Source organism: Dermacentor silvarum, chromosome 8 (assembly GCF_013339745.2).
Source record: "Dermacentor silvarum isolate Dsil-2018 chromosome 8, BIME_Dsil_1.4, whole genome shotgun sequence".
Lineage (NCBI taxonomy): Eukaryota > Metazoa > Arthropoda > Arachnida > Ixodida > Ixodidae > Dermacentor > Dermacentor silvarum.
The window spans coordinates 159,318,670-159,390,758 of NC_051161.1; the positions used below are offsets into that span (position 1 = coordinate 159,318,670).

Consider the following 72,089-nt stretch of genomic DNA (forward strand, 5'->3'; position numbering starts at 1 on the left):
CCGGCTACAGTGAGGGAACAACAGGGAGCAAGAATGATTACCGTTGACACTCAGGAAGGGTTTCAACGAAGGCATTTTGACCAAGTGCGAAGACAAGAAGTACCACTGCAGGATCAACCGACAGAACAAGATCAACAGACAAACTCCAACACGATGCCAGGACCGTCAGGTCTTGATATGCAAAGACACGAGGCCTCCTCAGAGTCTAGAAAATAAAGTATGCCGGCGGATCAAGTCCCTGGCCCAGAGACTCAACTCCGAAGGTCTACTCGCTAATGCAGAGCCCCTGTCGGCCTCATCTGTAGGGGGAAGATGATGCGTCTGTGGCTGGCAACCTAGAGCACGATATGTGTACGTCATCAACCCCTATATATACGACTGCGGAGCACGCAATAAACGTTCTATTTTCTACAGTCACCATGTAGTTATTTATTGTCGAGACGCGACGTATCAGACACTCGTCGAGGAGCGTCGGAAGTCTTTACCACGTCGCCTCGCAACGCTTTTATATAAATAGGCATTTGGTGCCGCAGATAAACGTTGCCTCCCCTCCCTCCTGTCCCACCACGGCCTTTCGCGCGACGGAATTGATGCATGAATGAATAAATCATTTATTGAAAATTATATGTTGTATTAGTTATTCCTGGAGAGGGTCGGGCGGGTCCCTAGGAGTCGCGTTTGCTCTATATATATGGTGACTGTAAAGGAAGAAAGAGACGCTTAATTCTGCAGCCCTTCAGGGAGCGCGGCGCAGAACGCGCGTTTGCACTCCGCCTTGCGAATTCGCTCCCCGTGAAAGCGCGCGAGGGCCGCGCGCTTTCACGGGGAGCGAATTTCACATACAGCATACGGCGCGAGGCGACGATATCATCGCCGTTGACGTCACACGGAACCTCACGACCTCACGGCTACGGCGACGATGACGGCGGCGGCGACTCCGACGGCAGAAATCCGCTTTGGAGTGTCCATATAATTGCTATCGCAATAAAGAGAACGACCTTTCAGTACTGGCATTCCCCCTCTTACACGGCGCTGATGCACTTTCAGCTGGCCCGACAAAAATTTAAAAAATAGCTAAGGTTTAACGCTTGTAAACCTGGTTATCACGAGCGAACGGTCTGTTTGGCTTGGTTTTGCAAAGACTATGCAAACAGTGTTTCATTATTGCAGGCTTCCGCGCTCGGTAAGCTTCTCTATAACGTGATAATCTGGCCCCCCTTTGCTCCGGTGTTTCAGCAACCAACTTTCCTTTTAATGAGATTTCGCAGCCTGCCGTCTAGCTATATCTACTGGATGACTGGAGTCTTCCTGTCGCTTGCGCTGAAGTGCACGCACATACGGTCCAGCCGGCGCGCTATACATGGCGAGACTGAGCGACCAAGCGCCGGCGAAGCAGCCATTAAACCCTCGCCAAGTCGCGTGGTACCGCAGCGGCGAGGCTCCGAGCGAGCGCAGCTGCGACGCCTCTCCGCACCGGATCACGTGGCGTGACGTCACACCTGCCACACTTGCGCTCCGGCTGCTCGCGGTCCGGCGGCTCAAGCTCATTGCGACGCGATGAATGACCTTGCGAGACATGGCGCAGTAGAGCTTTTGCTCTAAAATAAAAATGTGCTACAAATGACAGGCACTTTCTGCGAGAGTATATATGGCAACAGAATTTATGTGGTATGTCGCGCACATGTTATTTAACATGCATAATGGAGGCGCTGCCTGCGACAATGTTTAACAGCCCCGCGTAAGTTATATATAGCTACTGACAAGTTTGCGTCACATGATTGTGATAACAAAATCGAGAATCTCGGCCCACCTTGTCGTTCACTACCGTTACCGACGGCTTATAATGCAATGTATGCGATTGATGCATAAGTTTGGATTTATTCATTAAAAAAATAGTGCGACGAGCCCAAAGAAGATAAGACGACAAAAGAAAAAAAAGATGATTATTGCAGCACTGTGTGCACTCAGCTATGATAGCCTCCGTAAAAAAAAAAAAAGAAAAAAAAGCGTTTACCTGACGCAAGGCTTCGCAAACAGATTTCAAATAAATAAGAGAACCAGAGCTACATTTCTCGTACATTAACGATAAAGAGGTTAGTTATTGTGTTTTGAATGGGGCGGTAAAATTCCAGAGCTTTAATATCTAAATTATGCACCGAAAAAAAAAAGAAAAACGCCGCGAATGGCAAAGACTGCCATGTAATACTGCAGCAATGAAACGCACAGTCTTTGGACGTCATAGGCCGCCGTGGGCCGCTTCTAGGCCACAGCGTAACCGTACACATGTCGTGTCAAGATGACGGGCATGTCGACGTTTGTCTCGTTCAAGTGCACCTCGGCGAAGCCGGCCTTCTTGATGACGTCTCCCGAGTCTCGGTTCAGGCAGCAGCCGCAGCAGATGATACACCACAGGGGGGTCAGCACGTTCTGCAATATCCTGCCCACGCTTCCCTTGGGCTGGGCCACGTGCTCCATGAACACCAGCCTACCACCCTGTTGATAAAAGTTCAATGTTGTTTTCTCATTGAGGATTCAACTCTGCACTACAACACAGGCAGACTTCGGCATTTCTTTGCCGTAATGTGAAACGACCGCTACACCACCAGATTCAGGAAGAGGAAAAAAGAGAAAAATACATAGGTAATTGTGTTATAACACATTTACCTACCTGCACTGCAAAATTTCTATTTAGCCGTTGAAAGGTTAGCAAGGATATAGTAAGTCATCCTGGCTGAACAGCGCTAGCACTATTTAGTCAGGTATAGTACGCAGAACCACTGCGCTGATTACAATAGTGAGCCAGTTAGGATCACTATAAAATGTAAATAATTTTGAGGGTTTTCTTCCCGTTATGGCTCGACAGTCGTGAACCCCGGAAGCGGACTGCCTACAACAGCCGTCATTTCGAAACTTGGTAATGCGCACCGCCAGGTATTAAGAGCAACTTCCGAGTTGCACGGCACCACGCGAGAATTGATGGCATATAGAGTTTATGGCAACAGGTGCTTAATAAACGATAAAATAGTGCAATCAGAAGTAACAGCATTCATTGTAGCTAGCCAAACAGCCAGGAAGCTTTTATGTAACTACCATCGCCCCCTTCCTGATGTTATAAAGCAACGATACAGTCTTGCGTGAAAGAAAAGCCGGCAGAAAAGGGAAAACGTCTTTCGAAAAAAATTGCTGCGATGGGTACGAAGACAATGCGATGGGTAGGCGGTGACGAAATTACGACAACGTTCAGTCATGGTCACGTGCGCAATGACGTAATTTTTACGCGCTGTGTGATACCGAAGTATTGGCGGCAATGAAAAGGACAAAATTATGGCATTTTCCGTGGTGTGTATCCGCGGTCCGCGAGGCGACTGCATATCGTACGAATGACAGCTATATTGGTATATACAATACGTGCAGGTTGGCAAATCTGACTTTTTAAATACAAATCGAATACCGATAGCGAGTATTGAAAACACAATATAATATAATATAATAACCGCATTTACAGTAGGAATATTCGTTTCTATATAATTAAGTACCATTCCTGCATTGAAAAGTCCAGCAAAGACAGCTGACTATCCAGAACAAAGAAGTTTTAAATATAAGGTCACTAATAGCCATTAAAACAGCATGAATAACCTCTTAAGATTTTTAGAACCTTGTTGCAAACAAGCTTTCCGCGAATTATTGACTGCTGGGATATCTGAAAAAAAAAAAGCTGATGAAGGACTTGTGTGTCGCAAACACACGTAAAAGGGTCCGTTGCAAAGAAAACATGACTGGTACGTCGCAGCATAAGAGCTAAAATGATATAAGACTACTTCTAAAAACACTTATTGACCGACTACAGGCAAATCTCACACATTATGTAGGCCTCCGTCGTGAAACCGTAAACAAAACTTGTATTATCCATCTTTATTTCTGCATTCTTTCGCAGACTGTTAGGCAGAGGACAGTGTTGGTCTCTTCTGTTCGGGGTAGAGGCAGATAAATTTTCGAGTTAATTTGATGTTTGCTTTCAGGAAAACGTGACAGCTGAACGCTCGAGAAAGGATAGCGTCAGTGGTTTTTTTTCGCAGAGATATGTAGATAGTTAGCGTGGACGTCCCCCGTTAACTAAGACTTTCTTTTCAGATTTCGCGAGTTCTAAAAATAACGCTGTATCAGGTTAGATACTGGTTATTCTGCAGTCTACTTCAGGTGATTTTAGAAATTGCCGGATGGTTGTTCCCGCACACACGCACACACGTGCGCCTTAGAAACGGGCTGCGCGGATCGCTTTTAGTAACGGTATACTCTACAGATTTCTCTTCTACGTATTATGTAAGGGTATGTCTAAGGCTGTGCGTGTCTCGCACGTGTATTTAGATGACGGCAGCATTTGAGTTTCATTTAGGGCGTGGAAGTACTTATAAATAAGCGCGAATCTTCTTGTAGTCTTTAACGTGTAATTTGTATATTCATTTATGCGTTAATAACGGATGATATGTTAATACGAACAGACAGATCGTGGCGTTTAAGGCGCATGATATTTAAATGACCATTTATTTGGGGTCATCCTGCAGTTAAGTAGGAGGATTATGGTGTTGTATACGTAGACGTGCAATGTTCTGCTCGTTTTTTTTAGTAGAGTAAGCGGAAGTTGTAAGTCCGACCCTCCCTCCAGTCCACTACATTTTCAGGTATGGAGTGCGCCTGACACCGGCTAATATATATATATATATATATATATATATATATATAGTCTCACCTCGTCTCACTCCAACGTACTGACCCATACTGCCGTACGCTGATCGACCGACTTACTGGCTTGGCAAGACCCCCCAACTGTCGCTTAAGACGACAACTTTCGCGTTTTAAGCTTCAAGGTGGAGAGTTATTTCGATCAATCTACCATCCTTCCGGTAACCGATGGGTACCAGTCATATCTCGCTCACTTCGGCTCCAAGTATTAGAAGGATTTCACGACGGCGCGACGGCTGGCCACTTGGGCTTTCATAAGACCTACGACCGCATCAAAACGCGTTGTTTCTGGCCGGGCCTTTCCACCTCTGTCGCCAAATACGTTGGATCTTGTGCGTCATGCCACCACAGAAAACGCTCGACATCCCTTTCAGCCGGTCCTCTGCAGCCTCTACCATGCCCGTCCACCCCCTTCGAAATTGTGGGCATAGACTTGTACGCACCCCTCCCCCTCACGCCTGCTGGTCACCGCTGGATCGTTACCGCAGTCGATCATCTAACGCGATAGGCTGAGACAGCTGCTGCTCTTCGCTCTAGTACTGCCTCCGAAGTGGCCGAGTTTTTCGTGCACAGTATCGTTTTGCGCCACGGCGCACTTCATGTCCTCCTGATTGACCGTGGCAAGACAATCCTATCGCATGTCCTTCGTGAAGTCCTCCAGGCCTCTGACACCACCCATAAGACCACATCAGTGTACCATCCACAAACAAATGGTCTTACAGAGCGTTTTCATTGAACTTTGTCCGACATGATGTCAATGTACGTTGGACCCGATCACACCAACTGGCAAACCATCCTACCTTTCGTGACGTTTGCGCATAAAACTGCTGTCCAACGTACAACCAATTACAGTCCTTTTTGCTTGTGTACGGTCGTGCACCGTCTTTCGTCTTGGACACTACACTCCTTTTCGCACCTGCTGCTCCATCCGCGCCCCTTCCGGAAGTATTTGCTGCTCGCATCTCCCGCTGCCGTGAAATTGCCCTCGCCAACACCGCTACCATTCAGGACAAAAGGAAAATTCGCTATCATGTGACGCGTCGCGTTGCTTCGTTCCGCCCAGGCGACGAAGTTCTTTTGTGGACACCTGTTCGCGCACCGGGGCTCTGTGAAAAATTTCTCCACAGATATCCCGGCCCCTACACCATTTTGCAAAGAACTTCGGCCGTTACCTACCGCGTCACTCCTGTCAGCTCAGCTACTGATCGCCGCCGCCGCATTACGGAAATCGTTCACGTACCTCGCCTGAAACCCTACATGCGCCGTACGTACCCTTTCTAGTTTGCGGGCACTGCTCACCGCTTTCCTGAAAAGGGGAAGTTAGTGTGAGCGCATTTTGGGCATATCGTCGTCGTCATCTGTATATACAACTCATCATCATCTTTTGTCTCGTGCGGTGCTTCGTCTCTGTCTCGGGCGGCTGCTCGGAAATAAAGGCATCGCATCGGTCGACGTCTCACAATATATATATATATATATATATATATATATATATATATTTCGCCGAGAGCTAGTGGGGCTATACTAGTCAAGGTGCCACCAAATTAGGAAGGCCCACTAAGCTTCAACAAAGTCACTCCCTCACCAGAACAGGAATAGGCCTCCCTGGTGCAGTATTCGGCCACTACCTCCATAATCGCTCCAACAATTTACCCATGGCCCTCAGTCCCCAGCGGCTGCGGAGCACCTGACCAAAGCGGCGGTCAGACCTGCTACGCGGCACAGAGGGTGCTAAAAATCGCCGGGTCCAGACAGGCCGCCAATGAAAACTGAACCTGGGGTGCTATGCAGGATGCGCAGAGTTTCTCGTTCGCACGAGTTTTATCCGAGTTTGCTCGATGGCAGTCAGTGAACGGAGATAGCACGGAACGTGCAATAACGGCAGGCAAAAAGAAATGTCGAGATAAAGCCGCGTATGAAAACATGAGCGCACCCTGCGCAGCACAGTGCTTCCGCGCTTCAAGCACAGTGGACTGCGCAACAAAGCGCGCTAGCGCCGCGTATTGTTATCAACGCATTATCGCTATTTAGCAATACCCTGACTGTCCCGCTGTCTATCTGCACACTTGCCGTGAGCCGTTTGCCACGCCTTTCTCGGGCGCGTCATGGGCGTGCCTGCTCTTTCGAGCATTATCTTTCTATCCTCCGTCGAATGCGAACAGGGCACATGCGGTGCATTCTTGCACCTGCACTTTCCCTCAGTCGAATACATTGAAATGCAACAAATAAAATAACAAACATTTTATTTCTTAAAGTATCGGTTTTTCGTTTTGAATGCTTTAAATTTGTGATGACAAACGGACACCGAGTGAATTATTAAATTTTGCATTTTTTTGTCGCGAGTGGCGACAGTGAGGCGAAAGCTTGCAACCTGATACATTCTAGAGTTTCGCACGCACGAGGGAGTTCATACGGTGAGCAGTCACCAGGGGTGCTGCAGTGCTATTCTTGATAAAATCGATGCGATAATGACGCATAAAGTTAATCATGACAATGATCTCTCCATTCCTTGTCTATTAGGGGAACGGCAACGCAGCGCTGCGGCATGGCTGTTCAGCGCAGGTGCTTTCACTGAGGCGGCTATTAAGGCCGCCGCTTTACCAACTGAAACGACACTCTAGTCATAGAGACGGGGGCCACGGCTGTCGCTGCAATTGCTGTGCGGTATTGTAGGGTCCGTAGTGACGCAGCGCACCAGTTCATTTGCGTGCGTGAAGTGTCCGCTATGCATTTCGAAGAAGAGCGTGCTGTCCAGCGACACAAATCATCGCTTGTCCAAGCTTGCCCAGTGAAGGTGCCTCCGTGCGCATGTACGCAGAATTTGAATGCGTTGTTCACTCTAGTGTGCTTGCCGATTGCCTCTGCTGGTGAGCTAACAGCGACCGCACTCTAAGCCAAAAGAGACTAACGGGGGTATAGGGGTTAGTCCTTTGAGGGACTAACTGCGTTGCCACAACCATTACTCCCTTTAGGGACCAACGGCAAGGGGATGAACTGTTAGTCCCCTAGCAGTTACTCCCTTGGAGATTAACATTTCATCCTCCAGGGAGTAACTGGAGGGACCAAAAGTTAGTCTCCCCAGTTGCTCCCCAGAGATTAAATGTTAGTCCCACCAGCTGCTCCCCGAGGACTAAATGTTGGTCCTTGCAGTTACTCCCCAGGGGATGAACTGTTTAGTACTCCGTATTGGTGTTACTCCTTATAGGGTTAATTTTTTGTCTCGAACATGCTCTTCAGAGGCCCAAGACATGATCAGAGCTGCTTGGGCTGGGATTTTTTTTTTATCTCGAACATGTTTTTCAGACACAGAACAAGAGCTGCTTGGGTGCTTGTAACATAAAATATGGAGAAAATATAAATAGAACACTTTATTTTTATTTTTTTACAGTAGCAACGTGTGTGACAGGCGCACAAGTGGAGTTGGCCACACACCACTGTTAACACCGACCATGTGGCATGGTCAAATGTTCTTTGTGCCTTTGGTGCAAAAACAATGTCGAATATCCAGTAAAGGGCAATCTGCATGGAAAGGCCAGAGGCAAGGTCATCTTCGTCAATCTTGATCGATTCGAGCTGTACATGGAGGGCTCTTGCTTGCAGCAGGCTAGTTCCCTCGTATTTCACCGTAGGCATATGATGCGACGCATCTGGGTGCTGCAAAAATAAATGATAGGGTTGTAAGTGTCAAAGCCAACACATGATTATGAGGCACGCTGTAGATGAGTGGTCCATGCAACAGGTCTATTATCAGCATGCAAGTTACATATAATCTTACGTAAGGGGAAATAAAAGCCTCCATCCTCTCCTTCACAAGGCTTGACAGTCAAGCGCACAATCTGAAGCTGTAGGCTTCAGGTCTGAAACGAAAAGCTTTCACAAATTATGCATGAACACCCTACACCCCGACTGCAAGACCTTATACATGAACACACAGGCACTGAAAGACAATTTACATTGCAATTACAGTGGAACCCCGATTATAAGGCTTTGAGGGGACCACACAAAACCGCTCTATAATCGGGGCATCGTATAATAAAAAAAAACTAAGAATATAGGCAGTGACGATGTCTTCCCCAAAAAACAGGTACAGACTGCCTGACTGCCACGGCACGAACCTGCACTGCTTGCAAGGAAGGTAGATTAAATTATTCAAAAATTGTGGTATTTATTCGATTGTAACACAAGTGTACTTTTTTCACAATTTTCGTTGCTTGAACCATGACCCTTGTGTTCATTCGAATAACATCAAAATTGACCATTTAAAACAAATCTACTAAATCCCACGATTTCTTGCATTACGTTGGCAACCTGTAACCTTACGGCTCGATCCAATCCATGGACAGGTCGACCGAAGTGCTAACTTGTTTTTGGTTGGAATCGGCGCTGTTTTCACTGTGCTTGTGACTGGTTACGGTGCTGTAATACCCTATAACCTTTTGTGGTTCGACTCAGTTCATTCGCGGCATTATGGCAACGCAGCACATTCAGTATGACGGTCGCTTCGGGAGACGAGCAATTTTGATGGCCGAGGAGCTGGGAAAGAGGCCACACAACAAGAATACAAACATTTCTGATGCTGCTAATTTTTGTAATAGCATAACACTTCAATGTTTGAAACAGTAAGGCGGTGCACAAGGAACCCGAGAGCAGATTCAGAAAGCGTTCGCAAGCAAGAATTTGTAAAAGTGGTGATTGGTCAACCAGGGGGGTCGGTCCACCCATGAAACAGGATGCAGAAACCAGGGTGCTGGCCAGTCAAGAAGTGCTGTTATGAAGGCTTGCACATAGAGAGCTTTGTGAATTTAAGTCGACTCATTTGTGCTAGCCAAAACAGATGTCAAAGGGTACAAGATGCTGTTAGTAGTACCAACATAAACAGAGCTTCCAAGTTGCCTTCCAGAACCAACAGAACAAACTCCAACAAAAACAGAGAGAATTAATTATGGCAATGAAAACAGCAAAAGCACAAACACAGGACATTCCACATAGTCAGTGCCACAATAGCTATAAGTCAAGATACATTTACTGGCGATTGCGGACAGCTGCACTTTGTTCCAAAAATTCATCATCCGTGTTGTGAACTACTTTGGCTGTATTGGTTTCCACTCGACAAAGAGCAGCAGTGTCTGTGGATTGCTAACAGCAATTGGAAAATCTTCTATCTGATCACTTGGCGTGGAAACAAGCATAGGAGTGCCGGTGTACGGGCAACCCAATGCAACCCTGAGAAATTTAAGTGCCAGCCGTTATAGAATATTTGCATGAGCTACCGGCATAGTTCTCATGCATTTCAAGTCCACTATGTCATGCCTACGTCCACTATGTCACACCTATGTTGGTGCTCTCCCAGGCACATGTTGAGGCACCGGCCAGTCTGCCCCATGTAAATCTGACCAAATATACACATGATCAAAGGAATAGACCACACAACCCCTGATGGATGAAAGACAAGTTTTGTGGTATCTTTAACTAAGCAAGCCTCCCTTGCCTGGATGTCTTTCTCAATTCGCTTGTGGATTGCTATGCACATATATAACCAGAAAGAAATAATGTAGACAGGATATGCACGACAGTCCGTAAGTGAACTGTGAAAGGCGAGCAGGCGAGCAAGCGAGGCTTCTTTGGTTAAAGGTACCACTAAATTTGTCCAGTGTTTGTCCGAGGCTGTGTATTGTACTCATTTCACATGTGGCCAAATGCACATAGTACAGACTGGCCAATGCCTAAGTATGTACTTAAGATATTAACCATATTTGGCTGAAAAGGCCAGTATGCTCATCCGTCTTGGCCGTGCATTCCAGCAATAGGACTTCTGGCCAGATTACACGATCGTCACCTATTTTTCACCTGCAGTGGAAAATTGACACATGAAATCGGTGAGGCACACTGCATAAATAAAAAGACGTGTGCGCCAGCCCCATTAGTAATGGTCTGCCTTCTCTCACAGTGTAAATTTTGTCTTGAAAAGTTACATGAACTGACCGGCAAACTCAAAAGGACGCTACAAATTTCACCTAGTGGACACGGCTGGTTCTCAGAAAATGCACAAATACAGGGATGGGTATCTGTTGGCATACTGTAGTAATAGTTGGCGCAAGTTAGCTTCGACATTGCTGCCATACTTCAGCTGTCGCAAGGCTACACCTTCACATTTCATTTCAAGAAATTTAAGCTCATCATATGTGTATTTGCCAGTGGCAGTTAATCTGAGGACAAGACAGAAATTATTGTAAATAGCAATGCTAAAGTAACAATGGTAAGCAAAGGTAAGCACGCTGCACACTTAGACCTGTGACATATTTGGCACACTACAGTTCGAATTCTAACATGCACAAAAACTGCACATGTGTGTAGCATAAACAGAGAAAAAATACAGAAATAAAAGCTACAGCATAAAGAACAGTTTCAAAACAATAAAACGAAAGTAAGGAGAGTAATATACTGTGTGCAAAACAAAAATAAGTGAACTTGCAGCCAAGTGATTGAAGCGAGAAAAACATGCTAAACATCAGGACATGTTAGGTATAGTTTTATATAGAACACAATAATGTGTGCATAATGTTATGAACACAAATAAGCAGCAAGTTGAATAACATTGCATAACTATTTAGCCTATTTAGTAAGCTGAGTTGAGTAATATGTCGATAAGCTTATACACAAATCATACTAAGATCGTAGTTTCTGGTACACGTACACTTCATACATACCTGACATGACATCCAGATTACACCCTGTCCTGCTGTAGCCATGGCTGCGGGATCCCTGCATTTCCCTGCCATTATGTTGACACTGCTATAGGGTCACGGTCTCACCACTGCAAAATGAGTAGTGTGTTAACTTATAGCATTGATTGGCACAATAAAACTGTCATATTGTGAACACATGTAAGGTGCACATAAAAACATGTCTGGACAAGTGCAGGGTGGCAACGGAGCACAAGGTCGAGTCACTGAAGAATGTCATGATAATAGGGACCCCTTCATCAAAGTAAAATTTTGAACACGCACGCAGCAGCACATACAAGAAATGTTTGTTTACATACTAGAGTTTGCTTTCATGACTCAGTTTAAACAACTTTCCCCTGCCATGTTTAGTTACGTCATAGTTATGGCAACACCCCTTGTTTTGAAAAGAAAGCTGTACTAGTAGCAAACTATGACTGCTTACATTCTCGTTTTCTCCTCAAACTGCTCGTAAACCGAAAACCTGGTAAGCATAGATTATTTACAACGTCGAAGAGTTTATAAGCGAAAAAACGTAATTGCCGTAATAATCGGTGATGAGACAGATCAGTCGTTATTATGCAACTTCAGCAGAAAAGCGGAAGCGCACGTACAGGTGAACACGATTATTTTCGAACGTAATTTTTCTCATCGGGAGAAAACGCTTATCAGGATATTCAATTTCGCATCAAAGCAATAAATTTGCCCAAATAAATTCTGACAAACAGCGCGCAGCATGCACAAGCACAGGTTTCACTGTTGTCGCAGAAGTTCAATTTCCTACGTTCGCAAGGTACGCTATGCACACGCGAGGAGCACGCACAACACACGTGTACTTAGCAAGCACGACTGCTTACCTTTTCAATGGTACGACGCTCTCCAAGTTGCCGGTGCTGCGTAGACGACATTACTCCCATCATAGATGTCACTGCGTAGTGGACGAGCTGAGGCACGCTAACAATACGCATTATTTTTTTTCGACGTCCACCCAACTTTCCACGACAACCAGACAAAGGCCACGACATAAAAATCGTTGGTCCACATTTGCCTGGCGCGCCACGCATACGGCGAGTTCGCAGCGAGACACGAGGTATCTTCTGGCACTTTTGTGCACGCTAACTACGTCCCGTTTCATTACAGCAAACACAAAAACACACGATAGAGAAAATATATCGTAAGCAGCGCGGTTGCAGCTCGCACAGACCAACCGCCATCTTAAAGACTGGGGAAAAACAACAGCGCCACCTGCATACTTGTGAGGTTGTTGTGGCCTCCGTGATGCCAACAATATTCACCAGTAAACTCATGTATTGTGCCGTGTTACGCCCAGCTACGTATATATGTTGCGAGGTAAAACAAGCCACCGAACAGTCCACATTTTACGCTATAGTTTATCGTAGAAATAAATTCTATGACGTATTTTCTTTTTTTGCATTGCTTCCGTGGTCTGCAGCCAGCAAAAACATGGCCTTAGAGATCGGGTTACGTTATCCTTTGAAAGCCGTCGCTGGGGCGTGAGTTGAATGATATTGACTGCCTGCGCCATCACTTCGTTTTAGATAACTTCCGGCTATCGTTAACATCAGCTGTAGGCTCAGAAATTGTCGAAACGATCTCTGCAGTGTGCCTCAATCGTGGTTTTCGCATAAACCTCAGCATTGCTTTTAAATCAACATTTTTGGCAAACTATGTAACACTGCGATTTGCCTGTAAATTGTGCTCGATATGATAGACTAATAATCTGTATTATTAGCCTCCCCCCGCACCCCCCCTCCCCTAAAAAAAAATCAAAGCCCTTCCGCTATGTGAAGATCGAAGACCAGCTATGGTCTTCGATGGTTCTCGCTATCTGCTGTTTGTCGCGACGTTGTACGGGGTGCCGCGTAGCTTCGCATTTTATTGCGATGTTCTCAGGCTATTTTTGTTGCAGGTTGTTCGTTAATGCACGGACTCGACTGCAGCTTCAGCCGCTGACGCTTTGGTGTTTTGCTTGCATTTACATTTGCATGTTTTGCATTTACATCATTTGTGTGCATGCGTATCTATTTGCAAAACGTAGTCCCCCTACGCCAACCCGCAAGAAAATCTGGCTCGTGAATAGACATGTGAGCGCGTGCAAATGCAGGAGGCAGTATGCATGCATGCGGCGTTCTGTAGGAGAGCAACGGTTGCATGACGAGAGCAAGCGTTGCCGTTCGTCCTTCCGTTGCTCCCTTTCAAACCGGAGACTAAACACTTAGTCCTTCGATTTTCGACATGTCAGCCATCTTGTTCCAGTTGGTCCCTCTGGGGACTAAATGTTAGTCCTGAGGACTAAAAACTGCAGTTACTCTCATTTTCTCCATTTTTGGCTTAGAGTGCGCAGATGGATATCGTAACGACAGCGCAGCAATCGCATTTTGGTGGGTGAGGGCTCTTGTGTGCAGTTAGGAAATTAGACTTCAAACGCAGGAAGGTGTTGCAATTGCTTAGTGTGCCGTGGTTGTGATGAAGAAATTCTATCGCACTGGGTGTGTTTGCGCTGACCGCTGACCGTGTTTGTGACACTGCGGCTCCGATACATCACTGATGACAGAGCATCCATCTCAAATGACAGCTGCGATACGTTGTCCTTGGAAAACACTACGCACTGATCAGGATCGTCGTCCACCGCGGCGCATCGACGCCTTGCAAGCAGCTACAGTGACGTGCGAATAATTATTTGCTGTGCGCTACGTCGCCACAATGCAGGCAATGAACCGTGTTGTGCGGCTATCAAAGCCCAAGAAGATATATGCAGAAGCCAGCGAAAGGCGACGCTTTTTTTTATAGTGGTGCTCAGTGGATCACCGATGACAGTGCGTTGTGCGTGTTTTATTTCGCCTGTCAAGATTGTTAATGCCTCTCAGTTCCGCACCACGTCGCTGTTGCCGAGAAATAGGTTGGGCGTTTCTGAACGGTGGTGGGCGCGCACAAGAGTTACACAAGGTCGATCCACATAGGTCGCGAAGCTTCGGGCGAAAAGCGGTTCAGAACCAATTGTCACCGACATCAGCAAGGGTGGTTATGGGAGCAGCGATTGAAGCGCGACTATGTTTGGAGGGAATAAACACTGGGAAACAAAAAAAGCGTTTTTAAATTAAAGCGAGACGCAGTTAGATTCATTCAACGAAAATAAAATTCCTAATTCATTTTATGTATCCATGCCGAGAAAAGATACAACTGTATTTTACTAGATCATTATCAATATATACGTTTTTTCAGGGCCCACCGTGAGAGCGCCTAACGATAGCGGCGGGCGTTGACGCCGCTATCACTCGCAATGCCATGCAACTCTTGGAGTGCGTGGAAAGGCGCGCTCGTAAAGTTCACCTGTTACAATACGCCCCCCTCACATGTTGTGTTGTGTAGCATGGCGACGTTTGTCTGAATTAGGTGACGCGGGTAGTTTTATTGTTTTTTAACCTGTGCAGTCAAAAGTAGTGAGTTGCGACCGTCAGATACTTGTTTACTTTAGTTGTTTCGTGCAGAAGCGCTGGCCGACGGGCTTGGCGTCCGACGAAAGGACGAGCACTCTACGCAATCTACGCCCAAAGTGTTCGTCGGCCTCCAAAGAAAGTCTGTTCTGTGCAGCGACGCGATTTCGACACCCGTGCGGCTGATCTTTTCCGGCATCGCGTTTCGCGCTGAAAATTCGGAACGCCCATGAAGTCGAACGGCGGGGCATTTGAATATACAGCTCTAATGGCAGGCCTCTGAAAACAGATTTCGCGCCTATGAGAACAAAATGACGTCGCTTCGGTTTTTGACGGATATGACGTCAAATTATTTTTTCTTCCGCCGGAAGTGTTCCCTCCTCACACAGATGGCGCTAAGCCCCATGAACCGCCGGTAAGCAACCATGTTTTGAACGTATGGGCTTCCATGGAAGCTTCGCTACCAGGTATATTTACCTTGAGTTACATCCTTCGCGCGGGGCGTGACCTATAGGGTTTTGATTGACAGGCGAACTCGTGCCAAACTCGTACATCGCGAAACCCCCCTCGAGTTGAACTCGTGAACATGGCGGCGGCAGCAGCAGCCTGCGCCATCGCATCCAGCGGTAGTAGACGGTCAATATGACCGTCTGGACCCGTTCACCTACATGACCGACATGGAGTTTCGCGTCATTTTTGCCTTTCCAAAACGTCAGTGCGCTGGCTGTGTGACGAGTTAGGCGAAGGCCGTGGCGGGTTGGCGGACAAATTATGCTTTCCGAGCACAGAGTGGTGTGACTAGGCTGCGGAGGAAAAGTTCGTGCGATCGCTTCGGCTCTCTCCTGTTTCAAGCGCTGCTTGCTCGTCCACCGCGCCCCAGCTTCAGGCGAGTTACGGCGTCGTCAACGGAGTACTGGGGCACCTGCGAGCACGTCGAGTTCAACCCGGACCAACCGATCTGCGATGGCAAAGTGGCCACATTATGAATACTCAGATAAACGCCGGGCTGCCTTCCGGTGCAACAGGCGCTGAAAGCAGCTTTCGCACTTACACTCTATACGGCTGCACTGCACGGGAAGACAGGCGAAGAAAGTTACTTCGCCAACACGGTCTGCCTCGGCCGTCCGAACGACCGCCTCTCCGGGCGGCAAATTATTTGGCTCACGTACTGCGTGAGCAAAACCGCATACATGTGACTGTTGAAGGAGATGACCGGCGACTTGTTTCCTCTATCGGAGCATGTCATCGCCGACTGGAGGAACTACCCCCGTGAGGTCGCAAGAGACGAGCTGCTGGCGCGACCTTCACTCGGTGGCCCCGGGAAGATAGCGCAAATTGACGAGTGCCTTCTTCGCGGCGAGCAAAAGTACAATCGAGGCCGCCTAATGTCGGGCGACAACGTTTCACCGAGCCGCCAAAATTACGGAGGTGTTAAAAATGGTGGCCCATGGGTCTTCGGCATCCTCTGGGCGACCAGAGGGGTGCTGCGACTTTTCAAGGTCGACCGACGAAACGCGGCGAAGCTAGGTGCCATTATTGCAGCGAATGTTCAACCGGGGACCATATTCATAGTGACGAATCAGCCGCATACAAATATATCCCAAATTTAGTGGATGCTAACGGGGCTATGCCTCAATCTGCATTGGGAGATATTCAACCACAGCGTGAACTTTGTGGACCCCATCACGGGCGTTCACACGCAAAAAAAAAATAGAAAGTTATTATCAAAAAGTGAAGCGCTACCTCATCAGCGGTGGCACAGGGTAACTGCACCGACGCTGGAGTCCCACCTGGGATTAATGTGGTGGCAGTCAACGGCCACGCGCGCTGCAAAGACCCTCTCTTGCGTTTGTTAGAAACCACGGATCGCTCGGGCTACCCAGTATAAAGACTACTTCTTGTGGTTGTTTGAAGCCACCACACAGCGCTAGCCAGTATGAGGGTGCATCAGAAAATAAACGAAAATACAGCGTAGTTTTCTGACCCATTGATTTCCGTCATTACTGCGTGCTTACACGTTAAGCGCGCGGCAAACCACTTCTGTGCTAGCCGACGCTCACTTCGTCTCGCAGCCTTACTTTAGCGCGAGCAACGAGCGATCTGTTGGAAGACAAGTGTGAAAACCATGCGCACACCAATCTGTGCTCGGAAATGGGAGCACAAGCACGTAGCAAGCCGCGCCAATCCAATCAAGAGGGAAAAAAGGGGGCGAGCGTCCCCTAGTGGTATAATGCGAAACGTATTAAATTACAAATTAGTCTAATACGCATTCAGTGTACATTTTGTAAACTTTAAAATGTTTACAACCCACATTAATGTGACTAATATTATTGTACTAACTGCTTTTATTTTATAACTTGCTTGTGCTTCTAATGCACGCGGTGGAACGACAAACAAGTGAAAGAAGGCACGACCATGCACCGACAGTATGATCACGTGAGCCCCAGATTGTCGACCGCCCATATGGCAACGCCCAAGCGATGATAGCCATCTAGAGTGAATCTAGATGAACCAATGAAACTGGAGGCGTGCCGACGGACAAACTTTCTGTTGTTAACATTAGTTCTTTCATCTTGGGGCGTCGCCAGAGCTCGGGAAGATCCCGAGTTTCGCCAAACTCGGCGCATCCTGCAGAGCACCCCTGGTAACGTTTAACACGTGCCCCCTATAGAGTGAGGTTAGTTTAGCAGGGCTATTTGAAGAATTATCAGGTACCGCCTGGGATATTATCCCCTTTAGGTGCGATATAAATCTGGCATTACAAAAAATTATCTTATCATTTTCGGCTCTCCATGCTTCAATAAAAGAGCCATTAAAAGATGACGTAACGGAATAATTCTCCGTAAGGGAATAATTCTTCTCGGCTTTGGTGAGGGTGCGGCTTGCGTATGCAACGACGTACTCGTCGAATCCAGATTTGCGCTGCGCGAGCAGAGCGCCGAGTCCGACACCGCTGGCGTCGGTGTGTACTTTGGTCCGAGCTGTCGGATCGAAGTGACGCAGTATAGGCGGCGAGGTCAGTAGACGACGCAAATCTTGGAAGGCATCGTCACAAGCGGGCGACCAGGTGTAATAGTTCAAGTCGCTCCGTAGAAGCTGATTCAAGGGAGCGGTGATGGACGCAAAATTCAGAATGAAGCGGCGAAAGTAAGAACACAGGCCAAGGAAGCTGCGAAGTTCTCTTACGGACGAAGGTTCCGGAAAATGAGCAACTGCACGGAGCTTGGCGGCGTCAGGAAGAATACCGTCTTTAGACACTACATGGCCAAGGAAGGTGAGCTGACTTGCGTCAAAGTGGCATTTCTTCAGGTTGAGCTGAAGGCCGGCCGAAGTTAGGCACCGTAACACTTCCTCCAGCCTACAAAGATGGGTGAAAGTGGGGCGAAAAAATAACCACATCATCCAAGTAGCACAGGTACGTTTTTCACTTGAGACCACGCAAAAGGTTGTACATCATACGTTCAAATGTTGCGGGGGCGTTGCAAAGCCCGAAAGGCATAACACGAAACTCATATAGGCCCTCTGGTGTTACAAAGGCCGTTTTAGGATGGTCTTCGGGTGCCATGGGGACTTGACAATAGCCGCTGCGTAAGTCTATAGAAGAGAAGAACTCCGCGCCTTGGAGACAGCCAAGGGCATCGTCAATTCTCGGAAGAGGGTAGACATCTTTACGAGTTATTTTCTTAAGACGACGGTAATCGACACAGAATCAAATCGATCCATCCTTCTTCTTAACAAGAACAACGGGAGGTGCCCAGGGGCTATCGGAAGGCTGAATGACGCCGCGCGTGAGCATGTCAGCTACTTGATCATCGATAACACGGCGCTCTGTCGCGGATACACGGTATGGTCTTTGTCGAAGTGGCGCACTGGTACCCATGTCGATGCGATGACAAACAGTTGACGTGCGGCCCAAGGGAACATGCTGGCAGTATAAAGACGAACGGAACTTGTCGAGAAGGCGTAGAAGCTGGTTGCGTTGGGAAACACTCAACGTGTCGGCGATGGAGCCATGTAAAACATCGGGCGAAGTCGGCTCCTGCGCGGGGTTACAGGTGACTCCGGCGACCTCATGAGTGGTGATGGAACCAGTTGGCATGTAAATGATGGCAGCAGGGTCGACACACTGGACGCGGCCAACGCACTCCCCACGAAGCAAAGTGAGAGGACAGGACAATCGGTTGGCGACGAGCAGTCTGCTGACACCGGCATGAACGTCCAAAAGAGCGAAAGGCAGCGCGGAACATTTGCGACGAGCGAAAATTGCAGATGGCGTGAAAAGGGCACTGGCACCATCAACAATGTTGCATGACACCATGGCAAGGGCAGATGAGCGCGGTGGAATTGTAACGTCTTCGGCAACAAATACTTTATCTTCAGGTTCACGAGCGTCAAGGAGTGGGGCATTACACAGCGTTTGAAATTCCACTGCAGCACGAGAACAGTCGATGAGGGCCTTATTAGCGGAAAGGAAGTCCCAGCCCAACATAAGATCGTGGGAACAAGAACACAGCACCAAAAATTTGACGATGTAGAGGAGGCCGTTGATCACAACGCGAGCAGAACACGCAGCTGCAGGTGTGATGCGGTCGGCGCTTGCAGTACGAAGTGATACATTTGACAGGGGCGTCGTAACCTTTCTGAGCGAACGGCAAAGATGGGCACTAATAACTGAAACTGCGGCACCAGTGTCAACGAGAGCGAGTGCCGCGACGCCGTCCACATATACATCAATAACATTAGTCGGAGGAGGGAGAGGCCTTGGTCTGTTCGTGGGTGACGCAGTTCTTGCCTCTGGAACTGCGGCAATTAGTCTTCCCGTTCAGGCGTAGAAGGACGACGACGAATCGGCGAAAGCGAGCGGCGTCGAGGCGATGGCGAACGGCGGTCAACAAGAGGGCGGTGGTCGGAGTAGGAAGACATCGGGCCAGGGTTCTGAGACGCGGAGGATGCCGGGTATGGGGAAACGTATGGTTCGGTGTCGAAGCTGCGGCGGTAGGATGGTGCACGGCGACGGCAAAATCGTGCAATATGGCCATGTAGACCACACGCAAAACATATTGGCCGGTTGTCAGGAGTGCGCCATTGTCCACTGCTGTGTGGGTACCGCGGCTGAACGAACTGAGGAGCTGGACACAGTGGCACGGCTGATGGGCATGGCGCAAAGGCCTGAGGTGGTGGCCGCGCGTGAGCCTCGGCGTAGCTGAGAGGTGCAGTCACCTCGGGAAAAGCAACGGGAGTCGGCACCACTCGCGGGCAGAAGGGAGAGCTGCGCAAACTTGCTCGTGGATGACCTGGCGAAGGTTGGCCGGCAAAGGCGAGGGTGGTGGCGTGGTTGAGGACAGCAGCGAAAGCTGACGAGCGACCTCAGCACGGACGAACTCCTTTATCTGGCCAAGCAGGGAGTCCATCTCAGGAGCCGCGGTCATGCTCGCGAGGGTTTCGTCGGACACAGGTGGGCGCCGCGTGAGAAGACGCTGTCTGCCGAGCTCGTCGAAACACTGGCAAAGCTCAATGACCTGAGAAACAGTGCCTGGGTTTTTAGATAGCAGCTTATGAAAGGCATCGTCGGAAATGCCCTTCATGATGTGGCGTACCTTGTCCGCCTCCGCCATCGTCGGGCTGACACGCCGGCAGAGGTCGGCGATGTCCTCTGTGTATCTGGTGAACGTTTCACCAGTTTGCTGGGATCGGCTTCGTAGGCGTTGTTCAGCGCGAAGTTTGCGCACGCCAGGGCGGCAGAAAACGTCTGTGATGCTGGTTTTGAAGCTAGCCCACGTGCGGAGATCGGCTTCGTGGTTTTTGAACCAGAGCTTGGCGACGCCCGATAAATAGAATATCGCGTTGGCTAGCTTGAAGGGATCATCCCGTTTGTTGGTGTTGCTGGCGCGTTCATACGATTCAAGCCAATCTTCAACGTCTTTCTCATCGGTGCCGCTGAAGATGTCAGGATCCCGCTGACACTGGGCACCGACACATACGATGGCTGGAGTGACCGGTGGGGATGTCGGGCTGGGGTCGTTCGGGCATGGCGGACAGCAGAGTTCGGGTGCGTAATTCCAGGTTGGGGGAAAACCGCAGCACCTCCACCAGAATCTAATATAAATACAGGACAAGAGAACAGCAGGCAGCGTGTCTCAACCAGAGCAGCTCAGGCAATCTCGAGCTCGCGCCTCCCGGACGACTGGCGATGTGGCTGCAGCGCCGCTCATTCCTCTTCACTACAGGAAGCAAATTTTATTTTTTCATTGTTCTCCGTGGTGTCCACATTTGTGGACATGGCGCCTTAACTCGGAAAAAATGTTGCACTGCTCGCTTAGCTAGGTAAGTGGGGCAAAACATATTTCCAGTGATTCTTCCTTGATTTTCTAAACATTTGCAATCTAGTTTGTGTGCTAAACATGAAAGCAATGATTCTGAGCCGACAGGCACAAGAACACGTGATATTTTCAGCAGAAAATTCGTTTCTTCGCTGCGCATCCCGCAAGGCGGAAACGCTGTGCATTTGGTGTGCGCACGTGCAGCGATCGGTACCTGTCATACCTAATGGCAGCGGTTGGAAGTTACTGCGATGTGGCCTTCTTGACAACGGGTTTAGAGCTGTCATTGCTTGGCCTACCGCACTTTTTCGGAGCACTTATGTCGCAACTGATCAGGCTGCTCACAATGTGTGCTTGGAACGCCATCATGTACAAGGTGTTTCTCTGTAGGAGCTTCTCAGCACTTGCCTTCCTGGGGTACTCTAACCAGCTGTTGCTCAGTGCAAAACACAGAAAATGTGAAATCATCCTCACGGGCCACCGTATGCGCCAAGTCTTGCTACCTGCATTCATCATCCGAGAGATCTGCGGAGGTATTCTGTAAGAGTCCAGTACGTAAGCTAGTAGACTTGTTCATTTCGTCTGCTGTTGAACTTCTGATTGGCTGAGCTGAGCTCGGCGTCCGCAGGGGGCAGGCGCCACAGTCAATCAGCACTTCAGCAGCAGACGTAACAGTCCACTAGGTGGACTCTTACAGAATACCTCCCCTGCATCGGATGCGTTGCCATTTTTAATTTTCGCGAAAAGTTCGTCGACAATCTGTTCATAGACCTTTCATCTTTCTACCGCATGCTTAGAAATGCATGAAAAAAATAAGAGGTTTTGATTATTTTGGCCAAGGGGCATATTTTGCTATACAAGGCCGTTCGCTCGGAAAGGCGGCTTTGAGGTGCCCTGTCCACAAACGCGGACACGCCCTTTCGGTAGTTGCATGCGGCACTCTTACACTTGGTACTCCAAGAAAAGATAGTATTTGACAATCACAAAACATTGCCTTTTACAAATAAATAGCTTTTGGGGTTTTTAATAGCGTTAGTACTAGGAAAACAAATAAAAACCAAGAGCTACTTACGGCTCGCGCCGTAGAAGCTTGAACTGGCCGTTTTGCCGCGCATTCGCCCGCGCTTTTCAAATCCCATTTTCCAATCTGTGTTTGGAACTACGCGAATGCAAAGTTGGTGTCCACGTTTGTGGACACGGCGCCTGGGATATTGCCGGGGATATTATTGGCCTTAGTGAGGTGAGAAGAACTGGTGAGGCTTATACTGTGCTGACTAACGGCCACGTCCTCTGCTACAGAGATCTTCCAGATAGGAGAGAATTCGGAGTAGGATTTCTAGTCCATAAGGACATAGCGGGCTACATTGATGAATTCTACAGCATCAATGAGAGGGTAGCAGTCGTCGTAATAAAGCTGAGTAGGAGGTATAGAATGAAGGTTGTACAAGCCTACGCCCCAACCTCCATTCACGATAATGAAGAAAAAGAGGAACTTTATGAAGATGATGAATTAGCAATGAGAAAGGTGCAAACTCAGTATACTGTAGTCATGGGCGACTTCAATGCAAAAGTGGGGGAAAAAGCAGGCTGGCGAGCAAGCAATTGGCAACTATGGCATCGATTCTAGGAACACTAGAGGAGAGATGTTGGTAGAATTCGCGGAAAGGAATAAGCTCCGAATAATGAATACCTTCTTCAGGAAGCGCAGCAACAGGAAGTGGATCAGGAAAAGCCCTACTGGAGAAACAAGGAATGAAATAGGTTTCATACTCTCTGCCGATCCCAGCATAGTGCAGGATGTAGAAGTGTTAGGTAGGGTAAAGTGCAGTGATCATAGGTTAGTGAGGTCTAGGATTTCTCTCAATTTGACGAGAGAAAGAATAAAGTTCGTCATGAAGAAACAGGCCAACCTAGACGCAGTAAGAGTAAAAGCCGACCAATTCAGGCTGGTGCTCGCAAACAAATATGCAGCTTTAGAACAGGGAGGTAAAGACAACATAGAGGTAATGAATGAAACCGTAACTAGGTTGATGTCAGAAACAGGAATTGAAGTGGGAGGTAAGGCACCAAGGCAACCAGTAGGTAAACCCTCCTAAGGAACAAAGGACCTAATAAAGAAATGGCAAAACATGAAAGTGTCAAACTCGAGAGGTCGGATAGAATTCGCTGAACTGTCGAAACTGATCAACAAGAAGAAAGTAAGGGACATCCGAAATTATAACGTGGAAAAGATTGAGGAAACAGTAAAATATGGACACAGCATGAAATCAGGGAGAAGAAAACTAGGCATACGACATGGCAAAATGTATGCACCTAAAGATAAGCAGGGTAATATCATCGGCAATTTTGACGACATAGTAAAAGCAGCGGAAGAATTCTATACTGACCTGTACAGTTCCCAGAGCAGCCAAGCTACATTCATTCGGAATAGCGATGAACCGGATACAGAGGCTCCTTCTATAACTAGCGATGCCGTTAGAAGGGCATTGAAAGACATGAACAGGGGAAAAGCTGATGGAGAAGATGGAACAACAGTCGATTTAATCAAGGATGGAGGAGATATCATACTTGAAAAGCTTGCGGCCCTTTATACGCCATGCCTCACGACTTCAAGTGTACCAGAAAGCTGGAAGAACGCCGACATTATACTCATCCATAAGAAGGGAGACGTTAAAGAATTGAAGAATTATAGACCCATCAGCTTGCTTTCAGTATAGTATAAAATATTCACCAAGCTAATTTCAAATAGAATCAGGGCAACACTTGACTTCAGCCAACCAAGAGAACAGGCTGGCTTCAGGAAGGGATATTCTATGATGGATCATATCCATGTCATCAATAAGGTAATAGAGAAATCTTCAGAGTACAATCAACCTCTCTATATGGCTTTCATAGAATATGAAAAAGCATTTGATTGAGTAGAGATACCAGCAGTCATAGAGGCATTATGTAACCAAGGAGTACAGGAGGTATACGTGAATATCTTGGGAAATATCGACAAATAGTTCACAGCTATATTGGTTCTCCACAAGAAAAGTAGAAAGTTATCTATCAAGAAAGGGGTGAGGCAAGGAGACGCAATCTCCCCAATGCTGTTCACTGCATGCTTAGAAGTATTCAAGCTCTCAGACTGGGAAGGCTTAGGAGTGAGGATCAACGATGAATATCTTAGCAACCTTCGGTTTGCAGATGACATTGTCCTGTTCAGCAACAATGTGGACGGATTACAGCAAATGATTGAGGACCTTAACCGAGAAAGTGTAAAAGTGGAATTGAAGATTAATATGCAGAAAACAAAGATAATGTTCAATAGCCTGGCAAGGGAACAAGAATTCAGGATCACCAGTCAGCCTCTAGAGTCTGCAAAGGAGTAAGTTTACCTAGGTCAATTACTCGCAGGGGACCCTGATCACGAGAAAGAAATTTATAGAAGAATAAAATTGGCCTGGAATGCATACGGCGGGGATCACCAAGTCCTCACTGGGACCACTGTCGTTGAAAAGAAAAGTGTACAATCATTGCATTCTACCGGGGCATATGGGCATTACATATGGGGCAGAAACTTGGAGGTTAACAAAGAAGCTCGAGAACAAGTTGAGGACTGCACAAAGAGCGATGGAACGAAAAATCTTAGGAGTAACGTTAAGAGACAGGAAGAGAGCGGTGTGGATCAGAGAACAAACTGGGATAGCCGATATTCTAGTTGGCATTAGGCGGAAGAAATGGAGCTGGGCAGGCCATGTAATGCGTAGGATGGATGACCGGTTGACCATTAGGGTTACAGAATGGATACCAAGAGAAGGGAAGCGCAGTCTAGGACGGCAGAAAACTAGGTGGAGTGATGAAGTTAGGAAATTCGCAGGCGCATATTGGAATCAGCTAGCGCAAGACGGGGGTAATTGGAGATCGCAGGGAGAGGCCTTCGGGCTGCAGTGGACATAAATATAGGCTGATGATGATGATGACTTCAAAAGAGGCCCAACCCATGACACCCTGCACTGCCTCATTTGTGGTTTTACCGTGGGCTCTCAATGCCAACATGCCTACCGAAATTGCAATCCCGACAAAATATCCAATTTTAAACATAGTATGGCATTTGCGAACGTTAACGCTGGCACCATTACCCCTTTCCAGATAAGCGCTCTATGTTTCATTATTGCTGCAATCCGCTTCCCCTTTATTTTCAGATTATCTTGGTGGTTGCTTGAGTAAGTCTTTTCTTCGTTAATGTATAGGCAGAGGTACTTATATTGCTTGACTATGGGTATGACTGCTGTTGACGTGACAGCACGTTATTACTCGCCTTTTCATTAAAGATCATGATTCTCGAATTCTCCGTGCTAAACTTAAGGCCTAGATTTGTCGCTGCGTTGATACACATATTTACAACTGTCTGTAAATCTCTTGTTTTGTCCTCTAGCCAGCACTATATCGTCCGCATATATCAGTTCGGGGACCTTCTGCTGCACCATTCGCTGTTTTCTAGTTGTATTTATATGCCCTTAACATAAAGCGTGAACAATAATGGAAACATCCTAGCGTCAGGCCTCGCTAAATTTCAACCACTTAATTACATTTTAGGTCTTCTCATACAATTTGTACTCGGTTGTCTCTATATATGTCCCTCAGCAGCTCCAGGAAATCGTCATCTATGCCTTCGTGTTTGAGAATATCCCATAACAATTCCCTGTCTACGTTGTCGTAGGCTCCTTTAATATCTAGATATGCTATCGATAAAGGTCTATTCTGAGCTACTGACATCACTATGCACTGTATTAGACGATATATAATGCTACGAGAGAGACATTCTGCCTGGGGCAGACGACAAAGAAGACGGTTCCGTCGGGTGCTGGTGGATGTCCATCATATTTAAGACTATATGAAGCCCCTATAAGGAGTTCACAAACAGTTTTTATCTCCCAGCCGGACTTGTTTTTCGGCTTGTACTGGCCGCGATTCCACACACCGCAAATTAGATTTATTAAAACTGTCCTAGTTCAATTAAACATACAAATTCGTGATGTGAGTCCCGTTGTTTACAACACCAATTCCTATTAAAATTCAGTATAATGTAATTTTCCTAAAAATACAAAGGCATTATCTTACCGCATGCTAAGCTCAATCTTAAATGATTACTTTTTGCGTGTTCCGATTGAGAGTTATTGCCAGTGACGCTTCCCTAAATAAAGAAAAGTGTGGAATTGCAATATTTTCTCCTATTCTTGATTGGTCGTTCTCTCTTCACCTCCCAGACTTCGTGCCTATCTTTCTATCGGAATTTTTAGGTGTCGTTCTAGCCCTCCGTAAACTCAATACATGAACACGTTGGTCGTGACGTGACACCACAGTGGTCGTGACGGATTCTTTATCTCTGTGCTCCTCATTCACAGTTTCCGATAATTCCCCGGTTTTGCGAACTTTCAGATCGTTAGTGCCCCCTCACTTAGCTTTGATTAGATTGGTGTGGGTACCAGGGCATAAGGGCCTATTTCTAAACGAAATGGCAGATTCGTTGGCGAAAGCGTCCCTGAATGGCGGGGTAATTCAAATCGTACCGGTTTCAGCTTTCATCATAGGGGCTAGATTTCGGAGAAAACTGACGCTGCGTGAATTTCACGCCCCTTCTTTAACAAACTCCTCAGATTTTCAGCACTTGTCGCATTACTGGAATAGCAAACTCTGTCAAACGCGATCACTTGAAGTCGCAATCACTAGACTACGCTACATAATTCCATTTTTTTATTTTTACCTACACAGAGCTGGTCTGGTTCCCTCACCGAACTGTCCCTATTGTGGACAACATGAAACATTAGATCATTTTCTCATTCGTCTGTCAAAGATATTCTGAATTTCGAAAAAGAACCTTAGAAACACTGTTCCGCCTTCTTAGATTAGTATTAAATGTTCCAAATTTACTATCATTGGGGCCTCTACCCTTGGGCACAGCGACAGGAAGGTTGTCGATGCCATCCAGAATTACATTGCAGGGTCAGAAAGATTTAGATGATAAATCACACAGGCTTTATAATCATTTCAGCTATGCCCGCATTTAAGGTTCTACTCAAGCATTCCAATACTCTGCCCTTCCTCGTGCCGTCAGGTTTTGGAATTCTCTCCCGGATACCATCGCATGCCTGTCCAACCATGATTCATTCCGTGACGCCTTGACAGATTATATGTCTAATAAAATGTGAAATTTTATGATTGTCGCACCACGCATTCTTTTATTTACACTACGTTCATGCACCTTATTGTAGCGATGGCGCCGTTATGTCGCTGGGTTTACTGCTATATCACTATGTCGCGTTGTACTCCGGTTGAGGGTCCGGTTGTGTTATGTCAGTTGTTACTGTTTTATCTATGTCAAATATTCTATGTATTTCTGTGTGTTTTCTGTGTACTGCCCCCCTTACTCAATGCCTCAATTGAGGCCTGTAAGGTATTTTTCAATAAAAAAATAAAAAAATCAGGGCTTAGGGTTCCGAACTATTTTTACAAACTTGATGACTAGATGTTTATTTCTTTTTTAGTCTTCATTTATTCCTTTATTCTATTCAAGTAACATGTGATATATTCTACGTATTCATTCTCATATGCGTACGTATTCCCAAATTTGTGTTTGCAGTATTTTATAAATCTCCTTTCTCATTGTTATATCGAACTACCCGGTTCTTGGCCAATATCCAAGAGTGGGTATGTGCACTAACGCCAAGACTCTACATCTACATCTGCCATCTTGGCTACTGTGTCTACCACGTTGTGTACATGCAGTGTAAATAGTCCCACCTTGTGTTGTTTTACGTAACATCTTTGTGGTGGAGAAGTGCTGGGTAGTTCTCGGTTTCCATCACGGAGCTCCGCAACGGCCGCCTCATCACGCTTCCGACCATGTCAGTCAGAGCAGGCACATCGTCTTCACCCCCTGCCCCTCCCGTGGCTCCCACCTACATCGTTCTGCCTCCTGCTAGTGATCCTGGCGTATTTTCCGGCCAGGATGGGGTTGACGTCGACAAATGGCTCAACCTTTACGAACGGATCAGCGCCAGCTACAGGTACCCGCCGTGGTTGCTCAGTGGCTATGGTGTTGGGCTGCTGAGCACGCGGTCGCGCGATCGAATCCCGGCCACGGCGGCCGTATTTCGATGGGAGCGAAATGCGAAAACACCCGTGTACTTAGATTTAGGTGCACGTTAAAGAACCCCAGGTGGTCCAAATTTCCGGAGTCCCCCGCTACGGCGTGCCTCATAATCAGAACTGGTTTTGGCACGTAAAACCCCATAATTTAATTTTTTTTCCAGCTACAGGTGGGACCCGACCCTTATGCGCACCAACGTGCTTCTTTACCTCGATGGCCTACCGTGGGTGTGGTTCGAGACGCACGAGGCGGACATTCCAAGCTGAGACTCTTTCAAAGAGAAGATCCGCGACCTTTTCGGTGACAGCACTGGCCGACAGCTTGCTGCGCGGAATGAACTTGCGACTCGTGCACAGACATCATCCGAGTCATACGTCTCTTACATTCAGGACGTTATCGCTCTTTGCCGCCAGGTTGACAAGCACATGCTTGAGTCCGAGAGAGAGAGAGAGAGAAAAAAAAGGTGAAGGAAAGACAGGGAGGTTAACCAGACATTATCTCCGGTTGGCTACCCTGTACCGGGGGAGGGGTAAAGGGATTTGACAGGAGAGAGAGAAAAAAAATAAGTACAAAAAAGGGGAAAAAAGGAAAGAAAACAATCACACACACACACACACACACACACTCACAAAACAGAACTGTTTCTGTGGGCATTGTCAGTCTGCGAAGGCGTTCTAGTGTTGAATAGTGTCAACGTCCCATCCTACGTCACACAGTGTACAGTCACAATTTGTCACTGAGTTCGGTGTCTTTTAAATAACGCAGCAGTGCCTTCAAGGTGGCTCGCGCTGTTGTTCGTGTAGGCCAGTTTACAAGGATGTTGATTTGCGTTATTAAGCGTTTGTCCAGTTGACCTATCGTGGCTGAGAGAGCTGCTCTCTGCGGGTTAAAACGAGGGCACTCACAAAGAAGGTGTGCGATTGTTTCGTTGCACCGGAAGAGCGTTCTAATCACAGTCGGTCAGATAGGCCGGTGGCTCGTAAGAAGCGCAGAAGCGCCTGCACGGCCTTCTTCTGTGACGTTGGGTCCAGTCTGTGGAGGAGAATTTTTTCTTCCGACAGAGGCCGGTCGTCCAATTGGTTGAACGCGTTGGTAAGAGAATGTCTTTGCGCACTGTACTGCGGGCAGTCGCACAAAATATGTACAATTGATTCTTCATTGCCGCAGTGGTCACAGGCTGCGCTGTCGGCCATTCCTATGCGGAACGCATAAGCGTTGGTAAACGCAACGCCCAACCATAATCTGCACAAAAGTGTTGCGTCTCCTCGGCGAAGCCTTGATGGTACTCGAAGGCTTAGGGTTGGGTCCAGAGAGTATAAGCGAGCATGCATGAAGTGCGATTCATTCCATTGTGACCTTGTGCGTTGGCGGGCGATCACGCGGAGCTTCCGTGCAGCGTCAGTCCTAGAAAGTGGAATGGGTCGTTTGTGATCTTCTTTATGAGCTGTGCGGGCAGCTTGATCGGCCCGTTCATTGCCGATAATTCCACAGTGACTTGGAAGCCACTGAAAAGTTATTTATTGCCCTATCTCAGTCAGATTGTGTATTGCCTCGGCAATCTCAAAGACCAGCTGCTCGTGTGGACCGCGGCGTAAAGGTGATAGTAGAGACTGCAGAGCCGCCTTTGAGTCGGAGAAAATTGTCCATTTGTGTGTCACTTGATCACTAATGAATTGCAGCGCGGCACTAAGTGCTGCGAGCTCTGCTGCCGTCGATGTTGTGACGTGAGACGTCTTGAATTTAATAGTTGTGCAGATCGTTGGTATCACCACTGCCGCGGTAGAGCTGTTCGGCAGGACGGAGCCGTCGGTGTATATATGGGCAGAGTCTTGGTACTTCTCGTACAACAGAAGTAAGGCGAGCTGTTTAAGGGCTGGTGATGACAGCTCTGCTTTTTTGTGGATGCCAGGTATTGTCAGGTTGATATTTGGCTGTGTAAGGCACCACGGAGGAATCGAAGGTCTTGCGGCAGGAGTGAAGCAAGTTGGTAATGATTCACCATGCGTGGCTATTGTTTGGCAGAAAGAGGTACGTTGTCTGTCCGCTGGCAGAGATACCAGGTGGTGGTGGGGAGTCCGGGCAAGATGTCGTATATGTGTCCTTATTGCTTCAACCTCAATGTGAGTCTTGGCGAGGTGGTCTCCAGCAATTGCTATAGTCGCCACTGTGGATGCACTCCGAGGCAGGCCTAGGCAAACGCGGAGCGCTTGTGCTTGAACACTTTGTATGGTGCGCAGACTCGTTTTGTTGACGTTAGTTAAGGCTGGCAAGCTGTACCGCAGGAAGCCAAGAAACAGCACATTGTATAGTTGCAGCATAGCACTTGTGAACATTCCCCATGTCTTTCCAGTGAAGAACTTAAACAGGTGACAGATGCCTGTTAACCGCTTCTTCATGTATGAAACATGATGGCTCCATGACATGTCCCTGTCAATTATAACGCCTAGAAACTTGTAAGATCGAATGTAGGGTATTCTTTGGCCATTTATCAATACGCTGTAGTCTGCCATGGGCTTCCGTGTAAATGCCACAAGTGCGCATTTCTCAGACGATATTTCCAGACCTCGATTCCGGAGGTAAATAGCAGTCTGAGATGCGGCTTTCTGGATCCTCGCACGCAGTTGTAGGCGTGTTGCTGCAGACGTCCAAACGCAGATGTCATCCGCATACATTGATAGCTGAACTGTGCTTGGCAGGTGCTCAATGAGAGACAAGAGAGTCAGATTAAACCGCACAGGGCTGAGGACACCGCCCTGGGGGACGCCGCGGTAGCTGTAATGTAGAGAGGTGTGGCCGTCCTCAGTGTTCACGAAAAAGGATCGCATGGAGAGGTAGTCGCGTATCCATTGAAACATCCGGCCACCCACACCTACCTCTTCGAGAGCAGTAAGTATGGCTTGATGTGTAATGTTGTCATATGCCCCTTTCACGTCAAGAAACAAGGAAGCGCAAAGACGCTTTCGGCATTTTTCGTGCTGAACGTAGGTGACTAGGTCGACGACGTTATCTATTGATGATCGACCACGGCGAAAGCCCGTCATAGCCTCTGGGTAAATGTTGTGGTACTCTAGGTACCACTCCAGGCGTCCTAGGATCATTCTCTCCATTACTTTGCCCACACAACTAGCCAAAGCGATCGGGCGATACGATGAGAGCTCCAAAGGCGATTTGCCAGGCTTCAGTAGTGGAACCAGGCGACTGGTTTTCCAGCTTATCGGGAGCGTGCCATCTCGCCAAGATTCATTGTAGAGCTCTAGGAGAACAATGCTTGCGCGCTCACCCAGATGACGTAGGGCTCTGTAAGAAATGCCGTCAGGTCCTGGAGCCGATGTGCGTCCACACAAAGCTAGTGCTGCCTTAAGTTCATGGATTGAAAAAGGTAGATCCATGCGTTGATCTCGCGGTGGTGGAGAGCTACTCGAAGGCGGAAAATTGTTGGGAGAAGTGAGTTGGCCGGATAATCTGGCGCAGAACTCTTCTGCCACGTCAATATCCGGTCGCTGTTGTGAAAGGGCTAGGGCCTTGAATGGAAACCGCTGCACGGGCAGTGTCCGGAGACCTCGTACCGTCCTCCACAATTGCGATAAAGGCTTGCGAGGGTCTAGAGACTCACAGAACGCAGCCCAGCGCTGTGATTCCAGCTTAGCTAACCGGCGCTGGATCTTCTTTTGGATGCGTCTGGCGGTCCGTAAATTATCCATTGCATGCGTGCGGCGGTACCTTCGTTCAGCACGTCGACGAATTGCTCGAAGTCGTTCTAATTCTATATCAAATTCCGTTAGCTTCGAAGAGCATGTAAGAGTGCACATAGTATCTAGTACTGCACTCTTGATAGTCTCTTCCAAACGATGTGAAATGTTGTCTTGACAGTGCTCTTCCATGAGAGACTGAAATTTGGTCCAGTCCACTCTTTGGATGGTATCGCGTATCTTGGAAGGAGATAATCCGCTTATTTTGACGTATGTGGGAATGTGGTCACTCCCATGTGTTTCTATATCTGCAAATCACCCAGCACGTCTGACGAGGCTTCGTGAGACAAACGCCAAGTCCAGACTGCTGCTGTACGTGGAGCCACGTAAGAAGGTAGGACTGCCGTCATGTAACAACAAAAGTTCATTGTCATGAGCGACGGATACCAAATGTCTGCCTTTCGCGTTGATCTTCGTACTGCCCCACAGTGTGTGATGAGCGTTGAAATCCCCAATGATGACCCACGGATCAGGAGTTGATGATAGGATGTCGCGTAGTCTTGTTTGATCAAATCGACTTGATGGAGACAGGTAAGCGCCCACAACGGTGATGGTAAGTTTCTTCTTTTTCACTGTTAGACATATATATTGATTGTCGTCATGAGGAGCCACAGGCTGTAGAATGTACGTGAGATTGCGACGAATAAACACCATAACCTTTCTGTTTTCACCAGTAGTAGATGACATGAATGATTCATATCCAGAGAGCCTGATTGTGCGGGATAAGTTCGGTTCGCAGATGACAATGATCGGAAACATATGGGCGTAAACGAACCGACGAAAATCAGCAATGCGCGATCTCAGTCCCCGGGCATTCCACTGAAAAATTGTTGCTTTTCGGACCTCATCCCTGAAAGGCAGTAGCTGTTGAGCCATGGTCTACTCAAGGGCTGCCAGCATCCGGACTCAGAGCGTCCAGTACTTGAAGTGCACTTCTGGCTGACAGGTGTCTGCATGTTGTTCAATAACACGCGAATGGCATTCATTAGGGGTCGCAGAAGAGCGACCACTTGCTTATCTGTATTCTGCAAGTCATCCGATGCAGCACCTTGCTGTACTGGAGGAGGTGGCTTCTGCTGTGGCTCTGCTACTGGTCGTGTAGGCGTAAGAGGTGGCCATTCCTTTGTAGAGAGAGATCTCCCAGTTTTCTCTTTTCCAACCTCGGCGTTTGTCGCGCTCAGAGCAGCAGCTGGCTGTGTTCTATGAACGGTCGACCTATCTTTAAAAGTTAACGTTGTCCGTCGTGAGGACCTTCGACGGTGGCGTCGTCTTCGTCGGACTTTTTCAGCGGCCTCTTTGTGGGTTGAGCTGTCTCTCACCATTTGTCTAAGAATAGAAATCTCTTTCTTAATTTGTGGACAGTCTTTGGAAGAAGCACTGTGAGCACCCTGACAGTTTGGGCACTTCAAAGTAGTTGCGCTGCACTTGTCTTCTGGGTGGGGTTCGGCGCAGCGGGGGCATATTGCGGAATTTCTGCAAACGCCCTTCACATGGCCCATCTTCTGGCAGTTGAAACACTGCATAGGCCTCGGAACATATGGTCGAACCGGGTGGCGAAAGTGGCCTACCTTCACGTACGAAGGAAGACAGTCACCTTTGAATGTTATTCTGACACAACGTGTGTTGCCGAGGCGGCCCACGTACACAATGACGTTGTTTTCGCTTGCCAGTTTTATGAGAATTGGCAGGTCTGCATTGGAAATTTCGTTGTCGATGTCATAAATGACTCCTGTTACAGTGGCACCATCAGCGGGCACGATGGATCGGACTTTGATGTTGCCCAGTTGCGTTATATGCTGCAATGTGTTCAGCGCACTCGAGTTCTTCACATCGATCGCCATAATGTTTTTCCTTGTATTCAGCCTGACATCTTTAATCTCATTCGGCACGGTGTTTTCTAGATACAAGGAAAGTGCTTGCCTGTTGAGCACGCGCAGATTGTCAGTTGTGTTCTGCGGCACGAACAGGATGGAATGAGGCCATCGTTGAGGCGCATTTTTCACGGTGGTCGAACTTGACGCCGAAGACGCGTTTATGATCCTTTGTTTGGCCTTGCGGTGCAAGACAGGTTGAAAGTTGTCTTCCGAGGACTCATCACCTGAGGCGGAGTACAGCTCGGTGTCTTCGCTCTCACTAGACGTGTTGCCTCGCTTCCTCGAAGCGATGCCCGCCGGTGAACCGGAACCAGGCGGGGCCCCGTGAACTTGTCCATCCATCACCGCGATATGCGGGGCGGTAGACCCCACAATTGCAGTTAGAAGTCCAGAAAAACACAAAGACGGGTGAGATGCGTTCCACAGAAGAAACACTTCGTCTTCCTCCCCGAGTCCGAGAGGGTTTCTCATGCGCTATAAGGTGTCGCCGACGATGCTTTTAACTTGCACGTTTACACCAACGTTGATACCGTCGACACAATGATCAAAGAGTGCCGGCGGTTTGAACACGCCAAGAGCCGCCGTATAACCCATAGATTCACCCGGCTGCCTAATACGGCTGCAACTTCACCGTGTGATGCCGTACGCCAGCCGCCCACCTGTGACCACGTTGCACGCGTTGTTCGTCACGAAATTGAACCTGCCAGTCCTGCACCAGGCCGGGCATCAGGCCAGGCACATTACTCGTTATTGCCGTCGCCGTTGGACCTACGCATCTCGCCAGACCTCCATGCACCCTACTCCTTCTAGTACGTTCAGCCGCTGGTTCCCCTACTTACTACTCGTCGTCCTCCCACGAGCCTCTTCCCTCTGACGCCACAGCTCCTGTTCGCCGCTTCTCCCGCTCCCCGTCGCCGCAACGCCGCCAATCCCGCTCTCCGCAGCCTCGCCGCTTTTGCTCGCCGTCCTTCTCTGGATACTCGCAGCTGGAAAACTAGATAGTGCAGCTTATGGAAGTGAAGCTGCAATGCCATCGTCCCCTGCAAATCCTCTGCTGACTCTCCCCCGTCACCATAGCCTCCTAGAAGTCAAAGTAGACAATGTTCCTGTGACCGCCCTCATCGACACTGGCGCACACTTGTCTATTATGAGCGCCCATTTACTCCGCCGCCTGCAGAAGATTATGACGCCGTCTACGACACAGGCAATATGTGTTGCCGATAGTGGTGCTGTTGAAGTGATCGGAATGTGCACCGCCCGTGTCAGAATTGCCGGTCGTCGCACTGTTGTCCTTTTTGCCGTCCTTGCCCACTGCCCCCACGACCTTATCCTTGGCCTTGACTTTCTTTCGGCACACTCAGCCTTGATTGTTCTTCTGAAACACTCTGCTCGATCTTCCACTTGTATCCGATGCCTGTGAAACGCCCGTCAGCCGCTTAAGCGCCACTGCTTTTGTTCGCCTACCACCTCGAGCCATCACGTACGTGTGTTTGTCATCGACCCCTCCCGTTCCTGTAGGCGACTATATCGTCACTCCGATTACTGACGTACGCCTGACGCGCAATGTTACTGTACCACATACCATCGCCACATTAGCTGATAACTGTGTGTTCCTCCGGCTACTCAACTTTGGTCTGACCCCCCAAATCTTGCCCCACAAGATGTCGCTTGCCCACCTCACCGCTATAACAGACCATGACGTCAAGGTTGTCGCCATAACTACTCCTGAAGAAGCTGAAGTTTCCCTGTCACGAAGTTCCGACGACAGCATTTTTCGCAACATGATTTCATCAGACCTTTTGCCTGACCAAGCCGATGCTCTCTGCCGTGTTTTGGCCTCATAAAGCGACATTTTCGACATTCGTGATCGACCCCTGGGCCATACTAAGATTGTGACCCACCGAATCAACACTGGCGACTCTGCCCATTCACCGTCGACCTTACCGTGTGTCCGCATCAGAGCGCGAAGTGATTCAAAAAGAACTGGCTAAAATTCGTGCGAAGGACATCATCGAACCATCATCTAGTCTTTGGGCCTCTCCCGTCGTATTAGTAAAGAAAAAAGATGGCTCCTGGCATTTCGGCATTGATTATCCGCACCTCAACAAAATCACCGAGAAGGATGTGTACCTTCTTCCACGTATTGACGACGCCCTCGACTGCCTGCATGGTGCCACCTTTTCATCCCTGGACCTTCGATCTGGCTGCTGGCAAATCGCTGTAGACGACTTGGATCGCGAGAAGACTGCCTTCGTGACCCCTGACGGCTTTTACCAATTCAAGGTCGTGACGTTCGGTCTCTCCAACGCACCAGCCACATTTGAGAGAATGATGGACACACTACTTCAAGGATTTAAATGGTCGACGTGTTACCTAGACGACATGATAATTTTCTCCCCACTTTCGCAACACACCTTGAGCGGCTTTCGACCATTCTAGCGATTTTCCGACGAGCTGGCCTCCAGCTAAATTCCTCGAAGTGCCACTTCGCGCTTCGTCAAATTACTGTGCTGGGCCACCTAATTGACGCTTCCGGTGTCCGACCAGACCCAGCGAATGTACGCGCTGTCACGAACGTTCCCGTTCCATGGTCTGTACATATGACGTTCGTAGTTTCGTGGGGCTCTGTTCCTACTTGCGCCGTTTCGTGCAAAACATTGCGGCGCTCGCACGTCCACTCACTGACCTTCTCAAACAAGCCATCCCGTTTTGTTGGGGTCGTCTACAAGCTGACGCCTTCTCTGAGCTCATCGCCGCCCTAACGACTCCACCTATTCTTGCCCATTTTGACCCAGCTGCTCCCACAGAAGTGCGCACAGACGCTAGTGGTCATAGCATCGGTGCGATTTTAGCTCAAAACCAACGAGGCAGCAAGTCGTCTCCTTTCCAAATCTGAACGCACTTACTCGATTACGGAACGGGAATGTCTTGCCCTTGTCTGGGCAGTTTCGAAATTCCGTCCTTACTTGTATGGCCGCCCTTTCGGTGTTGTCACTGATCATCACGCTCTCTGTTGGCTTTCCTCACTGAAGGACCCTACTGGACGACTTGGTCGTTGGGCGCTGCGCCTTCAGGTGTACTCTCACTCAGTTGCCTACAAGTCTGGCCGCCTCCATCTGGACGCGGACTGCTTGTCCCGCTACCTTGTTGACCAACCAGACGGTTCGGAGATCGAACCTAGCCCCTGCGTTATGTCCATGTCTCAGTTTGTCTAGATTGGTGCCGAACAAACGTCGTGATGCTTCTTTACGATCGCTGATTGACCGGCTAGAATCCGCACCTAATGACGCCTCACTGCGCATGTTCGTCCTCGTGAATGGAACACTTTACCGTCGTAACGTCCAGTCCGATGGCCTTGAGCTGCTTCTCGTTGTGCCTAAACATTTGCGTTCAACGGTCCTGCATGAGCTTCACGACGAACCAACTGCTGGTCACCTTGGCGTATCCCGCACGTACGACCGTGTCCAACGCCGCTTCTTCTGACGCGGTCTTGCCCGGTCTGTTCGACGTTACGTGACCTCCTGCGACAAATGCCAACGTCGGAAACGTCCTGCCACACCCTCGACTGGACTGCTTCAGCCGCTCTCCATCCCGACCGAACCATTCTTCCGTGTTGGTTTAGACCTTCTCGGTCCTTTTCCTGAGTCAAGATCCGGCAACAAGTGGGTATGCGACCAGGTATACAATCATTAGAGCGCTCCCTACCAGCACTGCTACTGACGTTGCCGATTTGTTGCTCCGCGATGTTATTCTACACCATGGCGCTCTAGCCAATTGCTCACAGATCGAGGCCGCGCATTTTTATCCCGAGTAATCGACGATCTTTTGCGCTCCTCCTCAACACAGCACAAGTTGACCACTGCGTATACCAACCCCAGACAAATTGCCTCACCGAGCGCCTAAATCGCACGCTCACGGACATGCTCTCAATGTATGTTTCATCTGACCACCGTGACTGCGACCTGGCGCTACCTTACGTGACCTTCGACTACAATTCATCGCGTCACGATACCACCGGTTGTTCGCCCTTTTATATGCTCTTTGGACACCCTACTTCCGGTTGCTGCCGCACCGCCTAGCGAATTTGCACGTGATGCCATCACTCGTGCCGATCACGCGCGACAGATCACCCGCTCTAGGCTGTCAGCGTCGCAAGCGACCCAGAAGCGCCTCTATGACAACCGGCATCACGACGTTCGCTTCTCACCCGGTGCCTTAGTTCTCCTGTGGTGTCCATCTTGTTATGTCGGTACACGGGTCCTTAACGAATCGTCCGCCAGGTCACAGACGTCACCTACGAGATTGTTCCTGTCTCTCCGACTTTGCCGCCTGCGATCGCTCCCAGTGACATAGTTCACGTCAGCATACTGAAAGCATACCACTCTCCTTCTGCCGAGAATGTTTGAAGTGTGCCCAGACGGCGCTTCTACCGCCGGGGTTAAGGCTACGAGAGAGACATTCTGCCTGGGGCAGATGACAACGAAGACTGTTCTGTCGGGTGCTGGTGGCTGTCCACCATCTTGGCTACTGTGTCTCCCACGTTGTGTAAATATAGTGTAGAGAGTCCCGCCTTGTGTTGTTTTCCGTAACAATATTATCCTCTTGGTGTCTGTCTGGTCTGAGCCAATGCCTGGTCTGAACCCAAGGCGCAGGAGCGCCGCCTGGCCTTCGGTGTGAAGTCTATGCCACAATGATAGCTCACGCCGTACTCGTTCTTATGGGTAGGGCACTGATAAAAACTTCGTGCGAACAGCAACAACTAAATTTTTACGCATTCTGCCGGGATACCAAATCGAAGAGAAAGGTCTAGTGCCCGGCCCTATCTGCGGCATTAAGAGCTGTAGAGTGATGTTGACTGGAAAACTAAGCGCGTATCAATTACACAAGGACACGTGGAGCAGACGAGGTCAAGCGCTAGAACAACTAGCCAGTTAGTCCTTCTGAAGTGTATAGTGAGCCAGGTTCGAAGTCAAAGCGATCGCGGCCCCCATATTGCCGGACTAAAATTTGACGCATCACTCATAAGCTGACACCAAAGCCTTTCATATCTACTTGTGAGCGTATGCTCAACTATTTACACTGACTGACAGTGGTACTTAGTTCAACAGCTGATTTTCGTCACGTTCATAGTAGAGCAGCACGAATCGCAAGATGGTATCCCTCTGCGCCGGGCGCCATGGTACAAAGAATTCAGGCACACTGAATTAGCGCTAAAAGATGTAGGACTAGAACGAGAGGCACACAAGAGACGACTCCTTAGCCCAGTGTGCTTTTCGTTCGAGTCCCGCGTCTGTCAGCGGTAGTAAAGCATGTGTGAACTCTGGAACACGCACAAACTAGCCCAATTGTCTTCTCTAAAGGTGCAAGAAATTCAACTAGCTGCAGTGAAAGTCATGGCGAACGCCATGACTTCGTCGTGAGCGTCGTGAGCTTCGTCAACGAATGACTTCGTCGTTCGTCGTGAGCGAAGATGGCCACAGTTAGGTGCCTCGTACTAAAGTGCATCCCGCGTTCGATGTGCCCCACATAAGACTGTCCAACAAGTGCCCTGACTTCGGGTATCGAACATGAGGAAGTGTGAGAAGAAGTGGTGACCTTGACCAATACTCGTCGGCACTCTCGCAGCACCTTCTCGGCGCAGTGGACGGAGCAGAGCAGGTGCGTCACGATCACCGCGTCGAAGTGCTGGTCGGGAACGTCGTGCATGTCCTCGCCGTAGCCGACGACCCAGCGTTCCATCTCCACCTGTAGGAACGGAACGAGAAGAGACGTTTACAAGCAGGCCTACCAATTGAACGCGTGAAAGCCTTAGCGCGCTATAAACAATCGCGCGAGCGGGGACGACGGCTCGTTATTTTGTGTCCTCTTCGCGACGTTTTCGACTGCATGGTGCAGAAGCTTTCATGTCGGTACCACGGAAATAGTTTACATTGCTCTATTCGATATCTCTAAGCTACGTTCACAATCTTAAGAGCGTCCGCATTGCAATGGGAGCAAAATGGCGTGGGAGCTTTGACGTAGGTTGCACGCAGGAGAGTGAAAGGAAAAAGAGCGGTCTCAAATGTATGTCAGGCCTCAGTCGGATGTCACATCCAGACGCCCGCGACCTAGATGTTGCTTATTCTAGGAATATTCCAATAAAGCTTGGACAATGCTGAAAAAGCATGGGGCATCGATTTGTTCGGCCCTACCGACCGCATGTATAGACCGCGAGTCGCGGATCTGAGTCCGTTGGAGAAAATCGGAAGGTAGACACGCGAAGTTACAACACACGAGGGGCGACCGCGGTACACTAGAACGTAACACAAAAGCGCCGCTTCGAAGAACTGATTTCACTTCAATAATAAGCTGCAAACAGGACACTTCACAGTCTGCCGAACGAGTGTCAACGATGAAATGAGTCCCCGTCCTGCTCAGTTCTCCATAGCGAAACTCTGCTTCAGACGCGCATCTAAACGTCGTGCACCGCGGACGGACTGCGGGGCGCGCAGTTAAAGCGACTTCCTGCAGGCCACCCCTGTCCGTTGCGACGGCGTCTACCATGCACGTGTTGCGGCAGGGTGAGCTAAAAAGTGCCTTCTGCGGCCTAAATCTTAATGGGGTACCATGCGCTCCGGTAGCTTATTGGCTATGACGTTGCGCTGCTGAGTGCGAAATGCAAAAATGCGCGAGTGCTTAAATTTAGGTGTCCGTTATATAATGCTTTACTACGGCGTGCCTCATAATCAAATCGTAGTACAGGCTCGGAAAACCCCAGAACGTATTTCTTTAATGGCGTGTCGCCATTTAGCTCCAGTGTTGTGGGGTTGGTTTTCAGCGAACCACACAGGCAGACAATAGAGGCGATACTTTGCAGGCACTCAGAAAATTGCAGTATATACAGTGTCCATATGCACTGCTAAGAACCCCAAAGAGCGCGTTGTACTGTGAAAGAGCTCCGTTTAATCAATGCGTGCTTCTTCAGCAGACTTAGATGATGCCTGTGAAGAATCCATCAATTAAGATTGCAGGCTGTTCGAGCTTCGATATCAATTGACGGTGTTGGTGCGGGGTAAACATCTCATACAGATGTGCTGAAGTTATTTTCTCTATTGGTGGGCAAGCTACGGTAAGGGCCGCGTTCGTATTTGTAATCGCTCTCAAAAAGGTTCCGTTCGTCAAGATTGCGCCGTTGTTTATATAGGTACGTTCAAATGTATCTTTACTCCCAGCTTCTCCCATCATAACCACATAAAGTCAACAGACGATGAAGCCAAAGAAAGCACCGGGAAATTAGCTGTGGCTGAAATTGAAATGCCGAAAATATTAAAGGAAAGGGAAATAAATGTGGGCGAAAAGATAACTTGCCGCCGGTGGAAGCCGAACCCAAAATCTTCGCATTGCGCGTGCGTTGCACTACCAAATGTGCTACGGCGAGGGCTATTAATCCTTCCATTAACTTGGGTAATTATGTTTACTAGATCTAGCCCTGGGAGTGTTCGCCAGCGCCACTCAAAGTCATGGTCACCATCTTTTGTTGCCAGATGGCGTCCCGTAACACGTGAACTTTATATACATTTATATGCGTCAGGCAGGGAGACAACCTCTAAAATGCTATTCACTACATGCTTAGAAGTACGGTTCAACGCCGAATATCTCTAACGTTCGGTTTGCAGATGACATTGTCCTGTTCAGCAACACTGCGGACGAATTGCAGAAAATGATTGAGGACCTTAAACGACAAAATGTAAGAGTAGAGTTGGAGATTAATATGCAGATGAGAAAGGTAATGTTCAACAGCACGGCAAGGGAACAAGAATTGGTGAACGGCAGTCAGCCTCTAGAATCTGTGGAGTACGTTTATCTAGGTCAATTACTAACACGGGACCCCGAAGAACGCAGAATAAATTTACAGAAGAATAAACACGGGTTGGAGCGCATACGATCTTAATACTTCAAATACTGACCTCTCGTGTTCATCATATTTCCCAACTATCACCACCGTAGCAGTTTGGGCGAGTTGGTATGGCGTGATTGAACGTAGGTATATATAGCGCACGAAAAAGATAGGACGAAAAAGTGTAACGGCAGTGCCATGCGTGTCTCCCCTCTTTCGTAGTCTTATCGTGCGCTACCTACACTGAATCACGCATACACAGTGCAAGCACCGCGTACCTTTATAGCCACTCGAGAAATATTTCGCCCCAATTTAAGTTGCAAAGTTCACACAGCCTCCAGATTCATTTCACGAAACACCGACAGCGAACCCAAACCATCGTGATACACAGGCGAGAAAGATGTTCCGCGGCATCTCCTTTGGAGAAATGTTGGACGGTATATTGCAAGGTTTAGTTTTGAGGAAAATATAATTAAGAATATTCTTGGTTTTACGTGCCACAGGCACGATTTGATTATGAGGCACGCCGTAGTGGTGGATCGATTATGACCACCAGGGACCGTGCCCCCAATGCGCGGTACACGGGCGTTTCTGCCCTCATATATATATATATATATATATATATATATATATATATATATATATATATATAAATGCGGCCGCTGCGGGCGGATTTCATTCCATCCCTCGGGCTCAGCAGCGCAATGCCAAAACCACTACTCCACCACATCGGGGTTGACCAAAAATTTACACTTTTCTTAATCATTATTTTCTTTTTTTCCTAGTTTTTTTTCGACATAGGATTAATTTGGAGTTCGACTCGTTGACAACGTCGTCTTTAGAGCCTCAAGGTACGTCGCTTCATCTGGCCACATACCTGGGCAAAAATCCGTGGGATGTTTTTATCGTGAATTCTATGTCTGCATGGCTGGCTCTGGGATTAGGGTCTCGCTGTTTCCGGACACTTCTTCGGCCATAAGCCAAATACGCCGGCGATAACACAAACCAAGCACGCAAGGATAATGCGAGCACTGACGCTCCTCGCGACCGGCGAAAGGACGCACGCGCAAACGGACCACGTACCTACGTCGTGGCGCGCAGCCATCATGCGTGCACGGTGCTCGATCTTTATCAGCGCTGCGCATTGCGGCATGCGCAGCGGCGCCACGCGGCAGGTCACGCGCACGGTATTTGTTTTAGGAACTTGGGGGTATTCCGCGGACAGTGGTGTGGATTAGCGAGCAAACGGGGGCGCAGCCGATATTCTAGTTGATAAGGTTTAGCTCGGGGGGGCTCCTATATCTAAATAATTTTTCTCGCCAACCACTACTCCAAATTTGCCTAAGTTTGTTGCATTTAAAAGAAAAGAAAGTAAAAATCTAGTGACTGCTGAAAGCGGAATTTTGATTCAGGCAGTACATTTTGTTATAGAAATTGTTGAAAATTTAAACATTTTCAGAAAACGAAACTGTCATGTTTACAACTCTAACTCAGCAGGGAAAAGCGACATCACAATCCTGTAGATTTCATATACTAGTACAACTAAAGCGGACAAAACTAATGCATTATACATGGCCCTTAAAGAATTTGTGAATGGGAGCTTTGCAACACCCGTGTAGACATTGGAACAAATTCAGGTCATATATAAATTATGACAAATTTGTCCGCTTTGGATGTTCTAACGGGCGCAGTTTACAGGACTGCGATATCTGTTCTTCGTGCAGAGTTGAAAATTATTTGCAAACGTGGTACTTCTATTTGTTTTAATCTTACCAAATTTCTGCAATTCTTGCAAAACATTCAGGTCATAAGTCATAATTCCGCTTCCTACATTCACTACAACTTATCTTTGTCGCTCAAATGCAACGAATTTGATTAAAAATGGCAGAGGGGTTATTTTAGAAAAGCATTTATACGCTTTACATGTATTCCAATAGGCGGCATATATGGTAGTATATATGGTAAGTACGTATCTGAGGAGCTGCAGGCCGTGCAACAGAATTAAAGACATATCGCGTGCGTACCTGAAACTGCCTCGCAGCGGCCGCGGCGCGCTGCAGCTCCTGAGAGTAGCAGTCGTGTACACTTTCCTTGGCTCCGGAGCTTCAGGCGAGCATCAGCAGCCCTGCATTGAGGGCTGCTGATGCATGCAGGGAAAATGGGTCGGAGCGCATATACGGCAGACATTACCAAATCCTGACTGTTAGCTTACCACTGTCGGTGAAAAGGAAAGTGCACAATTATTGCGTTTTACCGGTGCTTAAGTATGGGGCAGGAACTTGGAGGTTAAGAAAGAAGCTCGAGAACAAGTCATCGCAAAGAGCGATGGAACGAAAAATGTTAGGCGCAACGCTAAGAGAGAGGAAGAGAGCGGTGTGGATCAGAGAGCAAACGGGGATAGCCGATATTCAAACTGACATTAAGACAGAAAAAAATGGGGCTGGGCAGGCCAAGCAACGCGTAGAGCCGATAAACCGGTGGGCCATTACAGTTTGAGAATGGGTGTCAAGGGAAGAGAAGCGCAGTCAAGGACGGCATAAAATTTGGTGGGGTGATGAAATGGGGAAATCTGCTGGCGCTGGTTGGGATTAGCTAGTGCAAGACAGGGGTAATTGGTGATGTGGGGAGAGGCCTTCATCCTGCAGTGGACATTAAAAAAAAAGGCTGATGTGATGGTAATCATCACCATGATTACCAGCAAGGAAATGTAAAAACACGATTAATTTGGGCTGCCATGAAGTTGGCAGAACGTCGTACTGCTTCGGCGTAGCGTAAGCTGCTACGAGGAGAGCACTGAGGGAAGTGGGCCGTTCCCGGAGATAGCGCAGTCTGACACGGCGCCTAAGCACGAGCTGCCACGAGCAAAGAAGCCACGCGGGGCACGCACCCAGTGTTTCAAAGAACTGGCGGCATTCAAAACGAGAGAACTTTGTGTGCGATCATGACCTAGTGATTGGTTAGAGCCTCGGGCAGAAGTTCAATTCTACCATCGGTCACACGTTATTTGTTTTCTATTAAAACGAGGAGAGACAGGAAACTACCTACCTACCGACCGCAATGTACCAAGAATGAGGCAAAGAATGCTTCCCAACAAAAGAATGCGGGATCATACTGCAAGTGGAAGGTAGCCGGGAGGCCTACTTAACATTCATTGAATAGTTTGCTGGTGCTCAAAAAAAGATAAACAGACTCCGAAAACATTTAGATTTTGAAGCAGACTTTAAATATGTCCACGCAATATTATGGAGATAGGTAGCACCGCGCGGCGGAGTAGCTTGCTGTTCGACAGTCAGTTCGGAGAACCACAGCCGGCAGCGATCCGTTCTCTACTGAAAGCTTGGAGCTCCTAGTTCATTGATGTTTGATACGACTGTAGTTTTGCGAACGAGCTTTACACAAACGATGTCACCGTGGCTGCGACGTAAGTCAATTGTCAAGTGTCATGTAGCCACAAGGCGAAAGCGGGCCTTCAGAGCGAGCCCAGGGTGTGTCAGCGTCTGAGGGGTAATCAGCGTTCACCAAGGAAGCAGAATCGTCACAGCGAATATTTATTTTATTTATTTATTTACAGTGGACCCTACAGCGCCGAAGCATTACAGCGGGGGAGTGGGTACAACAGTACAGCGACGAGCAGTAACATAAAATCACACAGCGGGAGGACAAGAGAGCAATGTATCAAGACCAGTAAAACACAAAAGTAAACAATAGCTAAGTACAATACCTATTGTAATTCAGTCTACAGTAACTGGTTTGAAAGAACAGTATATCATCACAAGTCATTGATCAGTGGCTGGTTTTGAAAGAACCGTACAATCACGAGTCAAAAATTAACCTTCGAGTTTCCTATAGCGAGTTACCTTCGCCCGGAAACGCATCAGCGTCTCGCCTTGTGTGGTGCCACACGGAGAGGCTAGCCCTAATGCAAGTCGCGAGACCTGAAAGGAAATCGGTGCCCGTGTTGCATAAGCGCAGGCCACCGTACAAGCCCGCGAAGCGAGGACTGAAGGTCGCTCCTTGAACCCTATACCTTGGCACAGCGAACAACATGTGGGGTCGCCCAAAAGTGCCGAAGAAGCAGCAGATGTCGTGGAGGCATTGGCTATAAAATGTATCAACTTTGCAAAGCTACAGAGTGGTTGATGACAAGGCAAACATAGAGACGTCGGCGGAAAAGGCAGTCAGCACGATTAGCGAAGAAAGTTGGGCTATCTCGGTGCGTATTCTACAACTCAGGCATATTTATTTAGCCCTAGAGACGTAGGACAAGAACGATAAGCTCACCGGACAGGACGCCAGGCTTCAACTGAATTTTCGCCGAAACATTGATTTCCTAGGACGCATAGAACGCGGACACAAGGAAACAACGTTCATTTTTTAAATGCGAAGCATTTCTTGCCGGCGGCTCTGTCCGTCCCTCCATCCGCCGTGCGGTGTCCACACCGGCAGTGCGCATGCGCATCCTCCTCCCCCTCCTCTCCTTGTCTCATCTCTCCTCTCGGCATTCCTCCTCTCCTCTCCGGATTGCGCAACGAATGGCAACGCCTGCGGCTCCGCGCGCGAAAATGCGAAGCAGCTTAGGCTAGAGGTAGAGTGGGACGAGCGGCTGGGGTGGCGCATGCTTTGCAGTGAGACGCCCGATGTGGAAAAATACTGTGGCGGAGCTGCGATCGAAGTGGATTGGGCCGCATCAAGGTCGTGCTGTTGAAAACTGCTGGCGATACAGCTCGGCAGGGTCATTCGTACTACTTCGCGAGCTGATATTTGCGTTCAGACCGCTCAAATGGTGTTTATAATTGCATATGACATGTATTTATGCCTTAAGAATTTCTTGCTTTCTCTCCTTTATTTTATTTTATTTTTTAATGCCACTCGGTGATGCGCGTGCAGTGCGGCCGCAGTGTCGGCTTTCATTCTATGTTATTGTACGGTTCCTTTTCGAGAACAAATATTTTTCTCGTTCTTCAAGCAGCATGTATCTCTCGTGTGTATTGTTGCGCTGTCACAAAAGAGCGCGTAATCCAAGCGCGCGCCGCGTGACACGCAAGCCAGCGAAAGAACACGCCGGCCCCGCGGCAACTTTAACAGAGGGGGAGAGCGCATACGCCTCCAACAACAACGCGAACAACGGCGCCTGGACGTCTAGAAGAGCATCGACGAAGCGACGTTAACCGGAGAGAGAGAGAGCACACGCGTTTTTGAAACATCAAGATAACAGTGACGTTATTGTACAAAGGGAAGGCGTGTGCGTAGGCTCACGTATCGCTCCTCTTGTAACTGACCTTTAAAATTTGACTAGCGGGTTCAGGAATGCGTTGTCAGTATTTTTGTTGATAAAATTTGGGATATGTAGACGATTTTCTTATTTTACTAAAAGAGGTTGTCAGTGGCAGGCATTGTGTTCTAGCCGTTCATAATGCGTGCAAGAGGACTGAAGCTCATTCGTGAAATGCGTGTCGAGTGCAATTTCTAAGTTCCCGTATTAGGTTCAACGACATTTTACTCTTGACTTACAGCTCCCACAATGAAAGAGAAAAACGAAAGAAAGCAAACCTAACGTCAGCTATAACTCGGTTCGCTTCAAATAGCGAAACAATATGCAGAAACTATGGACGACGATTGCCAATGTAAACTAACTGCTGGAACAAACAAACGAGTGAGCGACAGTCCCCCTCCTCTCCGCCACTCGTTTACGCGAGAGCTCCCGCAACAAGGAGTTTGAGCCTCAGTAAGTCGGCCATAGCCTGGTTCTTGCGAGTTCGAGCTTGTGTAAGTCCTAAGCTAAATATTTTGCAATTGAAGTCATAATACATTTTTGATTGGCCGCCTGTTGTCACAAGAGCTATATACAGGGTAAGTTTACGGCTACTGCTTAACTTCTAGTTCTATCATCACATATTTGCATGTGCAGATTTCCACCGTCATGAGGTTGTAATCAAACAACCGCCCGTTTTTGTATTCCCGAGTGATTTTGCCTTCATATTTATGTTCGCTATTCACATTTCCCGGATTATGCTGTCCGCATAGATGAACTAAGGACACACGCCTAAGGTGCGCCATTCCAGTCTTAGTAACCGATAGCTTCCCGTTCTGTTCCAAGTGGCCATGTACTGCAACGCAGCAATGTGAGGCTTTATTAATCACGTTGAAGTGACGACCACTGGAAACCTCTCGGTTGACGATGAATATGACAAACTATTTACTGCACGAACTTGCGCCAGAAAACTGAGGTACGCATCATCGGCGATAGTGGCGATGCTGACAGCACGATTGTCTGTGGTTGAATTCAATGAAGCTTCTTGCAATCAGCCGCTTCGTTACAGAACGTCATCCTATAGGAAGTGACTCAACTGGCGGGAGGTCACGACAATTCCCGAATATGAGAATATGCTACCTGCATCGCATACATCAGGTACGAAAAAATCCGAGGACACCTAAGCACTTCTTGTGAGTTGTGAATGCGAAAGCATTAACGGCGCTGAGCTGTCCTTTCAGTTTTGCGCTCCGAGTAGTGTACCACAGCGGTACGTGCTGCCCGAGCCGGCGAGCATCCTGCGGTGCCAACGCCGCGTGCCACCGACGCGGCGATGCCCTCTCCTCTCACGCAACGCCTGGCCCGCTAGCGCTGTAGGTGTGTTCCTTTTCGCCTGCTCTGCTCCGTCGAGGCGAACTCGTGACGTGGCGCCGCAGCCAATGGGATTTTAGGTGCCGTTTCGCTGCCACAAACGACAGACGCCAGCTTTTTCGCTCAATGGGCCAGTTGACGCTTTCGCATCAATAACAGTAATGTCACTGTGAAAAATTACAGGCGTTGTAGCTTTCTAATAACGGGAGGTAAAATTGAGCTTTGTTAGCAGACAGGGCGAAAACACTGACCGGTGCGGCCAAGACTAGAAATTAAAACTTCACTGGAAGTGCGCGTGATATTACCATGCAAACACTGCATCAATTATTTTCTTTTTATTTCCGAAGTCACAGCTTGCCCTCACGTAACCTACTCCTAAATTACACCACTGCCCGTGATTCTTTCTGTCAGCAAGAGATGCTCTACAAGTGGGCATCTTTTATAGTGTTTCGGCAGTTTTACTTTGTAGAAACAAGCATGCCCACACCGCGCCCCTTCTTTTCAGATTTCTTTTTCTGTTCCAACGTTCCCACGTGTGACAGTCCCCATGTGATGAGTTTCACAGATTTTTGAAGCCATCGTCTGTAACAACGTACACCTACATTTATATGTTCATTCTTTAGTTGTTCGTCAGTTCCTACGCACTTGGCTATTTTACTGCTGCTGCTTCCCTGTATAAAACATCACAGCAGCGCCACTCATACCTCTCAGTAATTGCTCTGTTTGCTTGAAAACAAAAGCCTGTAATTTCTATGGCGGAATCGTACGACACACTGTTGAACCAGAGCCCAATGCATTATTTAGACACGCACTATGTTGGGCGAGTTGCTACATACCGAGTCGGGGTAGTGTGGCGCAGAGTAAAAACACAGTGAAAAAAAAAAATAGACGGAAAGCTTGCCAATTTGCAACTAAATTTATCGTTCTCAACAATTTAATGTTATTCTGCGCATCTCTACTGAGCTTATAATTGGATGTTCGCTCCCGATACAATTTTAACGCTGTTTAGGGCCCCGTGTCGCAGAAAATCCGGCGTCGGCAACCGGCGTGTGATCGCGGGTGGCGGAGGAAATCATCCAACCACATCGACCGCGCAGGCCATCCGCGTGGTGCCAGGTTTTGGTGAACAAAAATTTAATTTCTCACAGTGAAATCCGTCAGAAAAATGGTAAAGTACGACTTTACCATTCGGCGTCGGATTGTAATTTGAATGTACGAGAAAACCTAATTCTGCTACGAGGAAACTCAAACACAAACCCCTTTTCCAGCATTTCTACCAGACCTGCGCGCGTCGGGGCAATAGCAAACAATTAATAAAGTAATCAAAAAGGTGATAAGGCCTTCACATTTTAATATAAGAAAAATTATATTGCCCCTGAAAAAACGTCTTTCCAGCAATGCATATCAGTTTAAATGTGAAGCCTACTTTCCGTATGCGAACGGTTCCCGATAACGCTATTGCGTTCTACTCTTAAAGGCGAAGCTTAAGCGTCCTCTAATTTTAGTTGAAAGTTGGCGCTCTTTCTGTCTCCTTTTTTCTTGCGTGTTTCTACCTTGCGCCAGAGAGTATACCTTGAATGCAGTATTTAACGTAGGCGCGATGCGTGGAGCAGCTGACGGCAGCAATAATATTGAAGTGGTGGCTGGGGCTTATCTCGGGAAGTCAGTAGGGCCAAGGGTGTGGAAGCTGCAGAAACTTCACGTGCGAAGCGTCACAGCGAATGGTCGCTTTATAATCTGAGCCCTCAACTGCATCGAAGGATGTCACCGCCTCGGTCCGTTTTTTGTTACTGAATGTCCTTATTCCTGCGCGTTACCACTCAAGGTATAACGCGAGCTTGCGGTCGCCTGTCTCGTGCACCCATATACCTCGTCCCTCGCGCCGTTGATTGCGAGCTGTCGGGGTTGCCGCCGGCACTTCCGCGGGGCGGCGATGCCGTCTAGCTTTGCGCTGCTAGTTCTTCGTAATGCATAGCATTACAACTAAGCCCAAGTCATAACGCTCTCATTAACGAGGCTTTCGCTGACCACTCAGTCACTTGTTAGCATTCTCTGAGCTCGAACCCGCGGTGGAAGCTAGCGCTGACGAGACGCTAGGACCACGGCACGGACACACAACCACCGGGCGAAAACTTTGCAGCGACCACTGCCAAAGCAAAATCGCCGGCCCGCACCACTTAGGACAGTTTTAATTTCGTATAGACGCGACTGTTTTACAGGCAGCAACGCCTATGTGATACTTGAGGCGTCCGTTCAGCTTGCCTTTCGATGGTAAGCGGGCGAGTACTTCCACGTGCGGTAAATCGATGCCACGTCCGCGACTTCTTTGATAATCTCTTTGCTCTCCAAGGAGCCTCCTCGCGCATGGACGATATTCTGCGATTCCAAGCCAGCTCTTCAAACAATTGACTGTGTCCTCAGGTGGGGCCCGTATTATTCAATGGCTATATAAATCGCAGAGCTTCTCGACCACGCAAATAGAAATGGCCATATTATCACCTTTCAGTGGATACCTTCACACTGTGGTGTGAGAGGGAACGAACTGCCAGACGCTAAAGCGAAATCTGCTTTAAACAATGCGACTGAAGTACGCATTCCATTCTCACTGTCATATGTAAGAGGCCGCCGGTGGCGCGAAAAAGAAAAGGAGCACGAGAAACACGGGGTTCCGAACGGCGCGAGCGCGCGAGCGCGCGAGGCGCACGAACCGAGGCATAGTCGAGGGATGAACGGCGCTGTCCGTGGTTTTTCAACGTGGCACCGGGTCAGGAAGGTCGCATCTCCAGCTATGTTCTGGCGACGGGAGACTTGGGGGTCTGGTTGAGTCCGCGACGCTGGCCGTCCAAGGTGTGGCCGTCGACCTCGGCAAGTTCGGGCGAGGCTCCTGGACGGGCTGCAGCTTCTCACGGCAGGACCAGGCACCCCAGAGAGGATCCCCCTTCTGCGGCAGACCGGCACGTTCGAATCTCCTCGGGACGACACGTCCGCACTCCTGAAGAAGTTGCGACGCATCCCGACGCTAGGCCTAGGCAGGTGGGCCTAAGCTACGGCGAACGCCATCAATGACGAGATGATGAGCTCGCCACCGACGGAGCACTAATGAGTTAAACACCGACAAAAGAGACGACGCGACGACAGCGAGGCACAGACGTCTGCAGAATCGACAAGGGCGCTGAATTCGGAGAGAAAGAGCCGACGAGCTTCGGACTCGGACAAACGTGCAACGACGAACACAACAAGGTGACTCTAGAGTCACTGGAAAAATTTTAGAGTATCGCATTTGTTTTCCGCGCGCCGCCTCCTGCCGCGGCCACCGGTGATTGGGGCGCTCGTGTCACGTGACCTTTTGCCGCCATATTTCTTCCAAGCCCTTTCAGTTGGCACGTCGAACCCGTAGCGCACGCACCGCGCACGGAGAGCACTTCGCCGTTTCGTTCAACGCTTGCGTTGCGCTTGCGAACACAGGCGTCAGAAATAACCCATCATCATGCCTGGTTGCTGCGCCTTCGGGTGTAGCAACCGAACGGAGTCCGGGAAGGCATTTTTCTCTATTCCGTGCTGGAAGGACGACGGTGAACCACGTTCTGCGTGGCTCCACAGAATTGGCCGCAAAAACTTCGCGCCCTCGAAGAACACCCGCTTGTGCGAGGTAAGTTTCTTGAATAACTAGTTTGCTGGACAATTATTGCTTTCAAGTGACTGTACTTGCGTGTGACCGCTGAACTTTACCTGTCCAGTTCACGCTCATCGCTCTGGGTGCGGCTATTGAACACTATGTAGCTAGCACACGTGGTTTTGAGTGAGCTGTTCTGTTCGCGTGGCTCGCTTTGTTTCATGCTATTGAAAATCGCCCAGTACCTATCTTTCAAGTAAGGTCTCCGGTTCGCGAGGCCCGCTCTGCTTTGCGCTATTGTTTCCAGTAAACTGTTCGGTTCGCGCGGCTCGCTTTGTTTTGCGCTATTGAAAATTGCCCAGTACCTATGTTTCAAGTCACTTAGTGCTGTTGAAAACATCGCACTACGAACTTTCTAGCAAGCTCTCCACTGTTTCATTCGGTTTGCGCGCCGCGTTTGAAGAAAACGTACATACATGTCAAGCAAGCTGCAGTGCTTGATTCGCGCGGCTCGATGGAAACAACAAACATGCATTTCAAGTGAGCATGTTGTGCTACAAAGTAAAAGGAGGCGGTTCCCATGAATAACGTGTTTTAAGCAAGCACCAGGTCTACACAGAAAATGTTGCTTCAAAATGTCTTCTATAGATTTCCTAACTCTTTTTTTTGCGACTACTTACACTTTAGATATTTTAAGCACTGTCACAGGGTAGGTTTATTAACATTGCTATTTTTCTTTGTTTTCTCCATGGACAAACTATAGGACCATTTCATTCCTGATGATTTTGAGAAACCAAGAGTCGAATCGGAAGACGGTATGCTGTTGTCATGCTTGACGAAATAAATTGTTGTTGTGACTGTTGTGAAATAAATATGTTGCTTGCCTCCACATCTTACTTTGTGACTGCATGCTGTTCTGAAAATGGGAATTTTGCTGACAGCATGAAGCAATTCGGGGACAAATGGTATGGTGTCCCTTATACAGGGAGGCTGTAAAATAGTAATTTTTATTGCAAACCTGCTACAGCATGATTACGAATGCTTGTCAACTGGCACAGCACCTCTATAAACAGCCTCATACATATTTTTATGCCGTGAGTGCAGCGACAAGAACATCATTTAAAACATAGAAGTGCTGAATGTTAGAATTCCGTTTCAGAAACCTAGTTTTTACCGTGTCTTCGCAACTTTTTTTTTCGAAAACGTCTTTTTGTGTTAATGATCCGATTCACATAAAGGGTATACAATAAAAGGAGCATGATCGAAAATAAATATAGGAAAACCGCACCACTGTTTAGTACTGGCAATGTCAACACAATACTCCAGAACACAGTAACAGATTGGAAATAAGTGCGCTAAAAGGTTGACATTATCAAAGGTATAAAAAAAAAACATTCGCACACATTCTTTATAGCCGTATGCGGATACCTGCTTGAGTTTCGCGTGAATTAAAAGCTGTTAACCAGTCAGTTTACAACGTTACCTTCAGAGAGCTTATTTCACAAATCGACGAGAACATTACAAGCACGCATTCGCAAACACGCCAGTAGCCGCAAGACGCGAAGTTTGCTTGCAGAGGCTGCTGGCGTTTTATCACTGATACGTGACAGGCAACTTTATAAATCTACATAAAAATTACTGCTTAAGCTTCGCTCCGATTATACAGATAAACAAGCGCAGCAGTAAGCTGTTTACACTTGCTTGCTTTTGTACTTCGAAAGGACGCGAACGAGCACTATGAAGGCAACCTGAACACCCACTGCATATTCCATCGGCTGTCAAGCTGCGTTTTTAGCGCAAACACAACCTCAGGGCCCAGTTTTCATGTAAAAGACGTTTCAAGCGAATTCACTGGGCGCATACAAGTATGTTTGCAGCAGCTCTGCACATAGCACTTGACGCAAGACGAAGTCCAAAAGCGACACGTAGAGCATCGGAACCATCGCCGCACATTTTATACGTTCCGTCGCTTACCGCGCAGTACGTTCATTTCCGTCGATATCCTGATGTCACTTGTGGCATCCATTTGAAGAAAAACACAAAAATAATCCAGTTTCGTGAAACGGGACTCGAAATCTAGGGGGGAAATCCGCCAGTTAAGTCAACGCTACTCAATGCACGCTGGCACCGCTACAGCGCGTCGGCGGTCTGGAAGGAACATGGCCGCCGCCACCCAATGTTGCCGGCATGCCGCGTACCTTTGCGGTACTCTGTTTTTCCAGTGACTCTAGGTGACTCTTATTCGCCGCGTCCTAGCGTTAATACAAGGTTGCCTGACTTTGGTGGATTAGCCGCCACAGACGAGTGTAGGCACAAATGTAGGCTTTAGGTTGTAACTTCGTTAGTATTGTCCCCGCGGTGTGTTTTAGTGTGCTTGTTTATTTTTGTTTCCTTTCGTTCGGGTCTTGGGTTCGTTCGTAATTAAAAATCCTTTTGCTGTGTTGCCATGCGCCTGCCTACTCCATCTCCTCTAACACCTGCACGCCCCCGAGATCGGTGACAAAACACATCACACTCACGAACAGACACAAATGCAACCAGACGGATAGTTGCGTAATACGCAATTGTACGTTGGAGCACTGGACACAACCAGATCGTCAACACACGCGAGTGCATAAATGGGGCCCATAAATGAAACACCGCATTCCTCACAAGCTCAAAAGAAGCCAAACAAGCATGGTGGACCGGATTCGCCTTGGTGTCGCATTCACGAATCGTTATAGACATATGATTGGTTGCAGTGACATTAACCCCAATTGTGAATACTGCCAGGTACCAGAAACACTTGAGCATATATTTTGCGTTTGTCCCGCGTACGCACAAGAACAACAGAAACTGGTCTCTTCAATTGCAAAAGTCGGCAAGAGGCCCCTATCAGACGAGTTTATTTTAGGTCCTTGGCCCAATGCAAGCACCGCAGCCCTGATAACCAGTGCCGCTTTAGTCTTTCTACTAGCCACTGGCACGGCTTTAGAGATGCCACAACGTTGTAAACTTGTATATACACACCTCCTCCTCTTATCATCATCATTCATTAACCCTTTTCCTCCCCGTCCCTTTTCCCCAGTGTAGAGTAGCAGGCCAGAGCAAGTTACAGCTCTGGCCGACGTCCCTGCCTTTCTGTAAATACATGTTTCTCTCTCTCTCTTTGCTCTGAAGGACGGGGTTCATTCTCTGCAGTTTGCAAGCTGTGATGATGATGATTATTATTGTGGTTTATTGGCGCAAGGGCCAGATGTGGCCAAAGAGCGCCAAGACGATGGTAATGGCTTGTTAGTGGTACATGAATAGTGGACTATATGAACATTAGATGTGATATGGCTGTAAATGGGCCTAAAAACAGTCGCTGTAAAGTGCGTAAAATCTATACGTAATAAGATTATGGCAATGACTAATTATGTGTACTATGGACATGAACAATGCATTGCGAAGGAATTCAAGCAAGCTGTGATGGTTTGTTGACGATAGTAAACCCTGTCGCTGCGTACTCTCGATAACGTGCCCCCGATTGGAACTGAGACATATTCAACTAGCGCTGGAAAGACGTAGGACAAGAAGTACACGGAGGACACGACGCTAGACTTCAAATGAATCTTTACCTTGCTGAAACGTAGAATCCTTGGGATGCGCAGTACCCGGACAAAAGGAATCTTTGTTTTTCTTTGCACACAGAACGTATCGAAACGCAGCTATTATCGAGATACGAAAGTCGATACGCAGTTATAATCAACGTAAGGGCACTCTTTTGTACTGAGGCGCAGCGATGGAGTGTTCACGGACCTATCAGCCGCGTTTTAGATCCATAACGCATCCCATATTTCCTTATCGGCCTGCCTCCAGAGCCGTCTGAGCAGTCGTGTTCCGTGAAAATGATGGGTGCATGAGCACCTAGGCCCTTCTCAGCCGATCATTCAAGGAAGACAGCGAAATTTCCAAATCCGTAGCACCACACCAAAAACACATCTCGCTAGGCCACTAAAAATCCCTAAATCCTTCGCGTAAACCGCATCTGGTAAAGCTTCTCAAGCGGGTAAATTTTACATATAAATTCACAGACCGCGTACAATTGCTACAATGTTTACGAAGTTGTTGCAAAAGTTCTACTGAAGAATTAGAGCGGTGTTAAACACATCAATTTTGTCCGCTTTATATATTGCTAAATTGTGATATCGTTTTCCCTTGCTGATTACACAGTTTAAACTTGATGATTCAGTCCTTTTCTTTAATTTAGAAAATATCAACAAGAAAAAAAAAACTCTTCCAAAAGAACTTGATGGCTTGAATAAAAATGTGCTTCCTACAGTCACTAGATCATTCTTTCGTTTATTTTAAATGCCAGAAAACTTCATCAAAATCGGTGTAGTAATTGCCGAGAAAAACGATTTCTCCGTTTTCATGTATTTAGATAGGAGAAGTCGAACTGAGGACGCCGTCGCCTTGCAGAGTCAGCACACTGCCTGCGTCAACTCCAGGCTGTTCATTTTGTTCTTCGAAGAGAGCTGCTTTGACATTTCGTGACAAGTCGTGACACTTCAAGTCATGACATGTGCCCTCCAGTCGGAGACAAGAAAGAAGAATGTAGTACAGGGAAGGAAGGCCGGCAGCCGTTTTTTATTTATTATTATTTTTTGTCTGTGTAATCAATGCGTAAAGAAATGCGCGGCAAGCTGCCGCATTGAATGGAATACACTGTAAAAATTGTTGCAGTAAATGATGGAAAATATCTTGGCATCTCTATTTCCAACTATTTATCGCTCAAAATGACGGCGGGCCGATATTTTGTAAGGCGCACAGCACGACATATATGCGGCACGTACGGCTGCCAATCTAATCGCGTTATTATCCCGAGCGATCCTTTTCTTTTTCAAAAAGTGGTATTCGTTAGTTTTCCTTCTCTCCTTGTTCACGACGACGGAAACGCCTTGTTGCAATGACGACGATTGCCTGCCAAAAACGATGAAATAATGACCGTTACAGGGACAGCCAGTTTTCAGTGGCGCAAAGGCGAGAGCACCAACGCAGGCACCTTTCATGACTTCGTGTCGTGCTTATTACTGATATCGTTCTAAAATCAGTGCTATTGCGTAAACATTTTGTCGAAAGCAAGATAACCGCAGGCGTAAGACGGCGCTTTAGATCTCAAAATTAGGGGTGTTCGAATAGCGAAATTTTCGAATCGAAAACGAATATTCCAGAAATACTACCTTTGAATATCCAATATACATTGTCATTTCTAAACAAAGCCAAATATAAACTTCGGAGTTGGCTTGGTAAAAACTAAACTTTATTTACTATATTTCATACTTGTATTTAATACCACTCACAACAGGAAGTCCTCTCATTTGATGAGCTTGAATGTAAAAAAACGCTTCCTTTCTGTTATCGGCTGCCAGCAGAATTAGTTGGCCCGTCCTGCCTAGCATCAATTTCTCTCCTTCGAAACATCAACAAGTGTTGTTGCCCTTTATACTGGAGGCGAAACGAGTATTTCACAAGTTCGGGTAGTGTACACTCGAAACGAATAGCAAATACTATTCTACATAAAATGGATCCGAAGCGCACAAACCTTGGGATACTTTTTGACCGTCTCGAGGAAGAAATTCTGGAACTCGGTGTTGGGGTCGACGTTCCAGTACTTGATCTTCCTCCGCATGAACCCCAAGTTGGCACCCGAGCCTGCGCCAACCTCGAGCACTCGAATCGCACCGTCGGCGCGCAGTTCGGGGTCGCTAGACTCGATCTCGTCCAGCGCCGCGATCGTTTCGCGTCGAGTGTCTTGGAAGTAGTCTCGCCACAGCCGGCCAGCCACGGCCATAATTCGCACAAAGAACCACTGGCGCGCTCGCAGGCTCAGCAGCAGCAGCGGCAGAAGCAGGAGTCCGGTGCAAGAGATGCACGCTACCACAAGGCAGTCGAAGACGCGGCGAAGCCTTCGCTCCATGTCGGCAGCGCTCTGTGCCCGTTCACGAATGCGCGGGAGAACAAAGACGCACGATTGCAGCCTATGTGCGCAGAGCGAAAGAGCGAGAAAGTAGCTGTGTGCACACGTGAGCTCCGAGACTTCCACTTGTTGCGCTCGAATAGTCGGCGTTGTTGTGTGGCGGAGTCGGAAGCAGACGACCCTGCCAAAGGCGGTGCACTCGATTGATTAGAAGATGATAGGCGACGCAAGCGTAGTGGGGCAATCGAAGCCGTCCTGTGCCAGTGCGGTTTGGCTTCTATCCAGGCCGAAAGTGAAATACGGGTGGCGAAGCGACCAATGTACCAAAACGCAGCCAACGGCGACAGAGCGCGTCGAAGTGCCGGGTCTCCGCAGCTGCAACCTCGTTTACGACTCGCCGGCGGAATACGGTCAGCGCTGTGTCTAGCTGTAGATGCTGTATGCACCTGTGGCTGAAGTACTTTGCACGAGAGAAAAGAAACTACTCGAAGTGCAGGACTTACACCACCGAGTGCACCGTAGAATAAAGAACCACACTGCACAACGGCAACGTAGGGGCGTCTCGCTTCCGGTACAAGCGAGCAGCAAACTCGTTTTATCGCGGGACCCTAAATCTGGAGCGCCGGTCCCGGCATCTCCCGAGAAAAATAAGAAGCTAATCGCCATATTCTGTAGCGATGTCTGCTGTGGCGGAAGGTTCAAATTCGCGCTCGGCGACCACGTTTTCTATATGTGCTATTTTCGACGTATAGACTGCGCACGCGCATTAGTCCGTTGTAAGCGTCTCTTGAAACGCTGCCCGAGAGCTAAAACAAATTTTCACTGGTTGAATTTGCGATAAAAAAAGGGAAAGAAGGAAAGTGTGTCGTATTATTAGAAAAGTAGATGCGGTGTTATAACTTCTTTATACCAATTCGAGTTTATTGAAATAGTAATGAATTTTATTAAGATAACAATGAATATTTACTATATCATCAAGGTACGACTTATAGTCAGCACAGTAGCAGTGAAAGCCCCGTTGCGCCTGTCATGTTGGCAGTCATCGACAGCCACGCTGCACTAAAGAAAGGCCCTGAGCCTGCCTGCAACGTCGCAGAGCTCTTCGCCCCACATTCAGCGCTTCAGACGAGCTCTCACCTTGACCCCTTCCGATGCACAGATTCCGGGCGGTAGCCTTCGTTGTCAAAACAAAATAAGGAAAAAATGAAGGGAAGAAAAAGACGGGAAATGAAACAGAGACACGGCGCTTACTTGCAAATGACTATTTAATTGATGTGGTGCAAAATATACGCACGTTTTTTCTTTCGTGTTTTTTTTGTCGTTTTTTTCGTTATAAATATCATGTACGAAGTAGTCCAACAGCACAGCTGCTGAAGGTCTCCCTTTTACTTGTTTTTACTGAACGAGAAGATGCCTGTCCACCAAGAGAGAGAGAGAAGCTCTTTACAGGACAGCAGATATTTTTTGCCGGCTGCGCATATGACCGCTCACATGCTACTCTGCATAGGGAGAGGGAAGGCGAAGACAGCGCCCACGAAGAATCATCTTTGCCATCAGGGCTGCTTGAGCCGGGTTCTGAAGGAATAAATCAATCAATAATTTGTTTAACATGCTCAGGAACAATAGTGAGCTGTGAGTGTAAGTGCACAGAGAAAGAAAAACAGAAGAAGAAATGTAAAACAGCTATCAGCAGAATTAGTTATGGGATTAAAAATATCACAAGAAAAAAATTAAGAACTTGATAAACAGCCACATAAAGAGTATCAATGCAGCAATAAAGACGCAAGTGAGAGACGGATTGAATGTACGGACAAAAAGGAAAACTACGATTAAACAGGAGAGGAGTGAAGCTAGAAAGGAGGCTCTTGAAGAAGTCAGAAGCTGGGAAGAAAGAGACCACACGCTTTTAAATATATTGTCACAGGAAATGGTATAACTGAAAATATATTTACAAAATATTTACAGCGAGCTGGAGTACTGCCAAGATGGCGGAAAGACAATCTCTTCAATCGTCGTCTTGTTCACCCAAATGGTCAACGTCATCTTTGTCCCATTGTGCGCAGTCTCGTAACATTAACCTCCGGCCGGAAAAGCGCCGAACCGGCGCCTAAGATGGGCGCGAGGTATGGCTTGAGGCGGGCCACGTGCACGACGTCTGAGGAAGGAGAAGACGTGGTAGAATCGAGCGGGGCTATTTCGTAAGTGACATCTGTCAATTGTCGCAGGACGCGATAGGGGCCAGAGTATCTCCAAAGTAGTTTTTCGGAAAGGCCAACGTGCCCAGACGGGGATCAGACAAGGACAAGATCACCCGCACTGAAGCGGGCGTCCCGGTGGTGGGCATCGTACAACTTCTGCTGTGACTGCGACGCAGAGAGGGGAAGACGGACAATGTGACGTGCCTTTTCTGCTGTAGCAATGGCGTCGCGCGCGTATTCAGTAGGCAGTGCGGCAGGGGTCGAAATAAGTGTGTCAAAAGGGAGTGTTGGTTCTCGTCCGTATAGAAGATAGAAGGGAGAGTAGCCGGCGGTGTCATGGCGTGAGGAGTTATATGCAAAGGTGACAAAAGGTAGCGCAGTGTCCCAGTCATGGTGATGAGACGAAACATACATTGAGAGCATATCAGTGATACTGCGATTCAGACGTTCAGTAAGACTGTTCGTTTGGGGGTGGTATGCAGTCGTAAGTTTGTGTTTGGTGGCACAGGCACAAGAACGAAGTAAGTCTTCAATGACTTTAGATAAGAAGTAGCGACCCCGGTCGGTGAGAAGTTGACGAGGAGCGCCGTGATGTAAAATTACGTCTTGCATCAAGAAGTCAGCGACGTCTGTAGCGCCACTGGTCGGGAGAGGTCTTGTGATAGCGTAACGGGTCGCATAATACGTAGCACCGGCAATCCATTTATTGCCAGCGCTGGAGAGAGGGAAGGGGCCGAGAAGGTCGAGGCCAACACGAAAAAATGGCTCGGCGGGTATGTCAATAGGCTGGAGGAGCCCAGCTGGAGGAAGAGATGGCCTCTTCCGGCGTTGGCACGATGCGCAGGCAGCGACATAACGTTGAACAGAACGGTAGAGACCGGGCCAGAAAAAGCGTCGCCGTACACGGTCATACGTCCTGGAAACACCAAGGTGGCCGGCTGTTGGGACATCATGCAGTTGCTCGAGTACGGTCGCCCGAAGGTGTGCGGGAACGACGAGTAGTAGTTCCGGTCCCTCGGGGTGCATAATACGGCGATATAATGTGCCATTTACAATGACAAACAGGCGAAGTGACCGGTCCGACGAGCCAGACCGCAGGCCATTGATGAGATCATTTAGAGACGTGTCCCGCCGTTGCTCGTCACCAATGTGGCTGAAACAGGAGAGCAAGAAAAGGCCAGGTGGTGTATCCTCCGTGGTAGCTTCGGGGGCATCAACGGGGTGCCGAGACAAGCAGTCGGCATCCTGGTGTAGTCGGCCAGACTTGTACACCACAGTGTACGTGAATTCCTGGAGACGTAGAGCCCAGCGACCTAGACGCCCAGTTGGGTCCTTGAGGCTCGAAAGCCAGCAGAGAGCGTGGTGGTCAGTGGTAACATTAAAAGGCCGCCCGTATAAGTAGGGGCGAAATTTGCTAACTACCCAAACAAGAGCGAGGCACTCGCGCTCGGTAACGGAATAATTGCGCTCGGCAGGGGAAAGAAGCCGGCTGGCGTACGCAATAACTCGATCACAACCACGTTGGCATTGGGCTAAAACAGCACCAATTCCATAGCCACTCGCGTCTGTGCGTACTTCAGTTGGAGCATTGGGATCAAAGTGGGCGAGAATCGGCGGGGTAGTGAGTAGCGTGATAAGGTTTGAAAAGGCTATGGCTTGAGCGAAACCCCACGAAAACGGAGCGTCTTTCCTGAGATCTGTTAGTGGACGGGCTATGTCTGCAAAATTTTTGACAAATCGTCGGAAATACGAGCACAAGCCCACAAAGCTCCGAACATCCTTGGCACAAGTTGGTACAGGGAACTCGATGACAGCACGAACCTTAGCGGGGTCGGGACGGACGCCAGTTGAACCGGCGAGATGCCCGAGGATGGTAATTTGGCGGTGACCGAAGTGGCATTTAGAAGAATTAAGTTGTAGCCCAGCCGCACGAAACACCGATAGGATGGATGAAAGACGTGTGAAGTGTGTGGGAAATGTCGAGGAGAACACGATCACGTCGTCCAGGTAGCACAGGCAGATAGACCATTTAAAGCTGTGCAACAGCGTGTCCATCATTCGCTCGAATGTGGCCGGGGCATTGCACAAGCCAAATGGCTTAACTTTGAACTGATAGAGGCCGTCAGCTGTAACAAAGGCTGTCTTTTCACGGTCCCTGTCGTCCACGGCGATCTGCCAGTAACCAGAGCGCAGGTCGATGGATGAAAAATAGGTCGCGCCGTGAAGGCAATCCAAAGCGTCATCAATTCGTGGAAGAGGATATACATCCTTCTTGGTGATCTTATTGAGATGCCGATAATCAACGCAAAATCGCCAACTGTTGTCTTTCTTTTTAACTAAGGTAACAGGGGAAGCCCATGGGCTCGCGGACGGCTCAATAATGGCTTTTGAAAGCATCTTGTCAACCTCTTGTTGAATAACTTGGCGCTTGGATGGTGACACGCGATAAGGTCGCCGGTGAATCGGAGGCGCATCGCCAGTATGTATGCGATGTTTGACGAGAGAGGTTTGACCTATGGAACGGCCGTCAAAGTCGAAGATGTCGGAGTATGTGACGAGCAAATGACGGAGGTCATCGACTTGGGAGGGCAGAAGGTCCGGGGCAATCATCTTTGTGATAGCACTCTGTACCGACGGAGAAGTGGGCGCGTCGGTGGACAAAATTGCTGGCGTAGGATCAGATGACAGTGATGAAATCTGGCACTCATCTGATGGTGACAGGGTGGCCAAAACTATGCCTTCGGGAAGAACTTGAGGACAGAGTCCGAAGTTCAAGAGGGGCAGGCAAGTCTGGTTTGTCGCAACAGTCACAACAGTGTGGGGAAAGCAAATGTGCGACAAAAGGACACTGGTATACGGAGTAACCACATAGTCACCATCCGGTACACTGGGGAAAGGTACAGCGACAATACAGGTGAGTGCTTGGGGTGGCAAACGAACAAACTCGGCACAAGAGAGCTGGCTCTGGACTGCGTCAGGAGCGTCTAGTGAAGCGGGAAAGTCAAGTTCAACGACACCGGCCGAGCAGTCAAATACAGCGGAGTGGTCAGTCAAGAAATCAAGTCCAAGGATTACGTCATGAGGGCATTGGCGAAGAACATGAAACAACACGGACGTGTGGCGGCCAGCGACGCTCACGCGTGCGGTGCACATTCCAAGCACGGCTGGAGTTTCACCGTCAGCGACACGCACAGCGCGGGACTTGGCAGGTGTGAGCACTTTATGTAAGCGTTCACGAAGATCAGAGCTCATGATACAAATATGGCACCGGTGTCGATAAGGGCAGTAACGGGTAGGCCATCCACTTATATACGGCAAGTTGGTTCTCGTGCGTGGGCAAGGTCAAAAGAGGCTTTTCAGGTCGTGGGTCTAATACAGCGTCACCTCCGGGAGCTACATTGCTCAGTTTTTCTGGGAAGAGCGGCCAGAGGGGTGCGGCGATGAATAGCGGCGAGGCAGAGGGGACCGGGAACGACGATCGTGCGGAAAAGGTGAACGGCTGGAGCTGCGGGTTGGTACAGGAGCGTCTCGGAGCGGTGAGTTGTTACGAGCGGGAAACTGCAGGGGTCAATTGTCGTCACGGCGAATGTCAAAAAATGAGCGAGGGGAGGAAGGTTGGCGATACCGGAAGTGACGGGAAATATGTCCAACGCCGTGGCAATGAAAACATATGGGCTTATCGTCCTGGGTTCTCCACTGGGCCGGATCCCGATAGCGGCGCAACCAGTGGCGCACCGACGGGGGGGATTCGGGGGTTGTAACCCCCCCCCCCCCCCTGAGGCCGACTTAACCCCCCCTTTTGTTTAACCCATTTTCTTTCCTTACGCATTTCCGTACTGCAACTAAGATGTAAGACGCGCAATCGTCTGCACACTCGCAAAAAGCGCATTTTTTTTACAATTTCCCGTGAAAAAAATCGAAATTAGTGCTGTTTAGATGGTATTGGCAAACTGTCAACCCCCCCCTGGCAGAGATCCTGGGTGCGCTACTGGGCGCAACGTTGCTGTATTTCTGCAAGCCAGAAGAACAGAGCTAACCCGAGGGTGAGGAAGGGATGCCACAGGCTGGAGTCCTGCGTTAGCCAGCTCTTCCCTCACGACGGCTTGTAATAAAGAGACTGTCGGTCGGGAGTCGTCGGAAGCGCGTGAGAAATAGGAAGGTGGCGACGCCGCCTGAATCTCACGACGAACGATGCGGACAAGGCTATCGGTGGTCGGTTGCTGATTGGGCGGCTGAACATCCGCGCAGGACGATGTAGCGGCCGTGTTTGGAAGCCGCATGAATTGTTGGGCGATGCGGCGACTCTTGAGTGTTTCAAAACGCCGACATTCTTTGATAATGTCTTCAACGGTCGAGCAGTTCTTAAAGACCAGCAAGCTGAAAGCATCATCAGCAATGCCTTTTGAAGCCAATCACGTGACTTACTTTGTCCGCCTCGGACATGGTGGCATCAACTCGGCGGCAAAGGGCGATAACTTCAAGGATGTACGACACGTACGACTCCGTGTGAGATTGGGCGCGACAGGAGAGATCTTTCGAAGCGGCGCTCTGGCGGCCAATTGGTTTGCCAAATAGGTCACGAAGCTTCTGCTTACATAGATCCCAGCTGGTCAGCTCCGTTTCATGAGTGTCAAACCAGACGCGTGCTGTCCCACTCAGGTAGAAACCACATTAGCGAGTGTCACTGTCGGGTCCCACCGATTGTTGGTTGCGACGTGCTCATAATTCCTTATCCAGTCATCAACTTCGACGTTGTCGGTGCCGCAAAAAGATCCTGGGTCGCGGTGTTGGATCAAGATCACTAGCTGTGGTGCCGGTGGTGCGCTTGACGCAATATCCCCGCCTGTTGCATGGTGGAACTTGCCAGGACACGTCCGCTACGGAGTTCCGTCTTGAGTAGTACCCCAGCACTTCCACCAAAATGTCACGGGAAACGGTATAACTGAAAATATATTTACAAAATATTTACAGCGAGCTGTAGTACTGCCAAGATGGCGGAAAGACAATCTCTTCAATCGTCGTCTTGTTCACCCAAATGTTCAACGTCATCTTTGTCCCATTGTGCGCAGTCTCGTAACAATATCAATCAATCAACCAGTCCATCAATCAATTAATCAACCAAATGTTTATTATAGTGCCCAGGAACTGGTACGGTCCTTCGTATTGGGGCACTTAAAAAGTAACGCGCAAGACAAAATATACAAATAAGACATATGTGGCAGACAAACAATGCGAGATGAAGAAACAAACAGAAAACGAGGAGGCGGGCGTAAAAGGGAGTTAATCATACAATATGATTATCGACGTTTATCAAAACGCAGGAAATGAACTATGAAATATGTCAATACAGGCAGAATACTTCATACTTGTTTTTTGAAGTCGAGCCATGAACAGTTTAGTGATGTAACAACGCCGGACAAAACGTGTGGAATCTTGCCTGGTACACTTTGCGGCACGGAACATTGCACATCATGAAGAAGCTTAAGGCAATGTATAATGCCATGGACCAGCTCATAGATGAGCAAAAGGTCTGACTTAATACGTCTTTATTTTAGAGGTGTGAGTTGAGGTATATTTGAGAGGACTTGACTATTGTCGCCAGAATGGCAAAAGCGGTGCTTGAAAATCAATATCAGTTTTTTTTTCTTGGACGCGTTCAGTGAGGTCAGAATTAGATTTGCACGTTCCTCCCCAAACTACAGAGGCATCCTCTAGTAGTGGAAGGCACGCAGTTGAATGCAATTCAGAAAGGTAACAGGGGGGTGGAAGTCATGCGATACACGACAAACCATACCAAGAGCGCGAAGGGCACGTTGCTTTGCATATTTAGCGTGTGAAGAGAAGCTTAGCGTTTTGTTCAAGTACACACCTAGATCTCTCATTTCATCGACCCTGGGCAGTGGAGCATCCCGAAGGTTGTATGGAAATTGCACGTGGTGTGTTTTCCGCGTATAACTTAATACTATAGTTTTGGAAGCACTTAGAGTAGCTATTTGTCTCTGCACCAGTTTGAGAGTGAAAAAAATGTCTTTTTCGAGGTCAGTGTAGTCGTGAACACTGTTGACAGTATTAAATAGCTTGAGGTCGTCAGCATTAGAAGGAGGGAAGAGCATAGGCGCCGACTACGGGAGGGGCTCCGGGGCTCGAGCCCCCTCCGAAGTTATTCCGGGGGGGGGGGGGCGAGCCCTCCTCCCCGTCCCTAAATTGTCATTACCGGAGGTTTCTTACCCACATAATTTGAGGATTCTTTTGCGTTGCCTGTACGTTTTTACTTTTGTTGTACCTAAAAGCTTACGGCATCATTGTTGGCGAAGACGTACACGGCTTTTAATTCATACTTTCGCTTTATTTCGGCAAATCCTGACAATAGGAGGACAAGCGCATTAGAAGCACCAGCGGCAGCTATATACCTCATCTGTGTTTCCTCACTTCAACATTTTTTTAAGAACATCTCTGTCCGGGCGCCTTCTGCAGTGTTTCCGTTTGTTCGCTGTCGTTCCCTGTGCTTGTATACTTATGACGGTCATCTCAAATACATTTTACGACGTCTTCATTCATGCAAACTTATTCAAAGAGCTTATTTCCTAGACGACAATTTATTTCTCAAGGGCAACGCTGCAGTGCCAGCCGAAGGAGCTCAGACCAGCCCATTGCGTGTTTTTCATGCGCGGATCTAGACTTTTCAGATTGAGGGACTAATAGGAAGCATAAATAGCACATGACTAATAAAAGCGTAAACGCATAAAGATAGCACATAAGAATTCATTTAGGTTACCATACCTGCAGTGGTGCAACTAGCATGTCACTATCTCCTACATATGACTGGCAGGCGCGTAGCCAGGGGGGGGGGGCTGATGGGGCTTCAGCCCCCCCCGAAATTTTTTCGTGCGGGCATGCACCACCGACCAAAACCACCACCGACGCCGGCAATCATTCTGGATTTTGTCTACAATGTCTTTTTCACGCTCGAAAAGACATTTCGGCACGAACATTGCGAACTGGGGCTGGATTTCGTGACAACGCCTTTGCACCTGGAGTCACGTAACGCAAAGAGCCCCATCCGAGCACAAACTTTGAACGGCTTTTCGATAGCGAGCGGGCGCGTTGCAGCATCTGGCAGCGGCCGCGGAATGTACGGAGCGCATGGATTTCAATTACGAAACTTCATGGGTATAAAGTTCTCATAAACATTTGACGCGAAAGGTGCGCTGACATTTCCAAAGCCATGCTTTAAAAGATTTTCAATTATAGAACTTTATGGGGTTAATGTTCTTATAAACTTGGGCCAACATGCGCGCACAGCAACGCTCGTGTCCAAGCCGTTCCATAAATGGAAGCGCGCGCTCGCAATCTCCCACACACACGAAAATACTAAATATCACCGTGACTGTCAGCTAGCAGCTGATAATTGTCTCCAAACATTTTCAGGAAGCGTGCCTAATGTGATTGATCAGCTGGACCAGGGCAGACAAAGTAAAATATGAGAAAACAGAAGAAAGTAAACGGCCTATTATTGAGATTTTTTTTGCGGGTGACAAGGTCTGGCTCTCCGTGGCCACAGGGACAGGGGCCCTATGGATTTAAGCAATGCCCCTGCTGAAAACACAGGCATTTTCAGAGTGCTTCTTCGAGTGCGAGCTGATTGTGGAGATACATATCTGAAGAACCATTTGGACAGTTGCCCCAGTAATGCCTCGTATTTAAGCCCAGACGCACAAAACCAAATTATAGAAATTTGTGGTGACATTATCAAAGAAAGCCTAGATTCAAAAGCAGGCTGCTTCTCCATACCTCCTGACGAAACGACGGACATCGCTGGAATCGAATAGCCTACTGTTTGTGCAAGGTACCTAAACAAGGATGCCAACGACATCGAGGAAGTGTTTTAGGTTTTAGAACCGGAATGCTCTTTCTCATTGCGACTGCAGGTTATATGTAAATGTGTAAATACTGCTGTAGCTTCTAGTCACCCCTCCAGTGACCACTGCTAGCGCAGAGAGAATATTTTTTAAACAAGAGTTTACTAAAGAACTACTTGCGCTCTACAATGTCTGTGGAACGCATGGTTAGGCTGGCGCTTCTATACAGCCACAGAAACGTCGGCATCAACGTGTCCGAAGTCATTGACCGCCTCGCTCAACTTTCCCGCCGAGAGAAGTTTGTCCTTTAGATAGCGAAGCAGCAAAAATCAATACAAGTAAAAAGCACTGTTCCTTCAGGTCCATAAGTTCATAATTATGAAAACGCATGACCGTTCATTAGCTTTTAAAACCGCAGAAATTTTCGCCGTTTATTCTATCATGATCACAATTATCACGCGAATACAAAAATTACGAGAATACCAATAACCAATTTTGACCGACCTTGCTCATTGAAAGCCCGGCCCACGCGGCGTTCGCCAAAACACACTCGGATATTGGGTAGTTCCACTTACCGCATCATCTGTGGCCTTCGTTTGTCCTTTTCTTTCATTTTCAGCTACCTGCTTTTATTTCTTTATTGAAACGAAGGAATACCCTCCTTTAATTTTGGGTGCAGAATAATTGTTGGCGTTGTGCAGGCAGTGAAATTACACATTTTCGTACTGATTTATGCATTATTCCTCTATTATTCTACCCACATGGCGCTGTCGCGACCGCTGCATGGCCCAAGTACTTATCACGATTTCTGCGATTATAGTTATGTTCTTGCCTAGATAATCTGTCTTTCTGTGCGCAAAGTTTACTATCTGTGATTGAGCAACATGTTTATTTGTCTTCTTTGACGCATTATATACACTGACGTTTGCTTAAATACGTAGATTTATTGGAGACTCATACGTATTTTTAAATATCTTATTGCGAGGTTTTGTGTATACAAGCAGTGAACTTTGTTTCCAGCGACTCTTTTTTTTTGCCCTCTAGCGAATTGTATCTTCGCATTTGTATATTCCATTCAACCTTCGCAATTTGTAATATATAATTTGCAGAACTCCCACTTTTTATTTGTACTCACTGCTGCGAGTATTATCTCGGTGTAATTACAATACACGACTAGTTACAGCTGCTCCTGCGCAATCGATTGCAACGAGGGATAGCGTCATTGAGGTTTCTTCCTGGGAGTTGCATATGTAGAAAATTCTAAACAAGGTTATTGAATGACAAAGATTCATCAAAATATTTGTCCTCAACTTATTCATTTTATGGCCTTTACGTTTTTCATATAAGCTGCATGTACTGCTTTGCTGGTTTCGAACTGATATTGACCCTTTTCGCGGCGATCCCGTGGGCGCTGCCATATTTGATCACGTGGTGACGCGTCCATTGCTTGCCTCAAATGCCTCCGTTGCCTCCTTGTTTACAATGGAAGTGTATGACGCCGGCGCGGCTTAGAAAACCTCTGTTTTCGGAGATATCATAGACGGTGACTAGATGGACGACACGAAGCTTTGATCACAGCTTCAGAGAACATGCAAAAGCGCTTCCGGAGCTGATTAAGCTATGTCTATATGGCATAAGCAACGTATACGGTGCTTGTTCTAAAAGCGGGGCTAAATATGTATTCCAAGCTGTCCGATTATGAATTCAGTGAAGATTAGCGTGTTTTGCTCTTTGTTCTTTATTCGGCAAATATTTTGAAGCAGTGGCTTGTCAGTTTCTGACTCAGTGAAGTTCCTCGGTGCGGCCACTACAGTGGCGCACCGACGGGGGGAGATTCGGGGGTTGTAACCCCCCCCCCCCCCTGAGGTCGACTTAACCCCCACTTTTGTTTAACCACTTTTATTTCCTTACGCATTTGAGTGCTGCAACTAAGATGTAAGACGCGCAATCGTCTGCACACTCGCAAAAAGCGCATTTTTTTACAATTTCCCGTGAAGAAATCGAAATTAGTGTTGTTTAGATGGTATTGGCAAACTGTCGACCCCCGCCCCCCGCCCCCGCCCCCCCTGGCAAAGATCCTGGGTGCGCTACTGGGCCACTATCTGATTATTTTCTGCCTAATCACTCGCGGGTGTGCTCAGTTCCGAATCCGATAGATTTGTTCTTGCTGCGCAGAAGGCTTGAAACGTAGCTGTTTTGTAGATTGTAATACCTTGTAGCAAATATATATTACAGCTAGTAACTTGCTTACTCTTGCGGACCATCACGAAACATTCAGCTTCGACCATTGGTTCGCCATAGGTGTAGTCCGCCATTTATTGTGTGTATACAGTGCCCATATATTCAAGTGTGAGTCCATTCACTTATTCTTGATACGTCGGCGATAGAGTGGGCGTAAGTTTTCCTGCCATTTGGACAGATGTGTATAGATAACGTGCGCGAAACTTACTATGACAGGAAGCGGCGCTACTCCCTTTGTCATTGTTTAACGAGTGGTACTCATTCTTGCCGACGTTCTGGGGATGAAGCCCTTTCTTTGAAGGTTAGCGATACAAGGCTGGCGGATGAGCAAATTTCTGCATGCTCGAGGAAAGCCGTACATCACGAAGTGCCGGTAACACGTTCGGACAGTTGCAGCAGCGGTCCGCGAACTTCGCCACACAGATTCATTCTATTCCTTAACATGCCAGTCACTATTCTTGCAGCCAACTACTGCACACGTCTTCAATCCACATTATTCAATCTAGCATGATTGGAGCACAGTGTGTTAGCGAAAACTCAGTTGCATTTTCGACAGCTGATCGCATAGAAGCAAGGTAGAAGCGGTAATGGTTTCGTATTCGTGCGTGGTCGCTGAGGAGAGGTATGGCGCGCCGGCGTGAGCGCCATCTCGTTTCTCTAAAACAAACTGCTCCGCGAAAAGGGTCAATAGTTCTAAAGTTCATGTGATGTTTTCTTTACTTATTAATTAGACAAAAAAAAAACCGGAAGCATTGATATCAGTTATTCCTGCCACAATTTTTGGGGTATACGAATTTATTCTTTTATGACAACATACATGTTTTAATGGACAGTGCATAGCGTTCAATATTTCGTTTGCACCATCTAATATACAATGGAATTGGCAATGCAGTTATTATTCATGCATTTGATCCCTCGACAAATTCTATAAGGAGGAGGCCGCTCTGCAACCTGAGCCCCCCCCGAACAAAATTTCTGGCTACGCCACTGATGACTGGTACATTTACCTCGATTTTAACCCAATAAAACGTGTTTGCTCATGACGAGTAGCTCCCATGGTATAATATCTTCTTTTTCATTTTTTTTCACAGAAACGCTCGGCAGTAACTCGAGGACCTGACAGTGCAGTGTAGATTCAAACAGCACCACTTGTTCATTTAACTGCTTCTCAAAATTAGGCCTTTCTTCACCGCTTAATTTCAAGTGCCGGTAATTTGAAGTAAAGCTAATTTAGCTTACAGCTATTTGCAGAATAGGCTAAGGAATGTACCAATGTTTATTCACTGTTCCGTGCTACACGTTCAACTCACTTGTGCAATTTACTGCTGCTTGTTTCTTGAGGAACAGACATCACGAATCTGTTTGGCGAACTTACACAGGCTGCTCGGCCTAAATTTTGTGCGAAATATGCATTTTGGACCGGATGACTGCAGCTAGAAAGAAGCCGAAGCCTCATTCATTAGCAATATGAGACTTATTGAAGATATCATTATTCCCCTGTGGAGGTCAAAAATCAAGTGAATTCATTTGAGGCTTGTGGTGTCTTCTGTATGAGGTGGGTATGTGAGGTTCTCTTCCATGTACTCACCAAGCGAATCATCAGTTTGGTGTAGTTAGGCAACGCAGGATCGAGACATGGTGAGGCAGAAGGCGTTTGAATTTTCCTCTTCAGTGCAGCCTAAGCTGCGCTGTATAGTCTCCAGTACACCTTAGGCAATGTAATTGGCGCTTAAAGAACTGCTTC

At 48.0% G+C, this 72,089-nt stretch overlaps 1 protein-coding gene across 2 annotated transcripts; it reads right to left on the reverse strand.

Annotated features, from left to right (window-relative positions):
* Window positions 1–990: 990 nt before the first annotated feature.
* On the reverse strand, window positions 991–58,603 carry LOC119461793 (putative methyltransferase-like protein 7A). Of its 2 annotated transcripts, XM_037723175.2 has the most exons (3): window positions 57,673–58,601; window positions 39,591–39,740; window positions 1,001–2,493 (listed from the first exon to the last, which is right to left on the reverse strand). In XM_037723175.2, exons 1-3 carry the CDS (start codon window positions 58,045–58,047, stop codon window positions 2,260–2,262), a joined length of 759 nt encoding a protein of 252 aa, XP_037579103.1. In that variant the 5' UTR covers window positions 58,048–58,601; the 3' UTR covers window positions 1,001–2,259. The 2 variants fall into 2 exon arrangements, with proteins under 2 accessions (XP_049528163.1, XP_037579103.1); XM_049672206.1 differs by lacking the exon at window positions 39,591–39,740 and having other exon boundaries at window positions 991–2,493; window positions 57,673–58,603.
* Window positions 58,604–72,089: the final 13,486 nt, after the last annotated feature.

Coding starts and splice junctions, on each gene's coding strand:
- LOC119461793 (XM_037723175.2), bottom strand. CDS start 58,047: ATGGAGCGAAGGCTTCGCCGCGTCTTCGACTGCCTTGTGGTAGCGTGC. Junction 39,741..57,672: donor CGGTCAAAAAGTATCCCAAG/GTTTGTGCGCTT, acceptor CCGTTCCTACAG/GTGGAGATGGAACGCTGGGT. Junction 2,494..39,590: donor GCCGACGAGTATTGGTCAAG/GTCACCACTTCT, acceptor TTTTATCAACAG/GGTGGTAGGCTGGTGTTCAT.